The sequence below is a fragment of the Procambarus clarkii genome, chromosome 33 (assembly GCF_040958095.1).
Source record: "Procambarus clarkii isolate CNS0578487 chromosome 33, FALCON_Pclarkii_2.0, whole genome shotgun sequence".
Taxonomy (NCBI): Eukaryota; Metazoa; Arthropoda; class Malacostraca; order Decapoda; family Cambaridae; genus Procambarus; species Procambarus clarkii.
In genome coordinates, this window is record NC_091182.1 from 17,752,587 (window position 1) to 17,824,675 (window position 72,089).

Consider the following 72,089-nt stretch of genomic DNA (forward strand, 5'->3'; position numbering starts at 1 on the left):
TGATGTGGTAGCCTCGGCTACCATCATCTTTTGTACGGTCACTGATATTCACCTAGTTGTATTCACCTAGTTGTGTCTGCGGGAGTTGAGCTTTGCTCTTTCGGCCCGCCTCTCAACTGTCAATCAACTGTTTACTAACTACTTTTTTCCCCACACCACACACACACACACCCCAGGAAGCAGCCCGTGACAGCTGACTAACTCCCAGGTACCTATTTACTGCTAGGTAACAGGGGCATTCAGGGCAAAAAAAACTTTGCCCATTCGTTTCTGCCTCGTGCGGGAATCGAACCCGCACCACAGAATTACGAGTCCTGCGCGTTATCCACCAGGCTACGAGGCCCCCACTGATGGTTGAGTGATTAAGGCCTCCTGTACACCAGTTGCATAGTGCTCCTGGCAGAATGGGTTCAAGTCACTTTTGGGGTGTGGAGTTTTCCGTTGCATATATGCCTGGGGACCATTCAAGCTTGTTCGCGTTTGTGTTGCTCATGTGGCCCCACAAAATGAGGTGATGTGATAAAAAAAATTATGTCCAATATTACCATCAAAGTGCCGTCGGGATGATGGGCAAATAGCCTCTGCTACCATCATCCTTTGTACAGTCACTGATGATCGAGTGGTTAAGGTCTCTTGTACATCAGTTGCATAGTGCGCCTGTCAGTATGGGTTCGAGTCACTCCTGGGGTGTGGAGCTTTCAGCTGCATATATGCCTGGGGACCATTCAGGCTTGTTCATATTTGTGTTGCTCACGTGGCCCCACAAAATGAGGGGATGTGATAAAAAATTATGTCCAATATTACCATCAAAGTGCCGTCGGGATGATGGGCAAATAGCCTCCGCTATTTGTTATATATCCTCGGCTATAGCCTCAGTTTAAGCAGATATATAAGCTAGCTAAGCAACAAAGTAAAAGAGCTTGGAGAAATTATATAAATAACAGGATATTTGAGAGCAGAGAAGGTTACCAGAGAGCCAGGAATGAAAACGTCAGGGTGAGAAGAGAGGCAGAATGTCAATATGAAAACGACATAGCAAGCAAGGCTAAGACCAAACCCAAATTGCTGCACAGCCACATCAGGAGAAAGACAACAGTGAAAGAACAGGTAATGAAACTGAGGATAGGGGCAGACAGATTCACTACAAACGACAAAGAAGCTTGTGAGGAACTCAACTAGAAATTCCAGCAAGTCTTCACATTAGAGCAAGGAGAAGTTCCAGAGATAAGTCAAGGAATAATTAACCAGGCACCACTAGAGGAATTTGAGATTAGCAATGGAGATGTAAGGATGCTTTTGCTAGAGTTGGATGTGACAAAAGCTATAGGCCCAGATGGAATGCCACCATGTATACTAAAGGAAGGAGCAGAAGCACTGTGTCTGACACACTCCTTGGTGTATAATAAATCACTGATAACAGGTGAACTGCCAGAAAATTGGAAGACGGCAAACGTAGTCCCGATATACAAGAAGGGGGATAGACAGGAGACACTGAACTACAGGCCAGTGTCCCTAACTTGCATACCATGCAAGCTAATGGAGAAAATTGTGCGAAAAAAGCGAGTGGAACATCTGGAGCGAAGGAACTTTGTGTCACAACACCAACATGGTTTCAGGGATGGCAAGTCATGCCTCGCAGGATTAATTTAATTCTACGATTAGGCAACAAGAAAGAGAAGCCTTTGACACAACCACACCAGAGACTAGTGCGAAAGCTGGAGATGCAGGCAGGAGTAATAGGGAAGGTATTCTATTGGATAAGGGAGTACCTAAGTAACAGAAGGAAGCGAGTCACTGTGCGGGGTGAGGTCTCAGAATGGCGAGACGTCACAACTGGGGTCTAGCAGGGTTCAGTCCTTGGACCCATACTGTTTCTTATATATGCAAATGATCTTCCATATGGTATAGAATCATTCATCTCATTGTTTGCTGATGGTGCAAAAATTATATGGAGAATTAAGACGGAGGAAGATAGTATGAGGCTACAAGATGACCTAAACAAACTGAATAAATGGTCCAACAAATGGATATTAAGGTTTAACCCGAGAAAATGTAAGGTAATGAAACTAGGCAGTGGACTCAGGAGGCCAGACACAGGACATCGAATGGGGGAGGATATCCTTCATGAAACGGACAGAGAGAAAAATCTGGGAGTTGATATGACACCAAACCTGTCTCCAGAAGCCCATATCAAAAGAATAACATCTGCGGCTTATGCGAGGCTGGCTAACATCAGAATTGCGTTCAGGAACCTGTGTAAGGAATCATTCAGAACCTTGTATATCACATATGTAGGACCAATCCTGGAGTATGCGGCCCCAGCATGGAGACCATACCTTTTCAAGCACAAGGCGAAGCTACAAAAAGTTCAGAGGTATGGCACTAGGCTAGTCCCAGAACTAAAAGGCATGAGTTACGAGGAAAGGCTGCGAGAAACGTACCTCACGGCACTGGAATACAGAAGAGTAGGGGGAGACATGATCACTACCTACAAAATTCTCAGAGGAATTGACAGGGTAGATAAAGATGAACTGTTTAAAATGGGTGGTATGCGAACAAGGGGACACAGGTGGAAACCGAGTACCCAAATGAGCCACAGGGACGTTAGAAAGAACTTTTTCAGTGTCAGAGTAGTTAACAGATGGAATGCATTAGGCAGTGATGTGCTGGAGGCTGACTCCTTACACAGTTTTAAATGTAGATATGATAGAGCCCAGTAGGCTCAGGAATCTGTACACCAGTAGATTGACAGTTGAGAGGCAGGACCAAGAGACAGAGCTCAACCCCCACAAGCACAACTAGGTGAGTACAACTAGGAGAGTACACACATTGGATTGGAAAACTGGAATAGGAAACAAACATGGCCGGGGAAGACGTAACACAGAGGGAGGAGAAGGACAAGATGTCTCTCTTCGGAAGATACTCTTTCAAATGTAGAGAGAAATCAGGGAGGAACTACAGGTAATAGGGGAAAAGGTAGCCAACCTGCAGGATGAACTGACTGAGGCAAGGGAGGAGATTAAAAGCCTGAAAGAGAATCCTCCAATTCCAAACACGATCCAGCCCTCAGGAAGATGGTAATGTATATATAGAAGGGACTTCTACACTACAACCCTCATTAGCAAACATGCTTAGAAGGACCCTGGAAGTTGTCTCTGCAGTATAGGAAATTGCCATGAAAGTTGGTACTTCTCAGGAAGCAGCAAGATGCACTAGCCAACTGATAGAGAGGAAAAGAGCAGTAATTGTAGTAGGTATTAGGGAGCAAATAGGGGCTACTCCAAGGGTGAGGAGAGATATGGACAAAGCTACAGTCAAAGAGATCCTTAAAGGGGTACAGATGGAGAGGGAAGAACAGTATATAGAAAAGGTGTTCAGGCTTGGCCGGTACAACAAGGACCAAGATCGATTGATAAAAGTGGTTTTCAAAAGTGAGGACACAAACAAAGAAATTTTAGCAAAGAAGAGCAACCTACTCAACGAACTGAAGTTCATAAAGATATTCGTGTAGCAGAGGGATATGACCAGGGAGGAGAGATTGATGGGCAGGAACGAGCACAAGGAGAGGGACAGGAATCAGGGAACCACCGCCCAGAACCCTACGATCCTAGAAGGGAGTGGGGAACCCTCCACAGGCAGTGCAACAGCCTCACTGGGAGGAGGATCACAAAACAGAAGCCCTACCTGTCCCAGCCCCTAGGTTCCCCCATCACCCTAAGCCCTCCCTTCTCCCCCACCCCCCTAAGCCCTCCTTTCTCTTCCATCCCACTAAGCCCTCCTTTCTCCCTCACCATCCTCTCTTGCTCCCGACAAGCCCTCTTTTCACCCCCTCTCCCTCATGCCCTCCTTTCTCCCACACCCTGCCAAGCCCTTCCTCCCCTCTTTTCACCACCCTCCCAAGCTCTCTTTTCTCCCCCACCCCTCCAAGCCCTCACTTCGCCCCAACCCTCTCCAAACCAGATCCTCCCAGCCTCCCCACAACCCAGGTCCCCCTCACCCTCAGCCCCCCCCCCACTCACAACCCAGCACCCCTCTTCCCCTCCTCATCCCAGACCCTCCATGTTTACTGATTCCAGTGGAATCAACACAAACTGAGGATGGACAGGAAAGAGTCAGCTTCAAGATGATGTACTCGAACATAGATGAGATTACAAGCAAGGCGAGTGAACTTAGGGAAAGAGCACAAAAAATAAACCCAGATGTAATTGGGCTCATGGAAACAATACTGTCAGAAATCATGATGAATGTGGTGTTCCCCGAGGATTACACTGTAATAAGGAAAGTGGGGGAGGGTAGGGGAGGTGGAGTGGCCCTACTCATGAGAAAGGAATGGAGTTTCAAGGAGATGGTCATCCCAGGCTGTGAAGGGTTTAGAGACTACATAACAGGCACCAAGACAATGGGAGGACCAACAGTAGTAGTAGCAGTGGTATATAACCCTCCACCAAATGACAGAAGACCCAGACAAGAGTATGACAAACAACATGGCAGTTAACAACATAATTGAGAGGGCAGCCTCTGTTGCAGTAGAAACCGATCCCATCTGCTCATCATGGGGGACTTCAGTCATGGAAGAATAGACTGGGAGAACAAGGAACAGCCTTGAGGAGAGGAAACATAGAGAGCTACACTACTGGAGGTGGCAACAAAAAACGTTTTAGGCCAGCATATCAGGGAACTTACAAGAATGAGGGGAAACGATGAACCAGCGAGACTCGACTTAGTTTTCACTGAAAATGTCTCCAACATAAGGGAAATTGACTTCACGGCCCGAGTAGGAATGAGCGATCACTGTGTACTAATGTTTGAGTATCTGGTCAATGAAGGGTTAAAGTACTCGAGGAAGGGAACTGATAGCAAAAGGCAAGCATTCCGTAAGGGATACTATGAAGAGATAAGAAAATTCCTAGCCGAAATAACATGGAAACAGCTCAAGGGAAAGACAGCCCAAGACATGATGGACTACATCACGCACAAGTTTAAGGAGGCAGCAGAAAAGTTTATCCCGGCCCAAAAGGAAAAAAATTAAATGCAGATGAGAAACCGATTGTTTAATCAGAGATATAAGCTAGCTAATCCAGGTAGATGGGACTCGATAGCTTGGGAAGGCAGCCCATCTAGTTGAAGGAAAACCCTGATTTTAAACCTCCGCTGCTTTGCGGCCCTACCCCTTTTTGGGGACGTTTCAGAAGTAAACCCTAAGTTGGAGTTGGAGCCCCTAAGGCTCCAACGTTGGAGCCCCTAAGGCGTCGAGGTCGACGTTGTTGACGTCGACCTCGTTCTGGTAGCTCCTGCGACGTTCCTCGAACCATGTGTATTGGCATTTGCCTTTCTATTGGATAATTTCAGCAACGTGGAGAGGGGGGGGGGGACCTGCTGCATGGGTAACAGCTTCTCCTCCATATCTACCTACCCAGGCTTTGTGCCCTGTCAGGGCGCAACTCCATAGTCTTCCGAGACTGAAGGATGCCTACTACTATTAAGCTAGCTAAGCAACTAAATAAAAGAGTGTTGAGAAACTATAGAAATAACAGGACACTTGAGAGCAGAGAAAGATACCAAAGAGCTGCGAATGAATACATCAGGGTGAGAAGAGAGGCAGAAGGGGAAAATGAAAACGACATAGCAAGCAAGGAGAAGACTCAACCTAAATTGCTGCACAGCTGCATCAGGAGAAAGACAAAAGTGAATGAATAGGCAATGTAACTGAGGATAAGGGTATGCAGATTCACTACAAACGACAAAGAAGTGTGCGAGGAACTCAATAAGAAGTTCCAGGATGTCTTCATATTAGAGCAAGAAGAAGTTCCAGAGATAAGAGAAGGAATAGTTAACCAGGCCTCACTAGAGAAGTTTGAGATTACCAGTGAGGATGTAATGAAGCTTTTGCTAGAGTTGGATATGACAAAGGCTATATGCCCAAATGGAATCTCACCATGGATACCAAAGAAAGGAGCAGAAGCACTGTGCCTGCCACTCTCCATGGTGTATAACAAATCACTGGTAACAGGTGAATTGCCAAAAATTTGAAAAACGGCATTAATACAGACGACACACAAGAAGGGGGATAGACAGGATGCACTGTACTATAGGCCAGTGTCTCTAACTTGCATACCATGCAAGTTAATGGAGTAAATTGTGCGAAAAAAAGAAAGTGGAACATCTGGAGCGAAGAAACTTTGTGACACAACACCAACATGGTTTCAGGGATGGGAAGTATTATAGTGCTGTGTGTTTGTTAGTGGTGTTGTCATCGTTGATCCTTCTTCACAGACAACCCAACCCACAACTCGGTAGAGTGCTTATACCTCACTAGGAGATCACACTAGGCATTCCTGGATCTTGGAGAGGGGCTCAACGTCACACGTTTAGGGGATGCGGCTCCAAAACTTAGCCTCGTTGTCATGTGCACACACCCACTCGAGCCGCTGTGACTCCCCACTCTCTCCTTAGGTGATATGATCTCCTTAATCCCCCTTTGACTTATTGGTATTACCTTCTACCCTGTCCACAGCAGTGGTTCTTGGTTCTTTCTCTCTCTCTCTCTCTCTCTCTCTCTCTCTTCTTCTGTACTATTTCATGGGAAGCCTCACTAGGACAAGGGCAAACACCAGCAAATTGGAATACATTTACTGGACAAAGCACATACACGATACATACACACATATAATAATAATGAATCCTATACTTTAAACTATTACAATCAGGGTGAACTCCAACACCATCAGAACTCTATTATCAGTTTATCAAGTGGTATCCTATCTCCTGGTTCACCACCTGATATTATCAACCTCCTCAAGTAGATCAAGTCTACCTACACTGTTGCACTATCAGCAAGAGAATATATCTATAAACATGTACAAGGAAATCCAGCATTGAATGCAATAACATATATATATATATATATACATATCAGTATAAATGTTCCTTGATACACAACAATGATCTATCGATCACTCTATCAGTCCTAGAACACGTACATCTGTAGATAATCCAGCCTACGACTGTAACTCTAAACTTCAGTATAAAACACTCCTTGACATAAGAATGCAAACAATCACCCACCTCTCACTGCGTCTTGCACGCTAATGACAACCAAACACTATCAACTCCCTACAAGTAATCCACCTGAACTTCCCTTCCACTTCTGGAAGTTCACTACCCTGATATCTTCAGGTTCTTCCGGGCTTAACTACCAGGGTCCTCTGCAGCTCCTCCAGGCTGCTACCATGAAGTTTCCTTGAGCAACTATGGTGCTTCACCCTTCTGCTAGGGTCCTCCACAGCTCTCTTGGCTGCTACACCATGAAGATTCCTCGAGCAACTATGGTGCTTCACCACCTCTACAGAAGCACGTGACATTCCTCTTCACTGCTTCTCCTCACAGCTCGAGGTCCTCGCCTCCACTACCTTGGAGTCTCATCAACTACTCCTTCTGTGCTGGCTTCGAAGTTCTCAGCAACTTCTTTCCCAAAGACAAACCTGCAACCCATCGACACTCCAATAAAATTGTTTCCCCTCTAACACATAAACAAAAATAATCACACAATATGTTTGCCTCAAACCTCTATCTGTCCTCTACATACTGTGAGAGTGGACTCCCCCGTTTTGGTCGGGTCCATACTCCACCTCGCCCGGCGGCGGTCCTCACTCACGCTGGGAGGGTCTTCCGCCGTCAGGAGCCGGGCTCCCTCAGTTGCCTGCCAGCGCTCAGAGGAGACGGATGTCGCTCCGTGTTCCTCCCTCTCTACTCTCTTATTTCAGGCCTTCTGCCTTATTAAAACATGGCTAACTCATCAATAAACATTGCTACTGCCGCTGGGCACACGATCAACTACAAGCAATCACTATGAACTGGCTTAAATCGTGCTTACCACAGATTGTCTAGTCGAGGGCGCTATCCCTCTGACAGAGCTTGGTCAGGGCGCTTCCACGCAGCCCACGAAAATGTCTCTGGGCGGTTTAATACTCTCCTCTTCGACCAGGACTTGAGACCACAACGTTCCCAGCTCGATTCTACAGCTGGCACGTCTACACACTTCTCTTCTCTTCGAGATATATCACTAGGGGTTCCCTTCTGACGGGAGCTCAACGGAGCGCGGCTTTCCCCCTGTGATGTCTGGCCTCAAGTGAGGTCAAAGCCCTTCAGAAGCGAGCCTCACGCCTCCAGCAAAATGTCCACATCTCCATAAATGACACAGATATGTCATTTATCTGTTTTCTTCTTCATTGCCCATAATCTCAAATTGTTATTTATATTCAAGCAACTATTTTACATGTGTGTTATCACCTCAATATTTGCTAGACCTTCTAATCAGGTCAGGCTTGATGAATAACTCTCAAGGAGGGAGACTCGTTTCTCCTGCAGGCTGAGATCATAACAGGAAGTCATGCCTCACAAGATTAATTGAATTCTATGATCAGACAACAAGAATCAGGCAAGAGAGAGAGGGGTGGGCACACTGCATATTTTTGGATTGCCAGAAAGTCTTTGACACAGTACCTTACCAGAGACTATTGAGGAAGCAGGAGATGCAGGAAGGAGTGAAAGGGAAGGTACTCCATTGGATGAGGGAGTACCTAAGTAACACTCAACTGCAGTCAATAAGTTGCATCAACAATGTAGAGACAGACTCAAGGTTCTCAGAAAGGTAGTGAGGTACAGCACTAAATACGGTGTTAATATTAGAATAGCAAAAATGATGTTCTTAGCATATATAAGGTAGACTATCAAGCACCAGCTTTAGTCCTGCAAAATAGGTAAAGTATTGATAGACTGGAAAAATGCAAAACGAAGCACTCAGAATTATATTTGGCTGTCCTATATCTACCAAAGTTCTCAATATGCCGATAGAATTAAATATACTTAGCATTCGAGATAGAATATTTGAAATGAGGGGACTAAAGCTTCTGTGCAATAAAAAAACAACATTGTGTCAGTTGAAATGTTAGAACACGTACGAAATGGAACCAGCGAGTCTAGATGGATTCAAAGAACAGCCACCCAAGTTAAAATGATGGGACTGCATGACGTATGTACAGATGAAAGAGTACAGCACTTTCTTCCCCCCCTGGCAGATAGTACCTTTTGACATCCTGACGCCTGCATACCCCCCACCAAGAAACTAATCACAAACAACCCTCATGCTCAGCTTGCTGCTAAATTAAGCACCATAGAACACATTCACAATATACAAACTAGAAAAAAAAATAACACAGACAATATACACTGATGGATCACTCAATACAACTATTTGGAGGGTAGGAAGTGCTGTTATTGCTCATCAGCCTGGTGGCAGCACCATTGAAAGGAATATACGAATTAGTAACTGGGCATCCACAATGCAAGCTGAGTTGGAAGCAATACTGGTAGCAAATGAAATTAGGTACCATCTGGGAGGTGAAATCCTACAAGAGTCAAATATAGAGAAAGATCTGGTGGTTGATATCACACCTAACCTCTCCCCAGATGCCCATTTCAAAAGGATATCCTCAGCGGCATATGCTAGACCGGCCAACATAAGAACTCCCTTTAGAAACTTATGTAAGGAAGCGTAAAGGAACTTACCTCATTTACATAAGTTCTTATGTAAAGGAGCTGAAACTAACGTTCCTGGAAGACAGAAGATTAAAGGGAGACATGACGACCACCTACAAAATTCTCAGGGGAATTGACACGGTGGACAAAGACAAAATATTTAGCACAAGTAGAACACGAACAAGGGGACACAGGTGGAAACTTAGTACCCATATGAGCCACTGAGACATTAGAAAGAACTTTTTCAGTGTCAGAGTAGTTAATAAATGGAAAGCATTAGGCAATGATGTGGTGGAGGCTGACTCCATACACAGTTTCATCTGTAGATATGATAGAGCCCATTAGGCTCAGGAATCTGTACACCAGTTGATTGACAGTTGAGAGGCGGAACCAAAGTGCCAGAACTCAACTTCTGCGAGCACAAATTAGGTGAGAAGGTGAGTACAGAAACAGGAGACCAGAAACAAGATACCGAATGGGAGATGAATTCCTTCATGAAACGGACAGAGAGAAAGATCTAGCAGTTGATATCACACCAAACCTGCCTCCTGAAGCCCACATATAAAGAATAACATCGGCCGCGCATGCTAGGCTGGTTAACATCAGAACAGCCTTCAGGAACTTGTGTAAGGAATTATTCAGAACCGTGTTTACCATATATGTAAGACCAATCCTGAAGTATGCGGCCCCAGCATGGAGCCCGTATCTAGTCAAGCATAAGAAGAAGCTGAAAAGAAGTTCAGAGGTATGCCACTTGGCTAGTCCCAGAATTAAGAGGCATGGGTTACGATGAAAGGCTGCGAGAAATGCACCTCACTACTCTGTAAGACAGAAGAGTAAGGGGAGACATGATCACTACCTACCAAATTCTCAAAGGAACTGACAAGGTAGATAAGGATACACTGTTTAACTCGGGTGGTATGCGAACAAGGGGACACAGATGGAAACTGAGTACCCAAATGAGCCACAGGGACGTTAGAAATAACTTTTTCAGTGTCAGAGTAATTAACAGATGGTATGCATTAGGCAGTGACGTGGTGGAGGCAGACTCCATACACAGTTTCAAATGTAGTTATGATAGAGCCCAGTAGGTTCAGGAATCTGAACACTTGTTGATTGACTGCCGAGAGGTGGGACCAAAGAGCCATAGTTCAACCCCTGTAAGCACAACTAGGTGAGTACACACACACACAGTATGAAAGCATAGTATGAAAGCACACAGAGCATGTACGAAAGCAAAGGAACTAAACAAAAGGGCATGGAGAAACTTCCGAAATATCAGAACACCAGATAGTAGAGAGAGATACCAGAGAACCAGGAACGAGTATGTTAGTGTGAGAGGAGAAGATGAGAAAAGGTACGAAAACTTGAAGCCTTGATCGGTGGCCCAAAACGACACGGCATCAATTGAAAGTTGAAGTCGGCGTTGAAGGAGAGGCGAATCACCACCCTGACAGCAAAGGGTAAGATCATCGACATAGAGAGCGGAGAATACGCCTGAAGGAAGAGAGGAAAGAAGACCATTGAGGGCAACCAGAAAAAGAGTAGTGCTCAGAACACTAACATGGGGCACACCTTCGTATTGCTGAAAAGAGGCAGAGAGAGCTGTACCAAGCCTCACCCGAAAAGAACGACGAGAAAGCAAGCTGCGGAGAAAGAGAGGGAGATGACCACGAAGGCCAAAAGAATGAAGCTGGGATAGAATATGATATTGCCAAGTGGTGTTGTAAGCCTTTTCCAAGTCAAAAAGAACGGCAACAACGGAGGTCTTCGCAGCAAAAGCAGTACAAATATAGACCTCCAAGTTCACCAGTACATCTGATGTGCTGCGGCACTTGCGGAAACCAAATTGAGAAAGGGAAAGGAGGTGATGGTGTTCCAGGAACCTTATCAGACGAACGTTAACCATACGTTCAAAGAGTTTGCAGACACAATTTGTGAGGGCAATACGGCGAAAGTCCTTAGGGGATGTTCCCAGAGACCCTGGTTTGCGTACAGGGAGGACAACGGCATCGAGCCAGTCCTCAGGGACTGACGACGACTCCCAGATCCGATTATACAGACTCAGTAAATACTGAGACGTGCACGGAGGGAGATGGTAAGCATCTCATAATGAATGCCATCGGAGCCCTCTGCCGTAGAACCGCAGAGGGCCAGGGCAGAACGAAGTTCAGAGAGAGAGAAGGGATTGCTATAGGGAAGTCGAAGACGAGTGCAGAAATCTAAAGGCCGAGATTCAAGGACAGGTTTACGAAGAAGGAAAGATTGGGGAAGATGAAGACCAGAGCTAACAGAAGAAAAGTGGGATCCCAGTTCGGTAGCGACCTTCAACGGATCCACCACAAGAGTACCACGGAGGTGAAAGACTGGTGAAACATCGGGAATGAACTTACCCGCTATCTTACGGATACACTTCCAGATCTATGGCAGAGGAGTTTCGGACGTAATGGTGGAGACAAAAGATGCCCAACATTCACGATTAGCCGTACGGATGGCCCTACCGGCCACCGCACTCGCCTTCCGAAAGAAAAGACAAGAATCGGCCGTGTGCCGACGGCGGTGTCTCTTACAGGCTGCACGCTAACAGCGGACAGCCCGAGCACAGTCTGCATTCCTACAGGGAACTCACTTCCGTGGACCCCGGGAGGAAGAGCGAGGAATAGAGCGGACGGCAGCGTCGAAGACAATGTCATGGAAAAGGAGGAGAGAGCGAGGGAGAGGTCAGAGAGAGCAGCTCCGAGGGTAAATAGATTCCTGTCTGCTTTAGCAAACTGCCACCTAGGGAAGAAGAGGGGAGAGTGAAAAGAGAAAAAGGTAAAAAGGATGGGGAAATGGTCACTGCCATGGAGGTCATCAAGAACCTGCCACATGAAATTTAAGTAAAGAGAAGACGACCAAAGAGAAAGATCAAGACAGGAAAGGGTGCGAGTCCGAGAGTCTAAATGCCTGGGCTCACCAGAATTCAGAAGAGACAGGGAAGAAGAGAGGACAAACGGCTCAAGAAGTTGACCTCGGGTGTTCGTCAGAACATCACCCCAAAGGAAATGACGGCAATTGAAATCACCCAACAGGAGCACTGGCGTCAGCAAGGAGTCCAGTAGGTGTTTCAGATCAGGTAGAGAAAGCGGGACACTCGGGTTAAGATAAATGGAACCAACGGAGTACCATTTCTCGAAAAACATACGAGCAGCAGACCAATGGAGAGGCGAAGGAAAAAGTAAGGGGACAAAGGAATCTGAGTAAATAATTTTTAATTGGGGGACAAAGGGAACATCAGGGCAAATCAAGAGAGCGAAAGATTTGGGAGCCCCAGCAACAGCCGGAGGGGAAGGGGGGGAAGAGAAAGGAATAGCCACGAAAGTGACCAGGACGAGCACCAAGCATCGGCTCCTGGAGACAGACACAAAGGGGCGAAAACCGCGAAATCAGAAGTTGGAGTTCGAAGAAATTGGCGTAATAACCTCGAACGTTCCATTGAAGAATAGACATCGACGAGAAGAGAAAGGACAAAAACAGAAAACAAATAAGAAACAAAGGCGAAAGAGCAACATAGCACGTTAAAGAAGATCAGGGTCAGCAAAGTCAGGGTTAGGGGCCATGGGTAAACTGAGCAAGAACGGAGGGAAGGAGGCGGGAGAACAGACCAGAGGTGGAAGGGCGAGGTCCGGAGGAGGAAGAGGAAGAGAAGGAGGCAACCGAGAGGAGCAGACAATGGCAGCAGCAGGAAGAGGGGAGCGCACCTCAGCAAGGACAGCAACCGGGAGGGAAGCGGGGGCCAAAGAAACCTCCATAGTAGGAACAGGGGGCGCAACTACCGAAATGGAAGGGGAAGAAGCGACAGAGTCAGAAGTAGGGGGCCGAGGAAGAAAGCGAAGCCTTCTTACCCGCCGGGGAGGAGGAAGGACAGGAGCCAGGCTTACGCTTCTGACTTAAAGAGACAGGTGTCCCAGCAACTACGTACTGGGCAACGGATTCCAGCGTCTCTACAGGAGAAGCTGAACCAGAGCACACATGACAGCCGTTAGGAGAGCATTGAACATCAGCCCGCACTGACAGGCGGCAGGGAGAGTCGATAGACGTAGGAGAAGGATGGGAAGGAGGATAGGAGGGAGACTAGGAAGAAGATACAGGATAGATGACTGAACGGGTAGAAAGAATGGGAACCCAAGACAGGGGACCCTTCGGGACAGAACTCAAAGGAACAGAGGAGGGGGCAGTGGGCGTATCAGGGTCCAATGCACGGAAACGGTTGTGAGTCTGAGGAAGGTGGGAAGGACGAGGAGAGGAAGAGTGCAACATGCGAGCATAAGAAACGTTAGAGCACCTGGCACCAGAAAGAATGACATAGGGCGGAAGGGTTCTACTATCAAAAGTAATCTTCACAACCCGAAGAGGCTGACGGCGACGACCACGAGGGGGACAAGTAAATGTGTGTACCCGGAGGACAGAATAGCCCTGGGCCTCAAGGATATGCTGAATATCATCGGGAGGAGTTGAAGGTGACAGAGGCATCTACGGAATCAATAAGGTGTCTATGAAGGGAGAAATCATCAGGAGGTGCAGAATCAAGAGGGAGGGGATCAAAGTATTTGGCCCACGAAGAGGAACCAAACAAGGCTTGATAGGCATCAGAACGGGAAGGAATCAAGAGAGTGCAGCTATGTCGAGGACGACGTTAAGAACCCCCTGAGAGAGAGGGGTTAAAAGGCGCAGTAGTCACAGCTAGAGACTGGGCCGTGCCAGGGGACGAGGTGGTCACCACCGGGTCTTGGTGCTCGACCCAACCACAGAGGAGGAGGGGGAGCCAAGGGGAGTAGTCAGGAGGGTCAAAGGAGGAGCACAGTCGGGGCCCAATGCAGCGGGGGGCTACAGAGCCTGGTTTTCCAATACAGTCCGACTCAGGGGCTTGGTCGCCCAATCCACGAGCCTGAGAGGGTACAAGAGGAACATTCAGCAACATAGACACAAAAAGAAACACTTTCACTCACGAATGTGCCCCCACACCCGCCATGGAGCCACAATTAGAGGCACGACACCCAACAAGAAGCTATTGCCGATCCAGCCGGGGCCCCTTAGGGGTGCGTCGTAAGTGTACGCCCCACAAAACGCCACCTTAAGAACCGTCAGTCCGTCGAGATCGGGTTCAGTGACGAAAGGGGGATTGACAATAAAAGGTTCCCCTCGCTCTCGACGTTGGGTACTACAGTTCTACAGGTGCAAGAGTATGCCTCCTCAAGCACCCGGACGTCAAAATAGAAGAAGTCCAAAGAAATAACCAAAACAAGCAAAAGATCGGCAGGAAACAACAAGCAGATAGGAGAAGAGGGGGGAGAAAAACGAAACAGAAGGAAAAGGAAAAGTCGTTCAGCACAATTAGAGAGGACAGCAGCAGGAGCACAAGGCCACAAAAGAACAAATGACTGTCCCAAGGAGCATCACACTCAGGCAGCCGCCCACTAAGCCCCCCCTCACGGCATCAACAAGCTGAACTGGGGGGGGGGGGGTGGCTATCATAAGAACGGCCTATAGAAACTTGTGTACGGAATCTTTCAGTACTTTGTATACCACCTATGTCAGACCAATCCTGGAGTATGCGGCTCCAGCATGGAGTCCATAACTAGTCATGCATAAGACTAAACTGGAGAAGATTTAAAGGTTTGCCACCAGACTATTACCCGATTTGAGGGGTATGAGCTACAAGGAGAGACTACAGGAATTAAACCTCACGTCACTAGGAGACAGAAGAGTTAGAGGGGACATGATCACCACATACAAGATTCTCAGGCAATTTACCACAAGGGGCACACGAACTAAGGGACACAGGTGGAAATTGAGTGTCCAAATGAGTCATAGAGACATTAGATAGAATGTTTTTTCTGTGTCAGAGTAGAAGACAAATAGAATGCATTAGGAAGTGATGTAGTGGAGGCTGACTCCATACACAGTTTCAAGTGTAGATATGATAGAGCTCAGTAGGCTCAGGAACCTGTACATTAGTTGATTGACAATTGAGAGGCGGGACCAAAGAGCCAGAGCTCAACCCCTGCAAGCGCAATTAGGTAAATAAACACACACATACACACAGAATATTATAGAAAAATAGGATATTTATTTGTTTTTTTATTCATTTATTTATTTATTTGTTATACAAAATGTATTTATTATAGATAATAAGTGTTCAATGTTTCCAAAGGCATAAAAAACCAGTCGGCGGCTGAACCGACCAACTCTCTGTATCTTCACACAGTAACGTTTTGAAGTGCCTGTGCGAGGTCATCCGTGTTGCTTTGTCCACGGTCCTCTAGTTTTTCTGCCCTCTTTTTGTGAAACAAAATCATTGTTTTGGTGAGCTGGCATTGTTGCTCAAATATTTTTTGTTGCAGCTCTTTTTCTTTTTGTTTATAATATTCCAGTTCCCGACGTTTGTGTTCATAATTTGTTGCAGCCATTTTACATTGTTTACATTCAGCTTCCTGCTGTGTGCGGCCCTGTTCTAGCTATGTCTCGCAACACAGTTCATTTTCTAGCCATCTCATTAAACAATCTGCGTCAGCAAACGAAGTCGATGAAGAAGTCATTGTTGGCTTCGTTATAGCTCGGAGGTTGAGGGAGTCTTCAGATGCCTTCAAGAAGTCTTTGTCCTTATGAATTATTGTTTGTAAGGCTTTGTTGCCTTATGACAGAGGAAAAATACATATCAAAGACAGAGAAAAATTAGTGAAGGTTGTAGAAATTTTTACAGAAAGGGATATGTCGGGGTGACGATGCTGAGAGAAGGCGTAATCTTGGTGATGATGATTGGAGTGTAGTAATGTGGTGATGATGGGAGTGTAATAATGTGATGACGATGGGAGTGTAGTAAAAAAGGGATAATGATGGGAGTGTAGTAATGTGATGATGATGATGATGATGGGAGTGTAGTAATGTGGTGATGATAGGAGTATAATAATATGATGATGATTATGATGGGAGTGTAGTAATGTGGTAATGATGACGGAAGTGAAGTAATGTGATGATGATGGGAGTGTAGTAATAAGGTGATAATGATGGGAGTGTAGTAATGTGGTGATGATCATGATGAGAGTGCAGTAATATGGTAATGATGATGGGCGTGTAGTAATGTGGTAATACTGATGATGATGAAAGAGTTGTAATGTAGTGATGATGTTGGGGTAGGGGTAATGTGATGATGATTGTGAAACTGGAGTAATGTGTGATCATGATGACAGTTGAGTAATGTGATGATGATGATGGGAGTAATGTGGTGATGATGATGGGAGTGGAGTAATGTAGTGATGATGGGAGTGTAGTAATGTGGTGATGATGATGGGAGTGGAGTAATGTGGAGATGATAATGGGAGTGGAGTAATGTGGTGATGGTGATGATGGGAGTGTAGTAATGTGATGATGATGGGAGTGGAGTAATGTGGTGATGATGATGGGAGTGGAGTAATGTGGTGGTGATGATGGGAGTGGAGTAATGTGGTGATGATGATGGGAGTGGAGTAATGTGGTGATGATGATGATGGGAGTGTAGTAATGTGATGATGATGGGAGTGGAGTAATGTGGTGATGATGGGAGTGGAGTAATGTGATAATTTTGATGGGAGTGGAGTAATGTTGTGATGATGTTGGTAGTGGAGTAATGTGGTGATGATGATGGGAGTGTATCAATGTGGTGATGATGATGGGAGTGGAGTAATGTGGTGATGATGATGGGAGAGGAGTAATGTGGTGATGATGATGGGAGAGGAGTAATGTGGTGATGATGATGGGAGAGGAGTAATGTGGTGATGATGATGGGAGTGGAGTAATGTGTTGAAGATGTTGGAAGTTGAGTAATGTGGTGATGATGATGTGAGTAGAGTAGTATAGTGATGTTGATAAGTGGAGTAATGTAGTGATGATGATGGGAGAGGAGTAGTGTGGGGATGATGGTCGGAGTGTGGTATTGTGGTGATGATGATGGGAGTGTACTAATGTGATGATGATGATGATGGTAATAATGGTGATGATGTTGGGATGTTGTTGTTGTTGTTTAAGATTCACTACCTGGAACAAATAGTTCCAGGTAGCACGGGCTATGGTGAGCCCATAATTCTAAGATGTTGGGAGTGTAGTAATGTGGTAATGATGATGGAAGTATAGAAATATAGTGATGATGATGGGAGTGGAGTAATGTAGTGATGATGATGGATGTGTAGTAATATTGTGGTGATGATGGGAGTGTAGTAATGTGGAGATAATGATAGGAGTGGAGTAATGTAGCGATGATAATGGGAATGTTGTAGTGATGTGATGAATATTGGAGAGAAGTAATATTCTGATGATGATGGGAGTGAAGTAATGTGGTGATGATGATGGGAGTGAAGTAATGTGGTGATGACGATGGGAGTGGAGTAATGTAGTGATGATGATGGGAGAGTATTAAAGTGGTGATGATAGTGGGAAACGAGTAATTTGGTGATTATGATCGGAGTGGAGTAATGTTATGAGGATCTTGGAAGTGGATAAATGGTGATGATGATGATAATGATAGGAGAGAAGTAATGTGACGATTATGATGGGAGTGTAGTAATGTGGTGGTGATGATAGAAGTAGTGATGTGGTGATGATGATTGGAGTGTAGAAATGTTTTGATGATGATGGGAGTGGAGAAATGTTATGATAATAGGAGTTAAGTAATGTGGTGATGATGATGGAAGTGAAGTATTGTTGTGATGATGATGGGAGTGGAGTAATGTTGTGATGATAATAGGAGTTACATAATGTGGTGATGATGATAATAGGAGTGGAGAAATGTTGTGGTGTTAATGAGAGTGGACTAATGTAGTGATGATGATGATAGGAGCGTATTATTGTGATGATGATGGTGATGATGTTTGGTGTGCAATAATGTGGTGATGATGTTGGGAGTGTAGTAATGTAGTGATGATGATAAGAGTGTAGTAGTCGTGTGTGATGATGATGGGGGTACATTTGGCGTGATTATGTTGTTCGGAGTGTAGTAATATGGTGATGATTTTGGGAGTGTAGTAATGTTGTGATGATGATAATGGGAGTGTAATAATATGATGGTAATGATGGGGGTTAAGTAATATGGTGATGATGATGGGAGTGGAGTAATATACTGATGATGATGAGTGTAGTAATGTAGTGATGATGATAGGACAGGAGTAATGCCTTGATGATGATGGGAGTAGTGATGTAATGATGATGGGAGTAGTGATGTAATGATGATGGGAGTGTATTAAAGTGGGAGAGATAGTGGGAATGGAGGGAAGTGATGATGATGATGATGGGAGTGGAGTAATGTAGTGATGATGATAGGACAGGAGTAATGCCTTGATGACGATGGGAGTGTATTAAAGTGGGAGAGATAGTGGAAATGAAGGAATGTGATGATGATGATGATGGGAGTGGAGTAATGTAGTGATGATGATGGAAGTGGAATAATGTGGTGAGGATCTTGAGAGTGGAATAATTTATTGATGATAATGAGAGTGGAGTAATGGGGCGGTGAAGGTGGGAGGGTAGAAATGTGATTATGATGTTGGGAATTGAGCAATGTGGTGATAGTAATGGAAGTGAAGAAATGTGGTGGTGATATTGTGAGTGTAGTAATGTGGTGATGATGATGATGATGGGAGTGTAGTAGTCGTGGTGATGATGTTGGGAGTGTATTAGTTGTGATGATGACGTTGGAAATGTACTAATGTGGTGATGATATCGGGATTGTAGTAATGTGGTGATGATAATAATGATGGGAGTGAAGAAATGTTGTGATGATAATGGGAGTTGAGTAATGTAGTAATGATGATGAGAGTGTAGTAATGCGCTGATTATGGAGATAATGATGTTGAGAGTGTACTCGCCTAGTTGTACTCATCTAGTTGTGTTTGCGGGGGTTGAGCTCTGGCTCTTTGGTCCCGCCTCTCAACTGTCAATCAACTGGTGTACAGATTCCTGAGTCTATTAGGCTCTATTATATCTACATTTGAAACTGTGTATGGAGTCAGCCTCCAACACAACACTACTTAATGCATTCAATTTGTTAACTACCCTGACACTGAAAAAATTCTTTCTAACGTCTCTGTGGCTCATCTGGGTATTAAGTTTCCACCTGTGTCCCTTTGTTCGTATTCCACCCGCGCTAAAGAGTTTGTATTTGTCCACCCTGTCAATTCCTCTGAGAATTTTGTAGGTGGTTATCATATCTCCCCTTACTCTTCTGTTTTCCAGGGTTGTGAGGTTCAGCTCCCTTAGCCTTTCCTCGTAACTCATTCCTCTCAGTTCCGGGACCAGTCTGGTGGCATACCTCTGAATCTTCTCTAACTTCGCCGTGTGTTTAACTAGGTATGGACTCCAGGTTGGAGCTGCATACTCCAGGATTGGTCTTACATAAGTGGTATACAGGGTCCTGAACGATTCCTTACACAAGTTTCTAAAGGCAGTTCTTATATTGGCCTGTTAAGCATATGCCGCTGATGATATCCTTTTGATTTGGGCCTCTGGGGACAGGTTCGGTGTGATATCGACCCCCAGATCTTTCTCTCTATTTGACTCTTGTAGGATTTCATTCCCAGATGGTACCTTATGTTCAGCCTTCTGCTCCCTTTGCCTAATTTCATTACTTTTCACTTTCCTGAGTTGAACTTTAGCAGCCATTTTCTGGACCATTCCTCCAGTTTGTCCAGGTCGACCCGTAGTCTCTATCTTCATCTGTTTTGATTCTTCTCATAATTTTTGCTTCGTCAGCAAACATTGAGAGGAATGAATCTATACCCTCTGGAAGGTCGTTTACATATACTAGAGACAGGATGGGTCCGAGTACAGAACCCTGTGGAACCCTGCTGGTGACATCTCGCCACTCTGATGCCTCCCCCCCTCACAGTTACTCGCTGTTTCCTATTGCTTAGATACTCCCTTATCCACTGGAGCACCTTACCTTTTACTCCTGCCTGCTGCTCCAACTTTTGTAACAGCCTTTTGTGAGGTACTGTGTCAAAGGCTTTCTGACAGTCCAAGAAAATGCAGTCTGCCCACCCTTCTCTTTCCTGCCTAATTTGTGTTGCTTGGTCATAGAATTGTATTAGGCCTGTGAGGCACGATTTACCATCTCTGAACCCATGCTGGTGGTGTGTTACAGAGCTGTTTCCCTCCAGATGCTGTACGAGTCTTTTCTCACAATCTTCTCCATCACCTTGCATGGTATTCAAGTTAAGGGAAACTGGCATGTAGTTCAGTGCCTCTTGCCTGTCACCCTTTTGTAAGTTGGGACTACATTAGCTGTCTTCCAGCTTTCCGGAAGGTCTTCCGTTTCCAGTGACCTGTTATATACCATAGAGAGTGGCACACTTAGTGCTTCTGCACCTTCTTTTAGAATTCACGGTGAGATTCTGTCAGGCCCAACAGCCTTTGGCACATTCAGCTCCAACAGATTCCTTTTGACCTCATCATTGGTGAGGTAAATTTCCTCCAAGGTGGTTCAGTTTGCCTCCTCATTTAGTGCACGGACCTCTCCTTGTCCTATTGTGAAAACCTCCTGGAATCTCTTGTTGAGTTCTTCACACACCTCTTTGTCGTTCTCTGTGTATCTGTTCTCCCCTTTTCTCAGTTTCATCACTTGTTCCTTCACTGCTGTTTTCCTCCTGATGTGGCTGTGGAGCAGTTTTGGTTGGGTCTTAGCTTTACTCGCGATGTCATTTTCATACTGCCTCTCTGCTTCTCTCCTCATTCTGATGTACTCATTTCTGGTCCTCTGGTATTTCTCCCTGCTCTCTGGTGTTCTGTTGTTCCTGTAGTTTCGCCATGTTCTTTTATTCAATTGCTTTCCTGCTGCACATTCCTGGTTGAACCACGGATTCTTTAGTTGCTTTTCATTTTTCAATTTTTGGACTGAGATAAACCTGTCTGCAGCCTCCTGACACTTCTGAGTGATATAATCCATCAAATCCTGTACAGTCTTTTCTCTGAGTTCTGCTTCCCATGGTATTCCCATGGGAATACCAAGGGCATGTGATGATGATAGGAGTGTAGTAATGTGGTGATGATGATGGGTGTGTAGTAATGAGGTGATGATGTTGTGAGTGAAGTAATGTTGTGATGATGGGTGGAGTAATATTGTGATGATAATGGGAGTGGAAAATGTGGTGATAATGTTGGAAGTGAAGTAAGGTGATGATGATGATGATGATAATGATAGTGATTATATTGGGAGCATAGTAATGTTGTGGTGATGATTGAAGTGGAGAAATATGGTGAGAAATGATGATGGGAGTGTAATAATGTGGTGATGACGATGGGAGTGGACTAATTTGGCGATGATGATGATGGTAGTGCACTAGAGTTGTCATACTAATGTGAGTGAAGTAATGTGGTGATGATGATGGGAATAGAGTAATATAGTGATTATGATGATGAGAGTGGAGGTATGTAGTGATGATGACGGAAGAGTAGTAATGTGGCGATGATGGAGAGAATAGAGTTATGTGGTAATGATGATAGGAGTGTAGTAATGTGGTTATGATGTTCGGAGTTGAGTTATGTGGTAATGATGATAGGAGTGGAGTAATGTGGTGTTGATCTTTGATGTAGAATAATGTAGTGATGATAATGAGACTGTAGTAATGTAGTGATGATGATGATGGGGTAAAGTAATGTGGTGATGATGATGTGAGTGGAGTAATGTGGTGATGATGATGGGAGTGTAGTAATGTGGTGATGATGATGGTAATAATTGTGATAATGTTGGGAGTGTAGTAATATGGTGATGATAATCGAAGTGGAGTAAAGTGGTGAGGAAGATGATGGGAGTGTAGTAATGTAAAGAAAATGTTGGAAGTTGGGTAATGTAGTGATGATGATGGGAGTGGAGTAATGTGGGGATGATGGTCGGAGTGTGGTAATGATGATGGGAGTGTAATAATGTGATAATAATGATGAAATGGGGTAATGTGGTGATGATGATGGGAGTGTAGAAATGTAGTGATGATGATGGAAGGCATGTAATGTGGATAAGATGATGGGAGTGTAGTAATATTGTGATGATGATGGGAATGTTGTAGTGATATGAAGATTGGAGAGAAGTAATGATCTGATGATGATGGGAGTGAAGTAATGTGGTGATGACGATGGGTGTGGAGTAATGTAGTGATGATGATGTGAGTGTATTAAAGTGGTGATTATAGTGGGAAAGGAGTAATATGGTGATGATGATCGGAGTGGAGTAATGTTGTGAGGATCTTGAAAGAGGATAAATGGTGGTGATGATGATGATGATGATGAGAGTGAAGTAATGTGAAGATGATGATCAGATTGAATTAAAGTGTTGATGATGATGGGGGTAGTAATGTGGTGATGATGATGGAAGTGAAGTATTGTTGTGAAGATGATGTGATTGAAGTAATGTTGTGATGATAATAGGAGTTAAGTAATGTGGGGATGATGATAATGGGAGTGGAGTAATGTGGTGATAATGATGATAGGAGTGTAGTAATGTGATGATGATGGTGATGTTGTTTGGTGTGCAGTAATGTGGTGATGATGTTGGGAGTGTAGTAATATACTGATGATGATGAGTGTAGTAATGTAGTGGTGATGATAGGAGAGGAGTAATGCCTTGATGACGATGGGAGTGGTGTAATGTTATGATGATGGGAGAGTATTAAAGTTGGAGAGATAGTGGGAATGGAGGAATGTGGTGATGATGATGGGAGTGGAGTAATGTTGTGATGATGATGGAAGTGGAATAATGTGGTGAGGATCTTGAGAGTGGAATAATTGATTGATGATGATGAGAGTGGAGTAATGGGGCGGGGATGGTGGGAGGGTAGAAATGTTATTATGATGTTGGGAATTGAGCAATGTGGAGATAGTAATGGAAGTGAAGAAATGTGGTGGTGATATTGTGAGTGTAGTAATGTGGTGATGATGATGGGAGTGTAGTAGTCGTGGTGATGATGTTGGGAGTGTATTCGTCGTGATGATGACGTTGGAAGTGTACCAATGTGGTGATGATGTCGGGAGTGTTGTAATGTGGTGATGATGATGATGGGTGTGAAGAAATGTGATGATAATGGGAGTTGAGTAATGTAGTAATGATGATGAGAGTGTAGTAATGTGCTGATTGTGGAGATAATGATGGTGATGATGTTGAGTGTAATAATGTGGTGATGTTATGAGTGAAGTAATGTGATGATGATAGGAGTGTAGTAATGAGGTGACGATGATGGAAGTTTAGTAATGAGGTGATGATGTTGGGAGTGATGTTGTGATGATGATGGGTGAAGTATTTTTGTGATGATAATGGGAGTGGAAAATGTGGTGGTGATAATGTTGGAAGGGAAGTAATGTGATGATGATGATGATAATGATAGTGAGGATGTTGGGAGCGTAGTAATGTGGTGGTAATGTTTCAAGTGGAGTAATATGGTGAGATGGTGTAACAATGTGGTGATGACGATGGGAGTGGACTAATTTGGTGATGATGATGATGGGAGTGGACTAATTTGGTGATGATGATGAAGGAAGTGGACTAATTTGGTGATGATGATGATGGTAGTGCATTAAAGCTTTGATAATAATGTGAGTGAAGTAATGTGGTGATGATGATGGGAATGGAGTAATGTAGTGATTATGATGATGGGAGTGGAGGAATGTAGTGATGATGATGGAAGAGTAGTAATGTGGTGATGATGGAGAGAATAGAGTTATGTGGTGATGGTGATGGGAGTGTAGTAATGTGGTGATGGTGATGAGTGTGTAGTAATGAGGTGATGATGAGAGTGCAGTAATGTGGTTATGATGTTTAGAGTGCAGTAAAGTGGTGATGATGATGGAAGAGGAGTAATGTTGTGATGATGATAGGAGTTAAGGAATGTGGTGAAGATGGAAATGTTGTAATGTGATGATTATGGTGATAATGATTGTGATGATTTTGGGGGTGTGGTAATGTGTTGATGATGATGACGGGATTAAAAAATAATGTGATGATAATGGGAGTTGAGTAATGTGGTGATGATGATGATGAGAGTGTAGTAATGTGCTGATTATGGAGATAATGATGGTGATATTGTTGGGAGTGTAGTAATGTGCTGATGTTCTGAGTAAAGTAATGTAGTGATGATGATGGGAGTGAAGTAATGTGGTGATGCTGATTCGAGTGGAGAACTGTGGTGATGTTGATGTTGGGAGTGAAGTAATGTGATGAAGATGATGGGAGTGTAGTAATGTTGTGATGATGATGGGAGTGTAGTTATGTGGTGTTGATGATGTGAGTGGAGCAATGTGGGGATAATGTTGGGAGTGTAGAATGGACATGATGATGATGGGAGTGTAGCTATGTGATGATGATGATAATAGTGATAGTGATGATGTTGGGAGTGTAGTAATGTGGTGATGATGATCGAAGTGGAGTAATATGGTGAGGATGATGATAGAAGTGTAATAATGTGGTGATGATGATGATGATGATGGGAGTGTATTAAAGTTGTGAAGATAATGGGAGTTAAGTAATGTGGTGATGATGATGGGAGTGGAGGAATGTTGATAGTATCTTGGGAGTGGAATAATATGGTGATAATGATGATGAGAGTGAAGTAATGTAGTGCTGATGACGGGAGAGCAGTAATGTTGTGATGGTGATGAGTGTGTAGTAATGAGGTGATGATGATGGGAGAGGAGTAATGTTATGATGATGATTGGAGTTAAGGAATGTGGTTATGAAGATGGACGTGTAGTAATGTGGTGAAAATAATAGGAATGGAGTAATGTGATGAAGATAATTGGAGTGTAGTAATGTGGTGATGTTGATGGGAGTGTAGTGATGTGATGATAATGATGGGTGTGCAGTAATGTGGTGATTATGATTGGAGTGGAGTATTCAGGTGATGATAATGAGAGTGGATTAATGTGATGATGATAAGTATTGTGATGATGTTGAGAGTGGAGTAATATGGTGATGATGATGGGAGTGTAATAATGTGGTGATGTAGATGGAAGTTTAATAATGTGATGATAATGATGAGAGTGCAGTAATGTCGAGATGATGATTGGAGTGGAGTATTGTTGTGATTATGAACGAGGACCAATGTGATGATGATAATGATGATGATGTTGGGAGTGCAGTAATGTGGTGATGATGATGATGGCAGTGTAGTAATGTGGTGATGATTATGGGAGAGTACTAATGATGTTACGATGATGAAAGTGAAGTAATGTGGTGAAGATGATGGGAGTGTAGTAATGTTGTGATGATGATGGGAGTGTAGGTATGTGGTGTTAATGATGTGAGAGGAGTTATGTTGCGATGATAATGCTGTAATGTAACACCAATACATATGGTGTAATAATGGTGTAATATGTGTGTAGAAATGTGGTGATGAAGTTGCGAGTTGAGAAATGTGATGAGGATGATATTGAGAGCGTAGTAATGTGGTGGTGATTATGGGAGTGGAGTAATGTGGTGATGATGATGGGAGGGAAGAAATATAGGGATGTTGATAAGTGGACTATTGTAGTGATGATGATGGGAGTATAGTAATGCAGGGATGATGGTGGGAGTTGAGTAATGTGGTAATGATGATAGGAGTGGAGTAAAGTGGTAATGATGATTGTGGGGGTTTTCTTTTTTTGCTTTCACGACTGCAATGCGTACGTCGCCAATGTACATGTGGCAGACGCTTCATGAAGCTGTCGGAATTTGCAGAATAGAAAATACGAGAGCAACCGTACAGGGCCTGGGAGCAAGGTCGAGTTAGAGTCCTTGTGGGTCTTCTCAGACTAGCCTCACCTGGTCCTGCTCCACGTTGATCGTTGGAATCTCCTCAATGATTTAACACTTTAAGGGACTCCTAGAGTCCTCATCACATTTATAGTTTAGTGAATAATAGGCAACTCGGTGTTGAAGACACTAGAGCTGAAGGCTTCAGTATTTGATTGGCAGTATTCAGAAGTGGTTCAACGGATACACCGCATAAAGCTTAACAGTTGTTTATTTACTAACTTAACCACTAATACAAAGGGTGCTTGATTTACTTTAGATTGGCGTCAGCAAAGCTATGGTTCTATTAGCGAGACTCTTGATGTCTGGCTAGGCGACTCGTATCCACTTGTGGAGAAACACCTAACTTAACACAGTTGACAGCCAATCATTAACACGGCAACCTAACTGCCGGTATGCATAGGGATCACAAGAGTTCCAATCGGATACTCGGTAATGATGATATGCAATAAATCAACAACTACACTGTCAATGGGACAGGCAATAACATGCACAATAATATTATCACACAATAACTAAATGTGTGGTGTATGTGAAGCTCACATTCACAGACTAGTGAAATGCAGTGATACCACACAGATAAACACGCATTCACCGTCGATTCACCTATAGCCTGTGACAGGTAGGAGGTGAGAACTGTGGTTGATCCCTCAGATCAACACAGACACAATAAAACAATAAGATCTTGTACTTACAGATAGGGTACCTTTCCTTACTCACTCACTCACTCAGGCACATTTATACAAGCACTTGTAGGTGGCCTGACAGTTGGTTTCGCTCGTAGACACGGAGGGTACTTGCAGTAGGGCGGGCTGTATGATTAACAGACAGACACACGCACACACACTGGCACTGGCGATGAGTAAGTTGGTGACGTCACGTAGTAGTGAGGGCGGCGGCGGGCGCTCGAGGTACAGAAGTACTGGGGTACTGGGGTACTGAGGTACACGCTCGGGACGAGTGGCGGCGGCTGTGGTACCATGTAGGTACACTTGTGGTAAAGTCACACACAGGTTACTTAGGCGGCGGCACTGCCTTAGTTCACTCTAAGTCACTCACAACGATCTTTGTCACCAGGGGTTACCTGATACCAGTCTGTTTCGCTCTGGAGATTTGTCACTTTAGGCTTCTGAATAATATATTCACATTCGTGATTCTGGGCGAGTGTGTCGTATAATCTTCAGACGCTGAGTTAACTTGGCGGTGAGGAATAGATGGTGTTCAGTCTATTGGCTGGTAGACAGAACAGAACACGTCCACTTTGCAAGAGATCCCTCACAAGAATGGGTTTGCAAGGGGTGCCGGGCATCTCGTGGCACACAACACAAAAAGAGTTACAATTTGACCAATAGCATTGCAGCAAATGAGCGGGACCCAATCATATTAGCTCGTTCGATGAGCAGTAGGAGGAGTGACGTCATGAACACGTCACGACCACGTCATAGCTGTTATTCACCATTGCGCCGGTTGACCCCAGAGGTCAGACGGTCTGGCGTCTCCCCTCTGTCTCTCACGCGGGGAACAGCACATGTACTCACTGACCCTTTGGTGGCAAGTATGCTTAATTCACTGTATCTACTTCCTGCCTAGACATACGGCGGCCTCCGTATTATAAAAGTGTTCCTGGTTAAGGGGGCATTCTGGAGATACCCAACATGCCAGGTCACTATCCAGGGTTAACAGAAATAGGACCTTGTGCACAAGATCGTTGCACTGTGCACAGCAATGAGCCATTCCAGTCAGCTGTGGGAGAATCTTGAGAGACACTCTCTCACAATGATGGGAGTGGAGTAATGTAGTGTTGATGATGGGAGTGGAATAATGTTGTGATGATGATGGGAGTGAAGTAATGTGGTGAGGATCTTTGGAGTGGAGTAATATAGTGATGATGATGAGAGTGCAGTAATGTAGTGATGATGAGAGTGCAGTAATGTAGTGATGATGATGAGAGTGCAGTAATGTAGTGATGATGAGAGTACAGTAATGTAGTGATGATGAGAGTGCAGTAATATAGTGATGATGATGGAGTGTAGTAATGTGGAAATGATGGAGTAAATTTATGTGGTGATGATGATAGGAGTGGAGTAATGTGATGATGATGGGAGTGAAGTAATGTGGTGATGATGATGGGAGTGTAGTAATGTTGTGATGATTGTGGGTTCAAAGGATCAAATAATCCGTCATCCGGTTCGAAGATGACCAAATAATGTGGGAACCGACCTGTGAGATTTATATTTATTTAATTTATATGAATTTATATTTACGTTAATTTATATACTTCGATAGCAATTTGTATAATGATAAGTGGACTGTATTTCTGCAATAATCTCATAATCTCACAAATCGATCCTCTACACATTAGGGGGGTTATTAAATTAATATATATGCAGCCAATCAAACTACAGTAATTAACTACATACATTGATGAGGTTCCTTATCTTATAGTACAGCAGGTTAGTCCACCAGGTATAACTAGGGTGTAGACACCAAATTATCCTCTTTGAGGTAGCTTCCATATCACCCAGTAACTGGTGCACAAATCTTGCTTCCTCGTCTTGACCTGTCAAAAGTGCGCTAGCTGTGAAGCCAGAATCCTATATATGACAAGTATATCAGAGAAAACACTATACAGTACATGGAACATGAAGACCTGGCTTAATTACCTTTAGTTTGAGGCGATTTCGCGATCTAACCGGGTCACCCTATATCCTGACATTAATGGCCATAAATGAATGATAAACGGGTTTCGGATAGACACTTAACTTGAATTGTAGACATCGTGTTGGAGATGGTACCTTTGGTTTCCATAACACTACGTCCAAGTAAAATTAACAGGAGCCGTATTTGCTCCCGTGTGCCTCTGGTCTCGTATACACAATGGCTGTTTAACACTCCATACTATTGACGTTACTGGCCGACATTGTCCAGAATGATAGGAGCCGAATTTGCTCCACACGTCTCGGAGGTGACACAACAATGGCTGCCCTCCTCCCTCACTCCCACGCCTGGCTTACATTGTCCAGATTTCAGAACGTGATAGAAGGGTCACATTTACTCTACTTTAATATTGATAATTAAGTTAATTTATATGAGATGTTTTATGATGGTAAAGTCCAAAGACTAATGTATTTAAGAATAATTCCCAGCAGAATAGCTGGTGAATTATAATAGTATGTGGTGATGATATCCCGTTTTCTTTAGACGGTAATTCCACTACAAGTTACGTTTTCTATGGGTAACTTGTTTATACAACACAGCTCTTATCTGTCTGTATGATATTAAATGGTGTCGGATTTTCCGACATAATTCCCCAGGGGCTGCTCACGGGTCGAAGTCCTAATTAGAACAGACGAACACCGATACTCCTCCTTCGAATTATTAGATTAATTTGATGTTAGTAGTTAGTAATCACACATTTGTGTGTCTGTTCGTACAGGACGGATGTCCCGTACTAGAGTTGCAGGGGTTAGAAGTCTAATGCGATTTCATTTCCCTGTCAACTCTTGAAAGGCTAATATTCAAGCCTTATTACATATTATTTAACCCAGAAGACTGGATGTGATCAAGTACTACAGTCAAGTATGATTCAGGGACTGCAGTGAGATCAGTGACATTAGATATAACTTGAAGTTTCTTCAGGTAACTGGTCACTGATATATAAACACTGAGGCCCATGGAATACATCTTGATTAAATAATAAATGTATCAAATCAGTCATCAGATTTATTGGGGTTTTAATTTAGTTAATTGATTCAGAAGATTGAATAGCTCATCATTAAAGTAAAGTATGGTTCTGAGACTGCAGTGGGTTCAGTGACATTGGTCGCAGTGACTTGTAGCTGTTTTAGGCTACTGTTCACTGATTTGCCACTGAGGCCTCATGAACTCATCTTCAGCTTTAAATGATGATACTAACATCAACCTCTGTTACTATAGTCAGCTGTAATCTCCTTAGTATAATGCTACTGGAGAAATATAATCAGCTGACAAATTCAGATTTCTATTGGTATTGTTTATCTGCAGGCATAGGTCTCCTCAGGCTTGATACTGGGCCTGAGAGTAATTTACCTCCTGCAGAGTTTAACATGGTTATACCCTGATATTTAGTAGGGCTACCGATGAATCGATGGCAATAGTCTGTCCCAACAAGGAGACCGAAGTCAGTGAGGTGATCAGACTTAATATTATCTGCCAATTTTATTCCTCTATTTCTCAGGAATTTGGCTGTTGCTCTCAGACCTTGAACTTGTAGGTCTACTGGTATTTTGTCCACCACAATGGCTTGTACTCGACAGACGTACCTGCCTAAGCGTACTGATGGTTGTACCACCTGGTAGACTTGAGGTCCTGCATCTGTTACAAACCCTGAGATGTTGAATGACATCTGGGCTACAGGCCTTAATTGTAATTCATCTGCCAACCTTTTAGTGATGTATGTTCTTTGGGATCCTTGGTCAAACAACCCACGGGTATGGACCTTGGCCCTCTTATTCAGGATGGTAATTTGGGCAGTAGGCAAAGTCGTATTACCTTTAGACTTTGCCGATTGGACACTCTTTGTTTGTTGCACCTTGCAGTACTGTACTGTGGTGGGAATGCTATCTTCCACCTTGGGGTTTGGATACGTTGTTTTGGTGTCTCTGCACAATGCTGCATGGTGCTGACTTTTATTACACCTATTACAGGTGTGTAATTGGGTATCACAGTCCTTGATGTTATGTTTCCTGAGGCACCTCGTGCAATGTTGCAAATCTTTGAGTCGCTCAACACGGGCGTCACTATCAGGAAAATTAGAGCAGTGGTACATTGAATGTTTCTCATTGCAGAACAAACATGTTCCATAGCTTCCAGTACCCTTTGGTGTCACGTTCTTGGGTGACACAGTAACTATAGGCTTGGAGGGTCCCACTGCATATACGCCCACACTGTTACTGTTCCACTTTGGTGTTGAATTATATTGTCTAGATTGATTTGGAGTACCTTTGGTACTCTGTGGTTTACTATTATTGGTTTCTGAGGGTTTACTTGGTGGTTTTAATTTGTCATGTGTTCGTAATTGATGAACTACTGACTTTAAACCTTCAGATATTTCATTCATGGATAAGATGCTTTTATTGTAATGAGCACTCATTTGTCTCAATATGTCCCTAGGTATTTTCTCCTGGACAATTATTTTCAAGACCCACTCAGCCCCGTTTGTATCTGCTGTCAGGCTGAGGGCATTGATCAATGATTCTACCTCCAGCTTGAAGACTTGGAGTGAATCAGCTGAAGCCTCCGGTGGGGGTAAATGCAACAGCTCATGAACTAAATGTGATGTTCTTACTTCTGGATCAGCATAATTATCCTTGAGGAGTTTTACTGCCAGATCATAGCCATCATTAGTTAATCTCAGATGGGATACTACTGTTTTAGCCTCACCTGATAATTGACCTTGCAAATAAGAGAATTTACTACTCTTTGGTAAAGATTGTTTTGTGTCTACAAGGTCAACGAATTTGTTCCAAAATTCATCCCAATCTTCCTCATCTTTTCCTGAGAAAGTGGGTAAATTAATTGGAGGGAGTCGAGCTTCTGCTTGACTCGTATTAGATGCAACTGTTGTTGTTGTTGCTGTTGCCTTGTTCTGGGCAATTAATTTGACATAAGGCTGTAACGTGGCCTGAGTGTGATCTTCATAATTCGCAAGATCAACCATAATGTCGTCTATTTCTGTTTCTGATAAATTGGTGTTGGCAAGTTCAGCCACATATGTCGCTATTTGACATTTGATTTGCTCAAATTTACCTGCAGCTGCTTGATAATAGCTTTCCAGGTCAGCATAATCAACTTGAGATTGTTGTGACAAATCTTCACATTTCTTGATCTGCCTTGTTAAGTGGCCTTTAAGACCTGCAAGGGTTCTTTTCATTCTCCCTGCATTATCCATACTGGCTCGTTGGTGAAGCCTTGTGGGACTTGTACTTGGGCTGCTCATAATACTGAACAAACACTGATGGTAGCCTAGGGTCAATTCTGCACTCACTAGGCAATAATCCTACCTCTACTAGAGGTTAGCACTTAAAATTAATACACATTATATATATACAATCATCCACACTAATGATTTGAGTGATAAACCAGTGTCACTGGAAGTACCTTTAGGTTAGCTCTTCTATATCACCCTAGGATGGTAGAGACACTAATTAATCACTCAAAGGTGTAATGATCATAAGTAAATTATTATATATACACAACTCAACTCGAGTTGGTAAAAATTACACCCAAAATAGGGTCAGCACCATTCATTAATGGTGTTAGGTTAATCAATATAGTACAACTGACTATGGTAATAATGGGACTAGGATGAACGATAATAGTTCAACTAGTCAATGGTTAATATCCTACCCTGTTGTGGGTTGGCAATTAGTAAATATTATACTGTGATCACTAGTGCAGTATATATTAAATGATTCTCTATTTTGGAGAAATAATATACACAATTATTGATAATAGCCTCTTAATTAGCCTCTATGAAACTTCTAATATTATCTAGAAGTATTAAATATTATTAGTGACCTCGCGAAATAAAGTCCACAAAATTCTTAGATAATCTCTCGCGAAATGTAACACCACGAAATCCGTGAACAATCACGCGAAGACACAGTCACTAATTTGGCTGGATTCTATATTAGCGCTGTCATTTCACGAAATAACACGCCACCAAATATCTGTGGGTGTGCATGAAACCGCTGACGAAGCTGAACTGGGCTGAGGGAGGCTCCTGAGCTCCCTCGAGGCAACGCCGCTGTCTATGACTGGCTGGCTTTGTTTAAATAACACTGCACTAGTATATTTAATGAATCCACTGGTTAACTGGTTCATCCGGTACTAAGATGACCAAATGTGGGTTCATAGGATCAAATAATCCGTCATCCGGTTCGAAGGACCAAATGTGGGTTCAAAGGATCAAATAATCCGTCATCCGGTTCGAAGATGACCAAATAATGTGGGAACCGACCTGTGAGATTTATATTTATTTAATTTATATGAATTTATATTTACGTTAATTTATATACTTCGATAGCAATTTGTATAATGATAAGTGGACTGTATTTCTGCAATAATCTCATAATCTCACAAATCGATCCTCTACACATTAGGGGGGTTATTAAATTAATATATATGCAGCCAATCAAACTACAGTAATTAACTACATACATTGATGAGGTTCCTTATCTTATAGTACAGCAGGTTAGTCCACCAGGTATAACTAGGGTGTAGACACCAAATTATCCTCTTTGAGGTAGCTTCCATATCACCCAGTAACTGGTGCACAAATCTTGCTTCCTCGTCTTGACCTGTCAAAAGTGCGCTAGCTGTGAAGCCAGAATCCTATATATGACAAGTATATCAGAGAAAACACTATACAGTACATGGAACATGAAGACCTGGCTTAATTACCTTTAGTTTGAGGCGATTTCGCGATCTAACCGGGTCACCCTATATCCTGACATTAATGGCCATAAATGAATGATAAACGGGTTTCGGATAGACACTTAACTTGAATTGTAGACATCGTGTTGGAGATGGTACCTTTGGTTTCCATAACACTACGTCCAAGTAAAATTAACAGGAGCCGTATTTGCTCCCGTGTGCCTCTGGTCTCGTATACACAATGGCTGTTTAACACTCCATACTATTGACGTTACTGGCCGACATTGTCCAGAATGATAGGAGCCGAATTTGCTCCACACGTCTCGGAGGTGACACAACAATGGCTGCCCTCCTCCCTCACTCCCACGCCTGGCTTACATTGTCCAGATTTCAGAACGTGATAGAAGGGTCACATTTACTCTACTTTAATATTGATAATTAAGTTAATTTATATGAGATGTTTTATGATGGTAAAGTCCAAAGACTAATGTATTTAAGAATAATTCCCAGCAGAATAGCTGGTGAATTATAATAGTATGTGGTGATGATATCCCGTTTTCTTTAGACGGTAATTCCACTACAAGTTACGTTTTCTATGGGTAACTTGTTTATACAACACAGCTCTTATCTGTCTGTATGATATTAAATGGTGTCGGATTTTCCGACATAATTCCCCAGGGGCTGCTCACGGGTCGAAGTCCTAATTAGAACAGACGAACACCGATACTCCTCCTTCGAATTATTAGATTAATTTGATGTTAGTAGTTAGTAATCACACATTTGTGTGTCTGTTCGTACAGGACGGATGTCCCGTACTAGAGTTGCAGGGGTTAGAAGTCTAATGCGATTTCATTTCCCTGTCAACTCTTGAAAGGCTAATATTCAAGCCTTATTACATATTATTTAACCCAGAAGACTGGATGTGATCAAGTACTACAGTCAAGTATGATTCAGGGACTGCAGTGAGATCAGTGACATTAGATATAACTTGAAGTTTCTTCAGGTAACTGGTCACTGATATATAAACACTGAGGCCCATGGAATACATCTTGATTAAATAATAAATGTATCAAATCAGTCATCAGATTTATTGGGGTTTTAATTTAGTTAATTGATTCAGAAGATTGAATAGCTCATCATTAAAGTAAAGTATGGTTCTGAGACTGCAGTGGGTTCAGTGACATTGGTCGCAGTGACTTGTAGCTGTTTTAGGCTACTGTTCACTGATTTGCCACTGAGGCCTCATGAACTCATCTTCAGCTTTAAATGATGATACTAACATCAACCTCTGTTACTATAGTCAGCTGTAATCTCCTTAGTATAATGCTACTGGAGAAATATAATCAGCTGACAAATTCAGATTTCTATTGGTATTGTTTATCTGCAGGCATAGGTCTCCTCAGGCTTGATACTGGGCCTGAGAGTAATTTACCTCCTGCAGAGTTTAACATGGTTATACCCTGATATTTAGTAGGGCTACCGATGAATCGATGGCAATAGTCTGTCCCAACAAGGAGACCGAAGTCAGTGAGGTGATCAGACTTAATATTATCTGCCAATTTTATTCCTCTATTTCTCAGGAATTTGGCTGTTGCTCTCAGACCTTGAACTTGTAGGTCTACTGGTATTTTGTCCACCACAATGGCTTGTACTCGACAGACGTACCTGCCTAAGCGTACTGATGGTTGTACCACCTGGTAGACTTGAGGTCCTGCATCTGTTACAAACCCTGAGATGTTGAATGACATCTGGGCTACAGGCCTTAATTGTAATTCATCTGCCAACCTTTTAGTGATGTATGTTCTTTGGGATCCTTGGTCAAACAACCCACGGGTATGGACCTTGGCCCTCTTATTCAGGATGGTAATTTGGGCAGTAGGCAAAGTCGTATTACCTTTAGACTTTGCCGATTGGACACTCTTTGTTTGTTGCACCTTGCAGTACTGTACTGTGGTGGGAATGCTATCTTCCACCTTGGGGTTTGGATACGTTGTTTTGGTGTCTCTGCACAATGCTGCATGGTGCTGACTTTTATTACACCTATTACAGGTGTGTAATTGGGTATCACAGTCCTTGATGTTATGTTTCCTGAGGCACCTCGTGCAATGTTGCAAATCTTTGAGTCGCTCAACACGGGCGTCACTATCAGGAAAATTAGAGCAGTGGTACATTGAATGTTTCTCATTGCAGAACAAACATGTTCCATAGCTTCCAGTACCCTTTGGTGTCACGTTCTTGGGTGACACAGTAACTATAGGCTTGGAGGGTCCCACTGCATATACGCCCACACTGTTACTGTTCCACTTTGGTGTTGAATTATATTGTCTAGATTGATTTGGAGTACCTTTGGTACTCTGTGGTTTACTATTATTGGTTTCTGAGGGTTTACTTGGTGGTTTTAATTTGTCATGTGTTCGTAATTGATGAACTACTGACTTTAAACCTTCAGATATTTCATTCATGGATAAGATGCTTTTATTGTAATGAGCACTCATTTGTCTCAATATGTCCCTAGGTATTTTCTCCTGGACAATTATTTTCAAGACCCACTCAGCCCCGTTTGTATCTGCTGTCAGGCTGAGGGCATTGATCAATGATTCTACCTCCAGCTTGAAGACTTGGAGTGAATCAGCTGAAGCCTCCGGTGGGGGTAAATGCAACAGCTCATGAACTAAATGTGATGTTCTTACTTCTGGATCAGCATAATTATCCTTGAGGAGTTTTACTGCCAGATCATAGCCATCATTAGTTAATCTCAGATGGGATACTACTGTTTTAGCCTCACCTGATAATTGACCTTGCAAATAAGAGAATTTACTACTCTTTGGTAAAGATTGTTTTGTGTCTACAAGGTCAACGAATTTGTTCCAAAATTCATCCCAATCTTCCTCATCTTTTCCTGAGAAAGTGGGTAAATTAATTGGAGGGAGTCGAGCTTCTGCTTGACTCGTATTAGATGCAACTGTTGTTGTTGTTGCTGTTGCCTTGTTCTGGGCAATTAATTTGACATAAGGCTGTAACGTGGCCTGAGTGTGATCTTCATAATTCGCAAGATCAACCATAATGTCGTCTATTTCTGTTTCTGATAAATTGGTGTTGGCAAGTTCAGCCACATATGTCGCTATTTGACATTTGATTTGCTCAAATTTACCTGCAGCTGCTTGATAATAGCTTTCCAGGTCAGCATAATCAACTTGAGATTGTTGTGACAAATCTTCACATTTCTTGATCTGCCTTGTTAAGTGGCCTTTAAGACCTGCAAGGGTTCTTTTCATTCTCCCTGCATTATCCATACTGGCTCGTTGGTGAAGCCTTGTGGGACTTGTACTTGGGCTGCTCATAATACTGAACAAACACTGATGGTAGCCTAGGGTCAATTCTGCACTCACTAGGCAATAATCCTACCTCTACTAGAGGTTAGCACTTAAAATTAATACACATTATATATATACAATCATCCACACTAATGATTTGAGTGATAAACCAGTGTCACTGGAAGTACCTTTAGGTTAGCTCTTCTATATCACCCTAGGATGGTAGAGACACTAATTAATCACTCAAAGGTGTAATGATCATAAGTAAATTATTATATATACACAACTCAACTCGAGTTGGTAAAAATTACACCCAAAATAGGGTCAGCACCATTCATTAATGGTGTTAGGTTAATCAATATAGTACAACTGACTATGGTAATAATGGGACTAGGATGAACGATAATAGTTCAACTAGTCAATGGTTAATATCCTACCCTGTTGTGGGTTGGCAATTAGTAAATATTATACTGTGATCACTAGTGCAGTATATATTAAATGATTCTCTATTTTGGAGAAATAATATACACAATTATTGATAATAGCCTCTTAATTAGCCTCTATGAAACTTCTAATATTATCTAGAAGTATTAAATATTATTAGTGACCTCGCGAAATAAAGTCCACAAAATTCTTAGATAATCTCTCGCGAAATGTAACACCACGAAATCCGTGAACAATCACGCGAAGACACAGTCACTAATTTGGCTGGATTCTATATTAGCGCTGTCATTTCACGAAATAACACGCCACCAAATATCTGTGGGTGTGCATGAAACCGCTGACGAAGCTGAACTGGGCTGAGGGAGGCTCCTGAGCTCCCTCGAGGCAACGCCGCTGTCTATGACTGGCTGGCTTTGTTTAAATAACACTGCACTAGTATATTTAATGAATCCACTGGTTAACTGGTTCATCCGGTACTAAGATGACCAAATGTGGGTTCATAGGATCAAATAATCCGTCATCCGGTTCGAAGGACCAAATGTGGGTTCAAAGGATCAAATAATCCGTCATCCGGTTCGAAGATGACCAAATAATGTGGGAACCGACCTGTGAGATTTATATTTATTTAATTTATATGAATTTATATTTACGTTAATTTATATACTTCGATAGCAATTTGTATAATGATAAGTGGACTGTATTTCTGCAATAATCTCATAATCTCACAAATCGATCCTCTACACATTAGGGGGGTTATTAAATTAATATATATGCAGCCAATCAAACTACAGTAATTAACTACATACATTGATGAGGTTCCTTATCTTATAGTACAGCAGGTTAGTCCACCAGGTATAACTAGGGTGTAGACACCAAATTATCCTCTTTGAGGTAGCTTCCATATCACCCAGTAACTGGTGCACAAATCTTGCTTCCTCGTCTTGACCTGTCAAAAGTGCGCTAGCTGTGAAGCCAGAATCCTATATATGACAAGTATATCAGAGAAAACACTATACAGTACATGGAACATGAAGACCTGGCTTAATTACCTTTAGTTTGAGGCGATTTCGCGATCTAACCGGGTCACCCTATATCCTGACATTAATGGCCATAAATGAATGATAAACGGGTTTCGGATAGACACTTAACTTGAATTGTAGACATCGTGTTGGAGATGGTACCTTTGGTTTCCATAACACTACGTCCAAGTAAAATTAACAGGAGCCGTATTTGCTCCCGTGTGCCTCTGGTCTCGTATACACAATGGCTGTTTAACACTCCATACTATTGACGTTACTGGCCGACATTGTCCAGAATGATAGGAGCCGAATTTGCTCCACACGTCTCGGAGGTGACACAACAATGGCTGCCCTCCTCCCTCACTCCCACGCCTGGCTTACATTGTCCAGATTTCAGAACGTGATAGAAGGGTCACATTTACTCTACTTTAATATTGATAATTAAGTTAATTTATATGAGATGTTTTAAGATGGTAAAGTCCAAAGACTAATGTATTTAAGAATAATTCCCAGCAGAATAGCTGGTGAATTATAATAGTATGTGGTGATGATATCCCGTTTTCTTTAGACGGTAATTCCACTACAAGTTACGTTTTCTATGGGTAACTTGTTTATACAACACAGCTCTTATCTGTCTGTATGATATTAAATGGTGTCGGATTTTCCGACAATGAAGATGGGAGTGTAGCAATGTAGTGATGACGATGGGAGTGGATTAATGTGGTAATAATGATGCGGTGAATTTATGTGGTGATGATGATAGGAGTGGAGTAATGTGATGATGATGATGGGAGTGGAGTAATGTGGTAATGATGATAGGAGTGGAGTAATGTGGTGGTGAAGGTGATGGGAGCAAAGCAATGTGATGATGATGATGGGAGTGAAGTAATGTGGTGATGATGATGGGAGTGGAGAAATGTGGTGATGATGGGATTGAAGCCATGTGTTGATGATTGGAGTGTAGTAAAGTGGTAAGTATTGTGGGAGTGTAGTAGCCTTGGTGATGATGTTGTGAGTGCATAAGTCGTAAGGATGTTTTAGGGAGTGTAGTAATGTGGTAATGATGTTGGGAGTGTAGTAATGTGAGGATGATGTTCGAAGTGTAATTGTCATGGTGATGATTATAAGTGTGTAGTAATGGGGTGATGATGATGGTAGTGTAATAATGTGATAATTATGATGAAATGGAGAAATGTGATGATGGGAGTGGAGTAGTGTGGTGATTTTTTTTTCTTTTTTTTTGGAGGGAGGGGGGAGGAGCAGGGATATTCCAGCATGGGCCCCAAGCCTCTGGCTGGCCCACTAAGTGTTGCTTGTTTCTGTTTTACTGGGGCGGAGTATGAGTATTTATGACTCGTATGGTCGCTTCAGTAAGATTTTGTCCACATGTGTTTAAAAACTTCTTCTTCTCTGTTGAATTTAAGTTGAAATCTTCATGGGTTTGTAACTCTGCACTGTCTTAGATAATTTTCCAGTGATCTGTTTTCCAATGGTCTGTCAGCATTTCCCCACTTTGTTGACATTGTGGTGATGATGATGATAGTGGAGTAATATAGTGATGGTGAGAGTGTAGGAATGTAGTGATGATTGGAGTGGAGTAATGTGGTGATGATGATGGGAGAGTAGTAATGTGGTGATGATGACGAGAGTGATGTGATGATGATCAGAGTGAAGTACGGTGATGATGATGATGATCAGAGTGAAGTACGGTGATGATGATGATAGTAATGGTGATGATGTTGGGAGTGTAGTAATGTGGTCATGATGATCGAAGTGGAGAAATGTAGTGAGGATGATGATGGGAGTGTAATAATGTGGTGATGACGATGGGAGTGGAGTAATGTGGTGATGACGAAGGGAATGTATTAAAGTTGTGGTAATTGTGGGAGTGGAGTAATGTGGTGATGATGATGGAAGTGGAGTAACGTAGTGAAGGTGATTTAAATGGAGTAATGTGGTGAGTATCTTTGGAATGGAGTAATGTGGTGAGTATCTTCGGAATGGAGTAATGTGGTGATGAATAAGAGAGTGCAGTAATGTAGTGATGAGGATGATGTGAGTAGAGTAACGCGGCGATGATGGGAGTTGAGTAATGTGGTGATGATGATGGGAGTGCAGTAATGTGGTGATGATGATGGGAATGTAGTAATGTGGCGATGATGATGATGGGAGAGGAGTAATGTTGTGATGATAATTGGAGTGGAGTAATGTTGTAATGATGATGATGGGAGTGAAGTAATGTGGTGATGATGTTTGGAGTGTAATAAAGTGGTGAGGATGATGGGAGTGTAGTAATGTGGTGATGATGTTGGGAGTGTAGTTTTGTTGTGATGGTAGTTGGATTGTAGTAGTCATGGTGATGATAGTGGGAGTGTAATTATGTGATAATAATGATGGCAGTGTTGAAATGTAGTGATGATGATGGAAGTCATGTAATGTGGTACTGTTGATGGGAGTGTGGAAATATTGTGATGATGATGGGAGTGTAGTAATGTGGTGATGACGATGGGAGTGAAGTAATGTGGTGAGGATCTTGGGAGTGGACTAATGTGGTGATGATGATGATAGGAGTGTAGTAATGTTATGATGATGGTAATGATGTTGGGTGTGCAGTAATGTGGTAATGATGTTGGGAGTGTAGTAGTGTGGTGATGATGATAGGAGTGTAATGATACGATGATAATGATGGGAGTGGAGTAATATGGTAATGATGATGGGAGTGGAGTAATATGATGATGATGTTTGGAGTGTAGTAAGGATGAGATGAGGGTGGGAGTGGAGTAATGTGGTGGTGATGATGATGATGTGAGTGCAGTAATGTGGTGATTATTGTGATAATAATGGTGATGGTTGTGGGAATGTAGTAATGTTGTGATGATGGGATTGTGGAAATGTTGTGATGATGGGAGTAATGTGGTGATGAGAGTGGGATTGGAATAATGTGGTGATAATAATAGGAGTGCAGAAATATAGTGAAGATGATGGGATTGGAGTAATGTTATAATGATGATGGGATGTAGTAATGTGGTGATGTTGATGGAGTGTAGTGATGTGATGATAATGATGGGAGTGCAGTAATGTCGTGATGATGATTGGAGTGGAATATTCTTGTGATGGTAATGAGAGTTGAGTAATGTGTTGGGAGTGTTGTAATGTGGTGATGATGGTGGGAATGAAGTAATGTTGTGATGATGATGGGATTGAAGTAATGTAGTGATGAGTTACTAATTATCCTCATATTATCATCCTCATCACATTACTAAGTTAAGTAATGTGATGAGGATGATAATGTGAGTGTAATAATGTGGTCATGACGATGGGAGTGGAGTAATGTGGTGATGATGATAAGAGTTAAGTATTGAGGTGATGATGGGAGTGTAGTAATGTGGTGATGATGGTGGGAGTGAAGCAATATGGTGGTGATGATGGTGGGAGTGAAGCAATATGGTGGTGATGATGAGAGTGGCGAATTGTTGAGATGATAATGGGAGTGGAGTAATGTGGTAATGATGATGTTCGAAGCGTAGTAATGTGGTAATGATGTTCGGAGCATAGTAGTCATGGTAATGATGTTGGGTGTGTAAAAATATGGTGATGATGATCTAAGTTGAGTTAATGTGATGAGGATGATAATGTTTGTGTAATAATTTGGTGATGAAGATGGAAGTGGAGAAATATGGTGATGATGAGGGGAGTGGAATAATGTAGTGATGATGATGATGGGAGTGGAGGAATGTGGATAGTATCTAGGGAGTGGAGTAATGTGGTGATGATGACGGGAGACCAGTAATGTGGTGATGATGGGGGGAATAGAGTTATGTGGTGATAATGATGGGAGTGTAGTAATGTACTCACCTATTTGTGCTTGCGGGGGTTGAGCTTTGGCTCTTTGGTCCCGCCTCTCAACTGTCAATCAACTGGTGTACAGATTCCTGAGCCTACTGGGCTCTATCATTTCTACATTTGAAACTGTGTATCGAGTCAGCCTCCACCACATCACTGCCTAATTCATTCCATCCGTTAACTACTCTGACACTGAAAAAGTTCATTCTAACGTCCTTGTGGCTCATGTGGGTACTCAGTTTCCACCTGTGTCCCCTTATTCGTGTCCCACCAGTGTTGAATAGTTTATCATTGTTTACCCGGTCGATTCCTCTGAGGATTTTGTAGGTTGTGATCATGTCTCCCCTTACTCTTCTGTTTTCCAGTGTCGTAAAGTGCATTTCCCGCAGCCTTTCCTCGTAACTCATGCCTCTTAATTCTGGGACTAGTCTAGTGGCATACCTTTGAACTTTTTCCAGCTTCGTCTTGTGCTTGACAAGGTACGGGCTCTAGGCTGAGGCCTCATACTCCAGGATTGGTCTTACATATGTGGTGTACAAGATTCTGAATAATTCCTTACACAGGTTCCTGAACGCTGTTCTGATGTTAGCCAGCCTCGCATATGCCGCAGACGTTATTCTTTTTATGTGGGCTTCAGGAGACAGGTTTGGTGTGATATCAACTCCTAGATCTACTCTCTGGCCGTTTCATTAAGTACTTCATCTCCTATTCTGTATCCTGTGTCTGGCCTCCTGTTTCCACTGCTTAGTTTCATTACTTTGCATTGACTCGGGTTGAACTTCAACAGCCATTTGTTGGACCATTCGCTCAGTCTGTCTAGGTCATCTTGTAGCCTCCTAATATCGTCCTCAGTTTCAATCCTCCTCACAATTTTTGCATCATAGGCAAACATTAAGAGAAACGATTCTATACCCACTGGGAGACCGTTTACATATCTCAGAAACAGTATAGGTCCAAGGACTGACCCCTGCGGGACTCCACTCGTAACGTCTCGCCAATCTGAGATCTCACCTCTCACACAGACTCGTTGTCTCCTGTTGCTTAGGTACTCCTTTATCCAATAGAGTACCTTCCCTTTCACTCCAGCCTGCATCTCCAGCTTTTTCACTCGCCTCTTGTGTGGCACTGTATCAAAGGCTTTTTGACAATCCAAAAATATGCAGTCTGCCCACCCTTCTCTTTCTTGCCTGGTCGTAGAATTCTAGTAACCCTGTGAGGCAGGACCTGCCATCCCTGAACCCATGTTGATCCTGTGTTACAAAGTTCTTTCGCTCCAAGTGCTCCACTAGCTTTCTTCGCACAATCTTCTCCATCAGCTTGCATGGTATGCAGGTTAGGGACACATGCCTGTAATTCAGTGCGTCATGTCTATCCCCTTGTATATTGGGACTACGTTAGCTGCTTTCCAAGTTTCTGGCAGTTCCCCTGTTGCCAGTGATTTGTTACACACAATGGAGAGTGGTAGGCACAGTTCTTCTGCTCCTTCCTTTAGTATCCAAGGGAAGATTCCATCTGGGGCCTATAGCCTTTGTCACATCCAACTCTAGTAAATACTTCCTTACTTCCCCGCTGGTAATCTTAAACTCTTCCAGTGGTTCCTGGTTAGCTATTCCCTCTCTTATCTCTGGGATTTCTCCTTGCTCTAAGTAAGTAAGTAATTATCAAAAGAAGGCACCAAACCGGGAAGGCTATGTAGCACCATCAAATACGCAAAATAATCAGAGGGCGCTAAATATCACCAAGGATGCCAATACGAGAACAAAAACGCATAAGGCGAACGATATCAAAAGTATCCGGGTCACCAAGAATTCTATCGAGGGACAGGTGACCGCAAGGGGCTTTCGGAAAGCAAGACATACGCTCGTCCTGGAAGTCAGGACATTCAAGAAGGACATACACGATCGTAAGAGGGACAATGCAACTAGGACAATAAGGAGCAGGGTGGCGCTCCATCAAGTGACCATGGGTTAAGCGAGTATGGCCAATACGCAACCTCGCCAGAGCTGTTTCCCATCGCCGGTTACGGTAGAAGGAGGACGGCCACGAGGAAACACAACATTTAAGAGTACGTAGCTTGTTACCAGTAACAGACAACCAAGAAGCCTGCCAACGGGTAAGGACTGAGGAATGGATAACCGGGTAAAAGTCGGAATACGGAATGCCTTTACGAGAGATGGGACAAGAGCGGACAGCTTCCTTGGCGGCAGCATCCGCACGCTCATTTAAAGACACACCAATATGGCTGGGAACCCAACAAAACTCAACCGACTTAAATTTACTGTGAACGAGAAACAGCCAATGCTGGATCTCGACAACTACTGGATGAACCGGATTAAAGGACCCGAGAGCCATGAGGGCACTACGAGAGTCAACAACAACTACAAAGAAAGACTGACAACGAGAATGCAGGAGACGAAGAGCATAGAGAATAGCATAAAGTTCCGCTGTAAAGATGCTAGTCTCCGGAGGCAAGCGACACATATAAGTGCGATCAGGAAAAACAACAGAGTAGTCAACACCATCCGCTGACTTAGACCCATCGGTGAAGACAGAAACGGAGCGGGAGTGAGAAGAAAAGTGCTCGAGGAAAAGGCGTTTTAGAACCATAGGAGGGGTAAAAGCTTTAGTGATACGGGTCAAGGACGTACAAAACCGCGGAAGAGGGACCCTCCACGGGGGCAAAGAAGGAACAACACAAGGAGAAACATCAGAAATACGAACGGAAAGAGAATCCTGTAGGCGAGATAACCGGACAGAAAGAGGGAGGTGGTGAAGAGGAACAGGAACTGCAGGAGGGGTAAAAGTTAAAGCACGACAGAGGCGAGAGGAAGGATGTTGCAAGGACCGCGCAAGATAGCGAAGACAGTAGCAATCACGGCGGTCCTGGAGAGACAGGAAGCCAGTGTCAACATACAAGCTAGGGATGGGAGTCGAATGAAAGGCACCAGAACTGAGGCGCAACCCAGTATGGTGCAAAGCATCAAGCCGGGGAAGAGTAGAAGGAGAAGCAGACGAGTAAGCAGGGCAACCATAATCGAGCTTATACAGGATGAGAGAGGAATGTAAAGCAAGGAGAGTGCGCCTATCTGCCCCCCAAGAAGTATGGGACAAGACCCGAAGGAGGGTAAGGGCCTTAGAGCACTCAACACGGAGGTAAGAGATATGGGGAGACCAAGACAAACGAGTGTCAAGGAATAACCCCAAAAGCTTCGCGGAATCTTTGTATTCAAGGGGATGACTATAAAGTGACAAAGAGGGACGAAGAACAACCCGTTTCCGCGTAAAAGTCATGGCACAAGTCTTAGAAGTAGAGAACTTGAAGCCATGATCCGTGGCCCAAGACGACACGGTATCAATTGCAAGTTGAAGCCGGCGTTGAAGGAGAGGCGAATCATCACCCTGACAACAAAGGGTAAGATCATCGACATAGAGAGCGGAGAAGACACCAGAAGGAAGAGAGGAAAGAAGACCATTGAGGGCAACCAGAAAAAGAGTAGTGCTCAGAACACTACCCTGGGGCACACCTTCGTATTGCTGAAAAGAGGGAGAGTGAGCGGTACCAAGGCGCACCCGAAAGGAACGACGAGAGAGGAAGCTGCGGAGAAAGAGAGGGAGATGACCACGAAGGCCAAAAGAATGAAGTTGAGATAGGATATGATAACGCCAAGTGGTGTCGTAAGCCTTTTCCAGGTCAAAAAGGACGGCAACAACGGAGGTCTTCGCAGCAAAAGCAGTACGAATATAGACCTCCAAGTTCATCAGGACATCTGTCGTGCTGCGGCACTTGCGGAAACCAAATTGAGAAGGGGAGAGGTGGTGATGGTGTTCTAGGAACCACATCAGACGAACGTTAACCATACGTTCAAAGAGTTTGCAGACACAACTTGTGAGAGCAATAGGGCGAAAGTCCTTAGGGGAACTACCCAGAGACCCCGGTTTGCGAACAGGGAGGACAACGGCATCGAGCCAGTCCTCAGGAACTGACGACGACTCCCAGATCCGATTATACAGACTCAGTAAATACTGAGACGTGTACGGAGGGAGATGGCGAAGCATCTCATAATGAATACCATCGGAGCCCGCCGCCGTAGAACCGCAGAGGGCAGAATGAAGTTCAGAGAGAGAGAAGGGATCCTTATAGGAAAGTCGAAGACGAGTGCAGAAATCTAAAGGACGAGACTCAAGGACAGGTTTACAAAGAAGGAAAGATTGGGGAAGATGAAGACTAGAGCTAACAGAAGAAAAGTAGAAACCCAGTTCGGTAGCGACCTGCAACGGGTTCGCCACTAGAGTACCACGGAGGTGAAGGACCGGTGAAACATCGGGAATGAACTTACTCGCTGTCTTGCAGATACACTTCCAGATCTGTGGCAGGGGAGTTTCGAACGTAATTGTGCAGACATAAGATGCCCAACATTCACGTTTAGCCGTATGGATGGCCCTACGGGCCACTGCACTTGCTCTCCGGAAAAAAGAAAAGAATCGGCCGTCTGCTGATGGCGGTGCCTCTTCCAGGCTGCACGCTTACAGCGGACAGCCCGAGCACAGTCTCTATTCCACCAGGGAACGCACTTCCGCGGACCCCGAAAGGAAGAGCGCGGAATAGAGCGCAGGACAGCATTGAAGACAGTGTCATGAAAAAGGAGGAGAGCGTGAAAGAGAGGCCGAAGGGAGAGGTCAGAGAGAGCAGCACTGAGGGTAAATAGGAAGGAGAGGGAAGGCAGAAAAGAGAAAAAGGAAATAAGGATAGGGAAATGGTCACTGCCATGGAGGTCATCAAGAACCTGCCACATGAAATCTAAGTAAAGAGAAGAAGAGCAAAGAGAACGATCAAGACAGGAAAGGGTGCGAGTCCGAAAGTTCAATTTAGTGGGCTCACCAGAATTCAGAAGAGCCAGGGAAGAAGAGGATAAACGGCTCAAGAAGGCGACGTTGGGTATTCGTCAGAACGAGCAGCAGAACAATGGAGAGGCGAAGGAAAAAGTAAGGGGACAAAGCGAACATCAAAGCGAATCAAGAGAGCAGAAGAATTAGGAGCCCCAGCTGTTGGGAGAGGGGAGAGAAAGGAATAGCCACGAAAACGACCAGGACGAGCACCAAGCATCGGCTCCTGGAGACAGGCACAAAGGAGCGAAACCCGCGAAATCAGAAGTTGGAGTTCGAGGATATTGGCGTAATAACCTCGAACGTTCCATTGAAGAATAGACAACGACGAGAAGAGAAAGGACAACAACAGAGAACAAGGAAGAAATATAGGCGAAAGAGCAACATAGCAAGTTAAAGAATATCAGGGTCGGGTTCAGGGTCAGCAAAGTCAGGGTTATGGGGCATGGGTAAACTGAACAAAGACAGAGGGAAGGAAGCGAGAGAACAGACCAGAGGTGGGCGGGCGGGGTCCGGAAGAGGAGGAGGAAGAGAAGGAGATAACGGAGGGGAGCAGTCAAGGACAGCAGCAGGAAGAGGGGGGAGTAGAAAGAAGGGAGTGCATCTCAACAAGGGCAGCAACCGAGAGGGAAGCGGGGGCCAAAGAAACCTCCATAGCAGGAACAGGGGGCCCAACCACTGAAATGGGAGGGGAAAGAGCGAGAGAGGCAGAAGTAGGGGCCGAGAAAGAAAGTAAAACCTTCTTACCCGCTGGGAAGGAGGAAGGAGAGGAGCCAGGCTTACGCTTCTGACTTAGAGACACAGGTGTCCCAGCAACTACGTACTGGGCAACGGATTCTAGCGTCTCAACAGGAGAAGCTGAACGAGAGCACAAACGACGGCCGTTTGGAGACCGATGGACATCAGCTCGCACCGACAGGTGGCGGGGAGAGTCAAGAGACGGAGGGGAAGGAGGAACAGAGGGAGACAGGAAGAAGACACAGGAGACAAGACAGAGTGGGTAGAAAGAAGGGGAACCCCAGACAGAAGACCAGGAGATGGATCCTTCGGGATAGAACTCAAAGGAACAGAGAAGGGGTTAGTGGGCGTATCATGGTCCAAGGCCCGGAAACGGTTGCGAGTCTGAGGAAGGTGGGAAGGACGAGGAGAGGAAGAGCGCAACACACGAGCATAAGAGATATTAGCATAAGGCGGGAGCCGGCGAACCTGGTGCTTCCCCTCAGGAAAAGATAAGCACTCCCGGTGCTTCAAGTTGAGGACGGCTGCCTCAAGCATGTAATGAATACACGCACGGGAGAAGGTAGGATGGGCCTCACCGCAGTTAAGGCAACAAGCCTGGGGAGAAGTGCACTCCGACTTAGAGTGACCTTGGCCACCACACAAAGGACAGAGAGAGAGAGTCCCAGAGTAGCAGAGGGCACCATGCCCAAACCTCCAGCACCTGTTACAGAGCCTAGGAGAAGGATAGTACTCCTAGACAGAGCACCTGGCACCAGCAAGAATGACAGAGGGTGGAAGGGTCTTACCATCAAAGGTAATCATCACCACCCAAAGGGGGTTGACGGTGACTACCACGAGGGGTACGAGTAAACGTGTCCACCTGGAGAATAGAATGGCCCTGGGCATCAAGGATATGTTGAATATCGTCGTGTCAGTCTCGCATATCCCGATCACCAGTCGCAACATGGGGCAGGAGGAGAATAGTGCCAACACTGGCTTTCAACTGAGCGTTCTTTGAGACCCGAACAGAGGTCTCGCCAAGGCAGGATAAGGCAGCCAAGCGGGAAGCAGCATCCTGAGAAGGAGCAGTAACGACACGTGTACCGAGACAAGTGGGGTTTAAGGTAACAGAGGCATCTACGGAATCAACGAGATGTCGATGGAAGGAGAAATCGTCAGGAGGCGCAGAATCAAGAGGGAGGAGATCAAAATATTTGGCCCACGAAGCGGGACCAAACAAGGCTTGATAGGTATCAGAACGGGAAGGAATCGAGCGAGGGCGGCCGTGACGAGGACGGAGTTGAGAACCCCCAGAGAGAGAGAGGGGTTAAAAGGTGCAGTAGTTACAACTAGAGATGGAGCCGCGCCAGGGGACGAGGTAGTCACCACTGGGGGATTGGGGCTCGACCCAGCCACAGAGGAGGGAGGGGAGCCGAGGGGAGGAGTCAGAGAGGCCAAAGGAGGAGCAAAGTCGGAGCCCAATACAGTGGAGGTTACAGAGCCCGGTCTTCCAACACGGACTGACTCGGGGGCTTGGTCACCCACCCCACAAGTCTGAGAAGGTACAGGAGAAACAGTAGAACCAGTATACATCATTGCTACGAGAAAACCATTCATTCACGAATGTGCCCCCACACCCACCATGGAGCCACAATTAGAGGCAGGACACTCGACAAGAAGCTATCGCCGATCATGCCAGGGCCTCCTAGGGGTGCGTCGTGAGTATATGCCCCCTAAACGCCACCTTAAGAACCGACAGTCCGCCGAGATCGGGTTCAGTGACGAAAGGGGGATTGACAATAAAAAGTTCCCCTCGCTCTCGACGTTGGGTACTACAGTTCTACGGGTGCAAGAGTATGCCTCCCCAAGCACCCGGGCGTCAAAATAGAAGAAGTCCAAAGGAATAACCAAAAAAAGCAAAAGGTCGGCAGGAAACGGCAAGCAGATAGGAGAAGAGGGGGGAGAAAAACGAAACAGAAGGAAGAGGAAAAGTTGCTCAGCACAATTGGAGAGGACGGCAGCAGGAGCACAAGGCCACAAAAGGACAGAGGACTGTCCGAAGGAGCATCACACTCAGCCCCCCTCACGGCAGCAACGAGCTGAGCGGGTAGGGAGGGAGGAACAAGGAGAGGAAGCAAGAAGACTTGGTATATCAGTTACTGGGTGATGGAAGCTGCCTCACACGAGGATAATTTGGTGTCTTGATCCTAGTTATATCTGGTGGACTAAGCCTGCTGTACAATAAGATAAGGCACCTCCAATGTATACTAATATATATAGTTAATACTGTAGTTTGATTGGCTGCATATATATAAATTTAATATAAACCCCCCCCTAATGTGTAAGGATCGATTCGAGAGATTATTGCAGAAATACAGTCCACTTAACATCATGCCAATTGCCATCAAAATATATAAATTAACGTAAATATAAATTCTATATAAATTCATATATATTAAATGAATATAAATCTCATAGGTCGGTTCCCACATTGTGGACGTACTTGTCGTTTGAGGAGGGATCACGATGTAACGATGGACTTATCCTGTTGGTGGTCCACTGATGCAATCCTTGGATCGCTGATGGAGTAATTGCACACTCCAGGGGCGATTAATAGCAAGGGCCGATCGTGTAGTTGACGAAAGTTTCACCTCTCTCTGTATGTATGGCTGCCACGTTGTCTATGGCGTCGTCCACACTGCAAGACACTAGCGTCTCCCTCCTCCTCGCTCAACCCCTCTCTTGCGCATGCGCAGCATATTGTAGTAGAAACGGAAAATTCTTTTCCTTGTAATTACTCTACTTGATAAGTTAATGAGAATAGGATCGCAATTATAGGGAGTTTTATTGTTTAAATTCCCAATGAATAATTAATATGAACAGTGTTCTTATTAAACGAGAAATGGAGAGAATTTCTGTTTCCTCTATGTTAGTTTAAGATAACAGATAAACTGTTATACAGTGATCTTTTAGTTGATAACTCGTTAATAGATCACTACTTGTTATATTATCAGTATTAATTCTTGTAAAGAATACTGACAAAAGGCGAGAATATTATTCAATTCTCTGGCATGTTGACAATAATTATGTGTCTGCTAGATATTATCTGACACAATGCTGTCCTTCTATATGGGAAGAATTTAGTAAATGACACGCAGATAGGAAAATATTAATTTATGTTAATGCTACAAATTAGTAGGATTAGTATACACTGGTGATGTATTATAATACAATAAGGATGTCTTAGTGTTGGAACTTTCCAACATAACTCCGGGGGGAGAATTCTCGGGTCGCAGTTCAATGTTGAGTGCTAACGTACCTTTCCTTTCCCTGAAGTTATTCTAAAATTAGTATGTTGGTACGTTAGTATGCACATAACGGCTGTCCCGAATCTGTCAGAGACAGATAAGACTATGTGTTCTTAGGGAATATATGTTAAATGTTGAAACAATGAATTATTAAATCATCTGAAGTTAATAACTACTAAAGCCTACAATGTACTCAGTGAATTGTGTCGCTGTGATGCGTAGTGGTTATGTTACTAATTCTTAGAGTCTTGTAAACTCAGAGATTTTCTCTAGATGTAATAATGGTGTAGTCTGTAGCCTACACAAATTAAATTAATGGTTAAATCATTCACGTTAAGGAGACTTAGAATCCACAGTGAGGTGAATGTCCAGGGCCACCGTGACTTGTAACTGATTGGTTACTGGACATCACAACACGGTATCATGATGGCTACCTTAAATTGGATGGTAAATTATTTGCTCTTAGTCAGAGCTGTAATATTGTTGTAGTTTCCGTTTGCATTGTTGAGCAGCGGCTCTAAGTGGTCGAGCGCTTGGTGGATCAGAATTGCTGTCCTCGGAAACTGTTGGTAAAGTTGGTTCTGTAGAACACTTTCGTTCAGCTAATTTGAGAGGTACCAACTTCTCCAATGTTTTTAGGGTAGTAGTGCCTCGGCACAAAACCAGTACGACTCTCAGGACACCTTGGTGATCTCAGTGAACAGAGGCAATTTTGCCTATAAGCCACTCTGACCTGGGGCCATCACTGTCGATTATCACTAGATCTCCTGGTTTGGGTTGGACTTTGTTATAGGGGCTTGAAGCTCCGTAGTGGTATTCCCATAGAGCTGTGAGGTGCTCTCGAGTACACACCTCATTCCACTTCTCGACTAGCCTCGAAAGATGTCGATAACTTTCCACTAAATCACTCCTAGTCACGTGCGAAAGGTCGACTGGATCCTCTTCTGCTAAAGGTATCAGAGGGCTCAGTAGGGTTCCATGGAATAAATGTGAGGGACTCAGGGGTTCTCTGAGAGAAGTCATCCGATAGGTAAGTCAAGGGTCGGTTGTTGACTCGCGCCTCAATTTCTACGATGAGTGTTTGTAATTTAGGGAAAACTAATTTTCTGTCGATGCAGGGTCTTAAGTATTTTTTGACAGTCCCCACCATGCGTTCGTAGAAACCACCTTGCCAGGGGGGGGGGCTCTGGGAGGTATAAAATTCCAGTGGCATTGTCGTTTTTGCATTACAGACTGCACTTCTGGGCGATTCCATCTCTCTCGTAGGGAGGCTTCTCCAGCCACAAAATTTGATCCATTGTCGGATATCGTTTTTTTGGGGCAGGATCTGCGTGCAGCAAATCTATGAAAGGCTTGGATGAAGGTTTCTGCACTCATGTCAGAAGTCACTTTTATGTGTACGCCTCGTGTGGTTGCACATGTGAAGAGGCATATATATGCTTTCACTGGTAAGTGAAAGTGCCAGTGTCTGGAGTGCCAGTGAGAAGTAATGCTCCTGTGTAATCGACACCAGTGGTCTCAAAAGGACGAAGATGGACTACTCTCTTCTTAGGGAGTGGTGGAGGTCCTGGGTAAGGACACACTCGATCGTCATACCTCCTGCAGATTACACAAGACCTAATAAGGGATTTGACAGTTTGACGACCTTGGGGAAGCTAATATTTCTGTCTTGGGTCGGTGAGTGTGTCTAACACTCCACCACGCAAAGTACCGTATTGATGGTGGTGTAGAACTAGAAGTTTCGTGATAATAAGGTGACGTGGTAGAAGTATTGATTTTTTTGTATCCAAATCAATTTCTGCATGAAGCAGACATCCTCCACACCTTAATATATTATGGGTGTTGGCATCATACCAGATACCTAGAGACTTGGTTAATTTGTCTGAAAGATTTTCATATTCACTTCCATAGGACTCTTGTTGTGCACGTTTGATCCAATAGAGGATAGGATTGAGAAATCTATGCCTAATTCCTATCTTAGGAAGAAAATCAAATGCATGTGTCGTTACTCTTAGTAACTTACTCAAGTTGGAATAATTGTGAGGATTAATAGCTAAGGTCTAATGAGGTTCTGGGTCTGTCATGGGTGTAGTGATATTGGTCACTATGACTTGTGGTTTCGGTTTTGGCCACTGACCACTAACACGCCTTGAAGGTCCATTAAACCACATCGGAGACTTGATCAGCTGTTTTAACGATAAACCTCTTCAAAGGTAATCTGATGGATTGTCCTTGGTAGGAACATGTCTAAGTTTATATCCTGCAGATAATTCATGGATTTCCCTAACATGATTGCTGATATAGGGAGTTTTATTAATTATTGTTTCTTACCCATTGTTAGACTGCCTCATTGTCTGACCACACTACGATCTCACCAAAGTGAATATTATTTTGTGTCCTGGTCAGGCAATGAGCCAATCTTATTCCCACCAGCAATGCAGTCAACTCCATTTGAGGTAAAGATCTCTTCTTGATCGGAGCATCACTTGCTTTTGATGTGAGTAAAAATGATTGTGCATTATTGACTATGTAGGCTGCAGCCCCGTATGCTTTACCAGAGGCATCGCAACAAACGTGCAAATTGGTGGGTAAATTTTGTCCTGAAGCATTACGAGGAAATTTCAAAACACTTAACTGATTGAAATCCATTGAGTGTGTTTGCCATTTATCTTGCAACTCAATTGGCAACGGATCATCTCATCCCATATTTTTTTGCCAGCATGCCTGCATGAGGAGTTTGCCCTTTATTAAAACGGGGTTAAGAAAGCCCAAAGGGTCAAATGGTTGACTAACATACGAGAGTAATTTTCTCATGGTAAGGGTTGAATTACTTGTTAGTACTGACTTGACATTCATCTCGTCGGTAACTGTTCCATTCCACGTCCAGAACTTTTAATTGATTAGGTACCCGATAATCAGGAAACTCTTTCTCGATCATCTGGTTTAATTGTTTATGGTTTGAGGCCCACGATTGTAGTGGGATATTGGCTCATAGGTAATGAGGGCACTGTTAGGATCCAGTGGAATCTTACCCAAGAAAAATTTTGTAAAATCATGATCTTTTTTAAGCCTACTTTAAGGAAAGCTTTACTGATATTAGCAGTATTAGCAAAAATACCAGTACGGTTTCTTAACAATACGTTGTATAGCCTTTGTTAGGCTAGGTCCCATTTGGAACACTCATTCAAGGACACGCTGTTTGCCTTCACTTTGGCACTACAGTTAAAAAACTATATTTATTGGTGTCACTGAATCTTTCATTACAGCGTGATGGGGTAGATAATGACCCATTTTTGGTCATCATTATCAACAACTTCAATGAATTTACTGTCGAGTTGCTGTTGGATTAATTGATCATACATGTTCAATTTATCAGGTTGTTTCTGTAGCCATATTAATTGAGACTTTAATTGGGAGGCTGCCATGAAATAATTAATTGGAAGTTGTGGATAGTTCAACTTCCATGGCAGTCTCACCCAGTATTGTTTGTCTTTATAGACAACTGTGTCCAGATATTGCTGGTAAGTCCACGTATCATCAGGGCTTGATTTATCAGGGACAATACCTAAAGTGTCAAGATCCCACAATTTAAATACAGGTGGATCAGACTTATTATCTTCATATATGTCGCTGAAATGTAAAGGGGTGACTGCTCCAAGCCTAGTCATGCCACTATTGAATTGTTTGGTTGTTGTTGATTAACACAAATTTTTTTGTGGAAAACCACCGGTCCTGTCAGCAATTTGCCTCCAGCAGATGACAACAAATTCATTCCTAGTTGTCGGGTGCATCCTGTAATGAATCTAATAGTAGTCAGCACCTATAAGGATACCTATGTTTGTGAGGCGATCAGAATTTATTTTGTAATCTGCTTGCCTCATGCGGTTACATCCGAGATATTTTCCAGTGTGAGCGAGTCCTGTGACCTGTAGGTCTGAAAGAAGCTTATCCACTATTACCGCTTGTATTGAATTAATGGAAGATCCGAGTCGTACTAGTACCCTGACTACTTGGTATTCACGAAGTCCACTATTTGTCAAGAACCAGAGATATTTAATTTCACACGTTTGGCAGGTTTTAATTTTATCTGCTCAACTAATTGTTGTGTGATGAAAGTTTTCTGTGATCCTTGATCGAAAAGACCTCTAGTATTGACTCTAGACTTCTTATTAATTAGTTTAAGCTAAGCTGTAGGCAGAGTAGTATTATTGCCCGACTCAGTTGCAAGTGCATTAATTTCTTTGTGTACTTTGTACACCAAGAAATTAAGTTCACAGTAATGAACTGTGGCAGAATTCATAGAATCCTCCCGAGGTGTTGTAGATTGTGATGATGTCTTTCCACATAAGGCATGATGATGTGTACCTTTGTTACATCTACTGCACAATCGTAGGAGGACTACTAAGCATGTCAAGGAACCCACAAGAGTGAGAGGCAATGATGAACCAGCTAGACTCGACTTGATATTCACCATGAATGAGTTAGAAATAAGGGAAGTCAAAGTTGAAGCCCCCCATAGGAATGAGTGACCACAGTGTACTGACCTTTGAGTACTTGGTGGAGGTAGGGATAACCAATCGAAGGATGGGATCAGAGGGAAAAAGACGGAATTACAGAAGAGGAAAATATGACGAGATGAGGAACTTCCTCAGGGGAATACCGTGGGAAACAGAACTTAGAGACAACAATGTGCAGATCATGATGGATTTTGTCACCCAGAAGTGCCAGGAAGCTGCAGACAGGTTTATCACTGTCCAAAAAGAGAAAAACGAAAAACAGAAAAACCCATGGTTCAACCAGGAATGCAAGGTAGCGAAACAACTGAATAAAAGAACATGGAGAAACTACAGAAATAACAGAACAACAGAGAGCAGGTAGAGATACCAGAGGGCCAGAAATGAGTACCTCAGAGTGAGGAGGGAAGCAGAGAGACAGTTTGAAAATGACATAGCGAGTAAAGCCAAGATCCAACCAAAGCTGCTCCACAGCCACATCAGGAGGAAAACAGCAGTGAAGGAACAAGTGATGAAGCTGCGAAAAGGGGAGAACAGATACACAGAGAATTACAAAGAAGTGTGTGAAGAACTCAACTAGAGATTCCAGGATGTCTTCACAATAGAACAAGGAGAAGCCCCTGCACTAAGTTAGGAGGCGGCAAACCAAGCAACCTTGGAGGAATTTGACCTAACCAGTGATGAGGTCAACAGCTGTCTGCTGGAGCTGGATGTGACAAAGGCTGTTGGGCCTGACAATCTCAGCATGGATACTAAAGGAAGGTGCAGAAGCACTAAGTGTTCCACTCTCTATGGTGTTTAACAGGTCACTGGAAACAGGAGACCTACCAGAAAGTTGGAAGAAAGCTAACGTGGTCCCAATATACAAGAAGGGTGATAGGCAAGAGGCAATGAACTATAGGCCAGTTTCCTTAACTTGTATACCATGCAAGGTGATGGAGAAGATCATGAGGAAATGGCTGATAGAGCAGGTGGAGGGAAATAACTTTGTAACGCACCACCAACATGGGTTCAGGAATGGTAAATCGTGCCTCATAGGTTTAATAACAAATTTTGACCAGGCAACAAAAACTAGGCAGGAAAGAGAAGGGTGGGCCGACTGCATTTTCCTGGACTGCCAAAAAGCCTTTGACACAGTACCCCATAAAAGGCTGTTAAAAAAGTTGGAGCAACAGGCAGGAGTAAAAGGGAAGGTGCTCCAGTGGATAAGGGAGTACTTAAGCAACAGTAAACTGTGAGTAACGGTGAGGAGGGAGACATCAGAGTGACGAGATGTCACCAGCGGAGTCCCACAGGGCTCAGTAGTTGGACCCATCCTGTTTCTAATATATGTAAGCGATCTACCAGAGGATATAGACTCATTCCTCTCACTGTTTGCTGATGATGCAAAAATTATGAGAAGAATCAAGATGGATGAAGATAGACAGAGACTACAGGATGACCTGGATAAACTGGAGGAATGGTCTAGAAAATGGCTGCTAAAGTTCAACTCAAGAAAGTGTATGGTGATGAAATTAGGCGGAGGGAGCAGGAGGCTGAACACAACATATCATCTGGGAGGTGAAATCCTGCAAGAGTCAAATAGAGAGAAAGATTTGGGGGTTGATATTACACCGAACCTGTCCCCAGAGGCTCACATCAAAAGAATATCATCAGCGGCATATGCTAGACTGGCCAACATAAGAACTGCCTTTAGAAACTTGTGTAAGGAATCTTTCAGAACCCTGTATAACACTTATTTAAGACCAATCCTGGAGTATGCAGCTCCAGCCTGGAGTCCATACCTAGTTAAACACAAGACAAATCTAGAGAAGATTCAGCGATATGCCACCAGGATCGTCCCGGAACCGAGAGGAATGAGCTACGAGGAAAGGCTAAAGGAGCTACAAAATTCTCAGGGGAATTGACAGGTTGGACAAAGACAAACTCTTCAGCACGGGTGGAACACGAACAAGGGGACACAATTTAGTACCCAGATGAGCCACAGAGACGTTAGAAAGAATTTTTTCAGTGTCAGTAGTTAATAAATGGAATGCTTTAGGCAGTGATGTGGTGGAGGCTGACTCCAAACACAGTTTCAAATGTAGATATGATAGAGCCCAGTAGGCTCAGGAATCTGTACACCAGTTGATTGACAGTTGAGCGGCGGGACCAAAGAGCCAAAGCTCAACCCCTGCAAGCACAATTAGGTAAGTACATTTACTGGGTTTATGAGAACGCATGCGTTTGGTGCATCTATGTAATTCTCATAGGCGTTTAATCCTGGTATTAAAGTTAGGATAAACATTACATTTATAAGTGACATGTTCTTGTTCACAGAACAGACACTTTCAATCTCTTGCTGAGTTTGTCTTCTTGGTAGAAACATCAACTACAGTCACAGAGGTATTTATTCAGTAATGCCCTATGTTACCACTCCTCTTTTCAGTGGATGGAGCAGTCCTAGGTTTGAATATACTAGACTTATTCAAAGTCGGTTTTGGTTTAACTGAATTGTCAGTATTAGATTGTTTCAACTCGGGTTTAATTTTATCACGAGTTTTCAACCTTTTGACCGTGATTCATAAGTAAGTAATTATCAAAAGAAGGCACCAAACCGCGAAGGCAACGTAGCACCATCAAATGTGCGGAATAATCAGAGGGCGCTAAATATCACCAAGGATTCCAATACGAGAACAAAAACGCATAAGGCGAACGATATCAAAAGTATCCGAGTCACCAAGAATTCTATTGAGGGACAGGTGACCGGGAGGGTCGCTCAGAAAGCAAGACACACCCTCGTTCTGGAAGTCAGGACATTTAAGAAGGACATGCATGACCGTAAGAGGGACAATGCAATTAGGACAATATGGAGCAGGACGGCGCTCCAAGTGACCATGGGTTAAGCCAGTATGGCCAATACACAACCTCGCCAGATAACCGGACAGAAAGAGGGAGGTGGTGAAGAGGAACAGGAACCGCAGGAGGGGTAAAAGTTAAAGCACGACAGAGGCGAGAGGAAGGATGTCGTAAAGACTGTGCAAGATAGCCAGGACAGTAGCGATCACGGCGGTCCTGGAGAGACAGGAAACCAGTGTCAACATACAAGCTAAGGACGGGAGTCGAACGAAAGGCACCAGAACCGAGGCGCAACCCAGAATGATGAAAAGCATCAGGACGGCTAAGAGTAGAAGGAGAAGCAGACAAGTTAGCAGGGCAACCATAAACGAGCTTAGACAGCACGAGAGAGGAATGTAAAGCAAGGAGAGTGCGCCTATCTGCTCCCCAAGACGTATGGGACAAGACCCGAAGGAGGGTAAGGGCCTTAGAGCACTCAACACGGAGGTAAGAGATATGGGGAGACCAAGACAAACAAGTGTCAAGGAATAACCCCAAAAGCTTCGCGGAATCTTTGTACTCAAGTGAATGACCATAAAGTGATAAAGAGGGACGAAGAACAACACGTTTCCGAGTAAAAGTCATGGCACAAGTCTTAGTAGTAGAGAACTTGAAGCCATGATCGGTGGCCCTAGACGACACAGCATCAATCGCAAGTTGAAGCCGGCATTGAAGGAGAGGTGAATCATCACCCTGACAACAAAGGGTAAGATCATCGACATAGAGAGTGGAGAAGACACCTGAAGGAAGAGAGGAAAGAAGACCATTGAGGGCAACCAGAAAAAGAATAGTGCTCAGAACACTACCCTGGGGCACACCTTTGTATTGCTGAAAAGAGGCAGAGAGAGTGGTACCAAGGCGCACCCGAAAGGAACGACGAGAGAGGAAGCTGCGGAGAAAGAGAGGGAGATGACCACGAAGGCCCAAAGAATGAAGCTGGGATAGAATATGATATCACCAAGTGGTGTCGTAAGCCTTTTCCAGGTCAAAAAGGACGGCAACAACGGAGGTCTTCACAGCAAAAGCAGTACGAATATAGACCTCCAAGTTCACCAGGACTTCTGTCGTGCTGCGGCACTTGCGGAAACCAAATTGAGAAGGGGAGAGGAGGTGATGGTGTTCCAGGAACCACATCAGACGAAAGTTAACCATATGTTCAAAGAGTTTGCAGACACAACTTGTGAGAGCAATAGGGCGAAAATCCTTAGGGGATGTTCCCAGAGACCCTGGTTTGCGAGCAGGGAGAACAACAGCATCGAGCAAGTCCACAGGGACTGACGACGACTCTCAGATCCGATTATACAGACTCAATAAATACTGAGACGTGCACGGAGGGAGATGGTGAAGCATCTCATAATGAATACCATCGGAGCCCGCCGCCGTAGAACCGCAGAGGGCCAGGGCAGAACGAAGTTCAGAGAGAAAGAAGGGATCGTTATAGGGAAGTCGAAGACGAGTGCAGAAATCTAGAGGACGAGACTCGAGGACAGGTTTACGAAGAACGAAAGATTGGGGAAGATGAAGACCAGAGCTAACAGAAGAAAAGTGGGAACCCAGTTCAGTAGCGACCTGCAACGGGTCCGCCACAAGAGTACCACGGAGGTGAAGGACCGGTGAAACATCGGGAAAGAACTTACCCTCTATCTTGAGGATACGCTTCCAGATCTGAGGCAGAGTTGTTTCGGACGTAATGGTGGAGACATAAAATGCCCAACATTCACGTTAAGCCATACGGATGGCCCTACAGGCCACCGCACTCGCCTTCCAAAAGAAAAGAATCTGCCGTCTACCGACAGCGGTGTCTCTTCCAGGCTGCACGCTTATAGCGGACAGCCCAAGCACAGTCTGCATTCCACCAGGAATGCACTTCCATGGACCCCGAGAGGAAGAGCGAGGAATAGAGCGGAGGGCTGCGTCGAAGACTGTCATGAAAAAAGAGGAGAGAGGGAGGGAGAGGTAAAAGGGAGAGGTCAGAGAGAGCAGCACTGTGGGTAAAGAGGTCCCAGTCCACTTTCGTGAACTGCCACCTAGGGAAGGAGAGGGGAGGGCAAAAAGTGAAAAAGGTAATAAGGATGGGGAAATGGTCACTGCCATGGAGAGAAGACGAGTAAGGAGAAAGATCAAGACAGGAAAGGGTGCGAGTCCGAGAGTCCAAATGCGTGGGCTCACCAAAATTCAGAAGAGACAGGGAAGAAGAGAGGATAAACGGCTCAAGAAGGCGAACCCAGGTGTTCGTCAGAACATCACTCCAAAGGGAATGACAATTGAAATCACCCAGCAGAAGTACAGGCTCCGGCAAGGAGTCCAGTATGTGTTTCAAATCAGGAAGAAAAAGCGGGACATTTGGGGGGAGATAAATAGAACAAACAGTGTACCATTTCCCCACAAAAATATGAGCAGCAGAACAATGGAGAGGCGAATGAAAAAGTAAGGGGACAAAGGGAACATCAGAGCGAATCAAGAGAGCAGAAGAATTAGGAACCCCAGCAACAGCTGAGAGGGGGGGGGGGAGAGAAAGGAATAGCCACGAAAGCGACCAGGACGAGCTCCAAGCATCGGCTCCTGGAGACAGACACAAAGGGGCGAAAACCACAAAATCAGAAGTTGGAGTTCGAAGAAATTGGTGTAATAACCTTGAACGTTCCATTGAAGAATAGACATCGACGAGAAGAGAAAGGACAACAACAGAGAACAAGGAAGAAACAAAGGCGAAAGAGCAACAGAGCACGTTAAAGAAGATCAGGATCAGCAAAGTCAGGGTTAGGGGGGCATGGGTAAACTGAGCAAAGATGGAGGAAAGGAAGCGGGTAGAACACCTCACCTCAGATCAGAGGTGGGCGGGCGGGGTCCGGAGGTGGAGGAGGAAGACGAGGAGACAACGGAGAGGAGCAGTCAAGGACAGCAGCAGGAAGAAGGGGAGTAGAAAGAGGGGAACGCACCTCAGCAAGGGCAGGAACCGAGAGGAAAGCGTGGGCCAATGAAACCTCCATAGCAGGAACAGGGGGTGCAACCACCGAAACAGGAGGGGAAGGAGCAAGAGAGACAGTAGTAGGGGCCGAGGAAGAAAGCGAAGCCTTCTTACCCGCCCGGGAGGAGGAAGGACAGGAGCCAGGCTTACGCTTCTGACTTAAAGAGACCGGTGTCCCAGCAACTACGTACCGGGCAATGGACTCCAGTGTCTGAACAGGAGAAGCTGAACGAGAGCACACACTACGGCCGTTAGGAGAGCGATGGACTTCAGCCCGCACCGACAGGCAGAGGGGAGAGTCAAGAGATGGAGAAGGCAGGGAAGGAGGATCGGAGGGAGACGAGGAAGAAGACACAGGAGACATGACAGACCGGGTAGAAAGAAGGGGAACCCCAGACAGAGGACCAGGAGGGGGGACCCCTCGGGACAGAACGCAAAGGAACAGAGGAGGGGGCAGTGGGCGTATCAGGGTCCAAGGCCCGGAAACGGTTGTGAGTCTGAGGAAGGAGGGAAGGACGAGGAGAGGAAGAGCGCTACATGCGAGCATAAGAGACGTTAGTATAAGGCGGGAGCCGGCGAACCTGGTGCCTCGCCTCAGGAAAAGATAAACGCTCCCGGTGCTTCAGGTTGAGAACGGCTGCCTCAAGCTTGTAATGATATACACGCACGGGAGAAGGTAAGATGGGCCTCACCGCAGTTAAGGCAACATGCTCGGGGAGAAGTGCACTCCGACTTAGAGTGACCTTCACCCCCACACAAAGGACAGAGAGAGACAGTCCCAGAGCAGTGGAGGGCACCATGCCCAAACCTCCAGCACTTGTTACAAAGTCGAGGAGGAGGAATATACTCCTGGACAGAGCACCTAGCACCAGCAAGAATGACAGAGGATGGAAGGGTCCTACCATCAAAGGTGATCTTCACAACGTGAAGGGGTTGACGGCGACGACCACGAGGGGGACGAGTAAACGAGTCAACCTGGAGGACAGAATGGCCTTGGGCATCAAGGATATGCCGAATATCATCGTGGCAATCCTGCAGATTCCGAACACCAGTTGCAACATGGGGTGGGAGGAGAATAGTGCCAACACTGGCATTCATCCGAACGTTCTTGGAGACCCGAACAGGGATCTCACCAAGGCAAGATAAGGCAGCCAAGCGGGAAGCTGCATCCTGAGAAGGAGCAGCAACGACACGTGTACCGAGGCGGGTGGGGTTGAAAGTAACAGACGCATCCACGGAATCTACAAGATGCCGATGGAGGGAGAAATCGTCAGGAGGTGCAGAATCAAGAGGGAGGAGATCAAAGCATTTGGCCCATGAAGCAGGACCAAACGAGGCCTGATACGCGTCAGCACGGGAAGGAATCGAGCGAGTGTGGCTGGGGCGCGAACGGCGTTGAGAACCCCCAGAGAGAGGGGTCAAAAGGCGCAGTAGTCACAACGAGAGACTTAGCCGCACCAGGGGACAAAGTGGTCACCACTAAGGGCTGGAGGCTCGACCCAACCACAGAGGAGAGAGGGGAGCTGGGGGAAGAAGTCAGGACGGTCAAAGGAGGAGCAAGGTCGTTGCCCAACGCAGCGGGAGCTACAGAGCCTGGTCTTCCAATACAGGCCGACTCGGGGGCTTGGTCGCCCACCCCACGAGCCTGAGAGGGTACAACGGAAACATTCATCGACATAGAGACGAAGAGAAAGAAATTCATCCATGAATGTGCCCCTATACCCACCATGGAGCCACAATTAGAGGCAGGATACCCAACAGGAAGCTATCGCCGATCATGCCGGGGCCCCCTAGGGGTGCGTCGTGAGTATATGCCCCACAAACACCACCTTAAGAACCGTCAGTCCATCGAGATTGGGTTCAGCGACGATAGGGGGATTGACAATAAAAGGTTCCCCCTCGCTAGAGACGTCGGGTACAACAGTTCTACGGGTGCAAGAGTATGCCTCCCCAAGCACCCGGGCATCAAAATAGAAGAAGTCCAAAGAAATAATCCAAAACAAGCAAAAGGTTGGCAGGAAACGACCACCAGATGGGAGAAAAACGAAACCTAATGAAAAGGAAAAGCAATCCGGCATAATTAGAGAAGACAGCAGCAGGAGCGCAAGGCCATAAAAGGACAGAGGACTGTCCCACGGAACATCACACTCCGGCAGCCGACCACGAAACCCCCTCAAGACGCCAACGGGCCGGATGGGGAGGGGGTATATTGAGATGAGTTGAACTTCTATATCTTTACAGCAGAGATCAGAACTCTAACTTTAATCTTAATTCTGTTTAATAAATAAATGAAAATAGATAACTCACCGCACGAGAAAAAGCTGGCATGAGCTAGGTCGGTAGCCTAGCTCATGTGTGTTCCACTTTAGCGGCCATGTGATTCCGAATGATATAACCCGGTCTTTAAATGCTACCATATCCGTGTATGCAGGTGTGCTGAACGGTACTACACCGAACTTAGTGCAGTTTTATTGCCTCCTCTATTAAAGCGTTCCGTTGACCTCCCTAATCAGCCTCGCCTGTAACTACACATAATTGTAATAGAAACTTAAAACGTGTTAAGATAAGCTTGAAACACACACACACACACACACACACACACACACACACACACTCCGGAATAACAGAACACCAGAAAGCAGAGAGATACCAGAGAACCAGGAATGAGTATGTCATGGTGAGACGAGAAGCAGAGAAAAGTTATGAAAATAATATAGCAAACAAAGCCAAGATCAAACTAAAGCCGATCAAACCAAAATTGTGGAGATCAAAACTCCACAATCACATCAGAAGGAAAACAGTGAAAGGACAGGTTTTGAAACTTAGAACAGGCGAGGACAGGTATACAGAGAATGACAATGAGGTGTGGGAAGAACTCAACAAGAGGCTCCAGGAGGTATTCACAGTATAACAAGGTGAGGTCACTGTATTAGGAGAAAGGGAGGTAAACCATGCGGCCTTGGAAGAGTTTGAAATTACGAGAGAGGTGGTCAAGAGACACCTGCTGGATCTGGATGTTAGAAAGGCTGTTGGTCCAGACGGGATCTCGCCATGGGTACTGAAAGAGTGTGCAGAGGCACTTTGCTTGCCACTCTCCATAGTGTATAGAAGTCACTGGATACGGGAGACCTACCAGAAATATGGAAGACGGCGAATGTGGTCCCAATATACAAAAAGGGAGACAGGCAGGAGGCCCTGAACTACAGGCCAGTGTCCTTGACTTGTATACCATGCAAAATGATGGAGACGATCGTGAGAAAAAACCTGGTAACACATCTGGAGAGAAGGGACTTCGTGACAAATCGCCAACATGGGATCAGGGAAAGAAAATTTGCCTTACAGGCTTAATAAAATTCTACGATCAGGTGACAAAGATTAAACAAGAAAGAGAAGGCTGGGCGGGCTGCATTTTTTTTTAGACTGTCGGAAAGCCTTTGACATAGTCCCCATAAGAGGCTGGTTCATAAGGTGGAGATACAGGCAGGATTAGCTGGTAAGGTGCACCAGTGGATAAGGGAATACCTAAGCAATAGGAAGCAAAAAGTTAGTGAGGGTGAGACCTCAGAGTGGCGTGAAGTCACCAGTGGAGTCCCACAGGGCTCTGTACTCGGTCCTATCCTGTTTCTGATATACGTAAATGATCTCCCGGAGGGTATAGACTCATTCCTCTCAATGTTTGCTGACGATGCCAAAAATTTGAGAAGGATTAAGACAGAGGAGGACGGCTTGAAGATTCAAGAAGACCTAGACAAACTAAAGGATTGGTCGGAGATATGGTTGTTAGAGTTTAACCCAAGCAAATGTAATATAATGAAGATAGGTGTAGGGAGCAGGAGGTCAGTTACAAGGTATCATTTGGGAGATGAAATTCTTCAAGGGTCAGAGAGAGAGAGAAAAACCTGGAGGTTTATATCACGCCAGACCTGTCCCCTGAAACCCATATCAAGAGGATAACTTCAGCAGCATATACCAGGTTGGCTAACATAAGAACGGCATTTAGACACTTATGTAAGGAATCATTCAGAACTTCATATATCACTTATGTCAGTCCAATCCTAGAGTATGTAGCCCCAGCATGGAGTCCATATCAAGTCAAACAAGACTAAACTGGAAAAAGTTCAAAGGTTTGCCACTAGACTAGTACCCGGGCTGAGAGATATGAACTATGAGGAGAGACTACAGGAATTAAACCTCACGTCGCTAGAAGACAGAAGAGTTTGGGAGGATATGATCACCACATACCAGATTCTCAGAGGAATCAACAGGGTAGATAAAGACAGGCTATTTAACACAAGGGGCACCCACACTAGAGGACACAGGTGGAAACAGTGCACAAATGAGCCAAAGAGATATTAGCAAGAATTTTTTTACTGTTAATGTGGTTGACAAATGGAATGCATTAGGCAGTGATGTGGTGGAGGCAGACACCATACACAGTTTCAAGTGTAGATATGATAGAGCCCAGTAGGCTCTATCATATCTACACTTGCGGGAGTTCAACTCCCGCAAGCCCAAATAGGCGAGTACACACACACACAGACAGGGGCCTCGTAGCCTGGTGGATACCGCGCCGGACTCGTAATTCTGTTGCGCGGGTTTGATTCCCGCATGAGGCAGAAACAAATGGGCAAAGTTTCTTTCACCCTGAATGCCCCTGTTACCTAGCAGTAAATAGGTACCTGGGAGTTAGTCAGCTGTCACTGGCTGCTTCCTGGTGGGTGGGGGGGGTGGGGGGTGGGTGTGGGTGTGTGTGTGTGTGTGTGTGTGTGTGTATGTGTGTGTATGTGTATGTGTATGTGTATGTGTGTGTGTGTGTGTGTGTGTGTGTGTGTGTGTGTATGTGTGTATGTGTGTATGTGTGTGTATGTGTGTGTGTGTGTGTGTGTGTGTGTGTGTGTGTGTGTGTGTGTGTGTGTGTGTGTGTGTGTGTGTGTGTGTGTGTGTGTCATGGCCAAACATGATGTCGGGCTATGATCGGTCCTCAACCGTAATAACCACCCAAGAGGAGAAGTCGAAGGACATCCTGATCACTAGGGGGGGGGTGAAACAGGGTGACCCCCCTGTCTCCATTTCTCTTTAACCTAATAATTGATGAGGCAATTAGTAGGGCTAAGGACTTGGGGCTAGGGGTTGGACTGGGGCCGAAAAAATATCAGCATTGGCATTCGCTGCGTGGCTCTGGTCTTAAAGTAAATGCTGTGAAATACTGTACGCTAAGCATAGCGATCGATGCACATCGCAAGACGTGACATGTCCCCACCAGGAAGGCATACTACGTCGGGGACGATGAAATCGGTACTATGAGTGTGACGGACGAGTATAAGTACATAGGAATACTTATTGAGGCCTGGGGCAGACGCTTATCCTATGGTTCCCTGTTTGAGGACGGCCTGATGAATTTCACTAAGGCGCCACTCAAACCCCAACAGAGGCTATACCTACTAAAACACCACCTAATCCCCATGATGAACCACCGGTTTGTTCTCTGACGTGTGTTTAAGACGGAATTAGTGAGGCTTGACCGGCGGCTGCGGCATGCCATTCATGGCTGTCTGCAGCTGCCTAATGATACTCCTAATGCCTATTTTCATGCTGACGTGAAGGACAGTGGACTAGGAATTCTCGACTTGGCCACATGAATCTGTCTACAAAAGAGCAAGCAGCTCGGGGCGTTGGTAGAGTCGGAGGATCCAGACGTAGTGGCAACGGCTCTCCTACCCATGTTCCAAGCGCGAATGCGTCGATGGGTAGATCCGACCACGGCCGCCGGAACCCCTTCTAACAGAACCTCTGAGTGCTCTAGAAGGTGGAAAGCAAAACTGTATAGCATGGTCGAAGGTGCCGGCCTTGTGTCCTCATGTGAGGTTCTATTTTTCCACAACTGGGTTGCATCCGGTACCCGTCTGCTAAGCGGAGGAGATTTTGCTCACGCCATCCAGATCAGGGCAAACGCTGTAGCCACACCGTCTAGAGCAGCTAGGGGTAGACCCAAGGCCTCTGGTCTCTGCGATGCTTGCCAGAAACCAGGGACCCTGGGCCACATATCTCAGGCATGCCACAAGACACATGGGGTTTGGGTGAAACGTCATGACGGTATCACCCGGTTCGTAGCCGGCCGCCTGCGGTAAAGAGGTTTTGAGGTGAAACGTGAAGTCCGTATACCGGATGGAGGGACCTTCTGTAAGATTGACATCATAGCTTGCAAAGGTGATGACGCCATTATATTAGACACCCAGGTCTATGCTGAAAACTTCCAACTCTCCCGTCCACATCAGAGCAAGTGCGACAAGTACGGCACCCCAGAGATCCTTCAAATGGTCAGGGAATATACCGGGAAGCACACAGCATCCGCCTCTTCAATAACCTTTAATTGGAGAGGAGGATGGTGCAAGGAGAGTGCGCGTGGTCTATAGGATATGGGACACACCAAGAGCGACCTTGAGAGTTGCTCTGTGAAAGCCCTGACCTGGACATATTCCATCTACAGAATATGGTCCAAGACCACATCTAGGGGCAGACCACCTTAGTCCCAGGATCACCGTGCACAGGGTGCATAAGGGTTAATATAGTCTTGTTTAGGTGAACCGCAGCCAGGATAGCTGGTAGCAACTATCTAAGCAGTTGCGTCATCTGGAGTACCACTTCTCCAAATGGTTTTTCACAAGAGGGTGGATGACCTGGCCGGAGACCATGAGTAGGTAAGGCGGCAGCCGGAGGGACCCCCCATGTGCATACATGATATCCATCCCACTCCCTATCTTAACTCTTGTGGGTTGTGATGAGATCTGCCATTTATGTGTATTTTAGTTTGTGTTTGATAGGGAATTAGGTATGTTTAGGAGTGCCTTCTGGCCATGCCCTGTGGCTTGTGGGATTGGTGCCCTGATGCTAAACAAACACCCTATACCCCCCCCCCCCAAGTGGCAAGGGGAGTTAGGGGCCAACAATAGGTCTAAATATCTCAAATATTCAACTCAGGGTGGCTCACTCTGGTTACAGGTTTTGACACTCAGATGCTAAACAGGACCCAGTGACCATCCCCCACCAACTTCCCACGCCTCACACTGTCCCAAGACACGCCCCTCCCCCTCCCCTAATACACAAACACCCCCGCCTAACACACACACACACCCACACACACAGGGGGCCTCATAGCCTGGTGGATAGCTCGCAGGACTCATAATTCTGTGGCGCGGGTTCGATTCCCACACGAGGCAGAAACAAATGGGCAGAGTTTCTTTCACCCTGAATGCCCGTTACCTAGCAATAAATAGGTACCTGAGAGTTAGTCAGCTGTCACAGGCTGCTTCCTGGTGGTGGTGGTGGTGTGGGGTGTGTGTGTGTGGGGGGGGGGGGAAGTGTTGGAGTGTAGATGTTCGGCAGTCCTCCAATGGCAGGTGTCAATGCCTGGTCACACTTACAAAAAAAAAAGATAAACTGCTTGCCTGTTTGTCTGTGGTAAAGTAAGAGAAGACACGCAAAACACAAAGTATGAACAATGAAACTTTAATTAATATAGAAAACAAAATATGAACAGAGACAATCCTTTGGCTTATGTACAGTGCAAATGAACAAGTCAAAAAACAATATAACAAATGATTAATAGGGATGAAGTTTACTCTACAATAATAAAAATTTACAGTGAAAAATAATCAGGTGCTGAGAATATTGGATATGGCTGAGACCTCCCTTAGTATACAGAGCCAGAGAGCTTAGTATGCCAGAGAGAGATGTCAACTCTTCGAGCACAAAGAATATTCTGAAGTTGATGGCTGGTTCAAGCTCAGACATCGACTCAGGTAGATGGCACCGAGGTGCAGTGTCCAGGTGTGCAGTCGGCGAGTCACCAATCAGGAGCAGGCAGGCTGGGATGGGTAGTTGGCTGGTTGATGACGAGCCGGCGTGGAGGGAGTGTGGAGTTGGGGGGGGGGGGGGTTAGGGTTCGTTTTGCCTCCTGGTCAAAACGTTTTGTGCTACTGGTGGACGTATCTTGAATGTAGCATCTTATATTTGTAGAATAAACGTAACTTTAGGTAGGGAAGAGCAGGCTCAATCTCTCTTGAGAGAGATTATCGTCACAGTGGAAAAAAAAGTAGTTAGTAAACAGTTGCTCGACAGTTGAGAGACGGGCCAAAAGAGCAAAGCTCAACCCCTGCAAACACAACTAGGTTAATACACACACACACACACAAACATAATTTTTTCACACCTGTGTGTTAAATTAAACTGCCACCGACTAACCCCACCCCCTCACCATAACACGCCAATGTAAACACACACACACACACACACACACAAACCAGCCTACCACCAACCTCACCCCTCACCCCCGGGACTGACCCTCCTTCCTCTCAAACTCCCCCTCTCTCCCTCCCTCTCTCTCCCTCCCTCCCTCTCCCCTCCCTCCCCCTCTCCCTCCCTCCCCCTCTCCCTCTCCCTCCCTCCCCCTCTCCCTCCCTCCTCTCTCCCTCCCTCCCCCTCTCCCTCTCTCCCTCTCTCCCTCCCTCCCCCTCTCCCTCTCTCCCCCTCTCCCTCTCTCCCTCCCTCCCCCTCTCCCTCTCTCCCTCCCCCTCTCCCTCCTTCTCTCTCCCTCCCTCCCTCTCTCCCTTCCTCTCTCCCTCCCTCCCTCTCCCTCCCTCCCTCCCCCTCCCCCTCTCCCTTCCTGCCCCTCTCCCTCTCCCTCCCTCCTCCTCCCCCTCTCCCTCCCCCCTCCCCCTCTCCCTCCCTCCCTCCCTCCCTCCCTCCCTCCCTCCCTCCCCCTCTCCCTCTCTCCCTCCCTCCCCCTCTCCCCTCTCTCCCTCCCCCTCTCCCTCCCTCTCTCTCCCTCCCTCCCTCTCTCCCTTCATCTCTCCCTCCCTCCCTCTCCCTCCCTCCCTCCCCCTCCCCCTCTCCCTCCCTGCCCCTCTCCCTCTCCCTCCCTCCCTCTCTCCCTCCCTCCCTCTCTCCCTCTCCCTCCCTCTCCCTCCCTCTCCCTCCCTCCCTCTCCCTTCCTCCCTCTCCCTTCCTCCCTCTCCCTTCCTCCCTCTCCCTTCCTCCCTCTCCCTTCCTCCCTCTATCCCCCCTCTATCCCTCCCTCTATCCCCCCTCCTTCCCTCCCTCCCTCTATCCCAACCCCCCTCCCTCCCTCTATCCCCCCTCCCTCCCACTATCCCCTCTCCCTCCCACTATCCCCCTCCCTCCCTCCCTCTATCCCCACCACCCACTGTGCCACCCCCACAACAAACATGCACCCCCCCCCCCCACACACACACAGGTCAAGCGGGATGGTAAGACAACAAAACAAACTTGGAGGAGAGGGACAGGACGAGTCATACATGGAGATGATTGCTAAGGCATGGAAGGAAATCAATGGGAATTGAAGGACCTGAGGGAAACTATCTGTAGGCCGCAGATAGAACTAAGGGCAGCACAAAAGGAGATAAAAAGCCTAAAAACAGGCCCTCCTTAGACTCTGACCCAGGCAACCAGGAGATGTAGCAATGGCAGGGACCCCTACAAGTGGTCCAACCTTTGCAAAAATACTGAAGAGCCCAGATGCTATGTGCACAGTCAAGGAAGTTGTAATGAAAGCTGTAACCTCACAGGAGGCAGCTAGATGCACAAGCCAGCTAATGGAAAGGAAAAGAGCTGTAGTAGTGATAGGTGTTAAGGAACAAGAGGTTTCTACAAGGGAGGAATGGTGGACTAAAGACAAAGCTGCAGTGGCAGGGATATTAAAGAGGATAGGAATGGAAGGGGCTGAACGATACATAGAACAGTTTTTCCGGATTGGCCAGTACAACAGAGACAAAGAGAGATTGATCAAGATAGTATTCAAGAGCGAGGTCATCAAAGAAAACATCCTAGTAAAGAAGAACAACCCGAGGTATGCAAATAATTACAAAGAGGTATATGTTAAGACGAACATGACCAGGGACGAGATAGCAAAGGCTGCAGATGCAAGGAAAAGGCGCAGGGAGAGGGAAGGGAACCAGGGAACCACAGCCTCCAACCCAGAGATCGCAGAGGGGAGTGGGGGAACCCCAGTCCAACAACTCGGGAACCCCCAGAGGGGACTGCAACACACCCCAGCCCACTACCCAATAGAACCCCCCCCCCCCAACCCCCAGCACAAACATTCCTTGCCCCCGCACAATGCCTACCATATCACCCAAATCCTCCCTCTCCCCTGCTTTCCCATCTCCTGGTCTTCCTGCCCCTGGCCGGCTCAGGCAAGACCTAAGCCCTCCATTCCCGACTCCACCTCCCCCCCAAAACCCCCGTCAACTACATCACAGGAGGGCGTGCCCTCTCCCGAAGTAATCCCTGCCCCCTCACCCCCAGGACTTCTTCCTGCCCCAAGCAGGCCTGAACAAGACCTAAGCCCTCCATCCCCCACCCAACCAACCCTCTGAACCCCTGGCAGCTACCTCACAGGAGGATGAGCCTACCCAGTAGCAATGACCATGGAACAACTTCCTAC